The sequence below is a fragment of the Lepidothrix coronata genome, unplaced genomic scaffold (assembly GCF_001604755.1).
Source record: "Lepidothrix coronata isolate B3197 unplaced genomic scaffold, Lepidothrix_coronata-1.0 Scaffold296, whole genome shotgun sequence".
In the NCBI taxonomy this organism is placed as follows: Eukaryota; Metazoa; Chordata; class Aves; order Passeriformes; family Pipridae; genus Lepidothrix; species Lepidothrix coronata.
This window is the reverse complement of record NW_016690476.1, coordinates 417,167-478,806: the sequence shown is the minus strand read 5'-3', so window position 1 is coordinate 478,806 and position 61,640 is coordinate 417,167. Positions and strand designations below refer to the sequence as shown.

General features: G+C 38.9%; 1 protein-coding gene across 1 annotated transcript; it reads left to right on the top strand.

The window, feature by feature from the left end:
• Positions 1-975: 975 nt before the first annotated feature.
• Positions 976-27,760, top strand: SPTLC1 (serine palmitoyltransferase long chain base subunit 1). The gene is made up of 15 exons (XM_017837208.1): positions 976-1,084; positions 1,532-1,665; positions 6,849-6,943; positions 10,444-10,537; positions 11,332-11,404; positions 15,914-16,046; positions 17,624-17,753; positions 19,590-19,679; positions 20,392-20,499; positions 21,256-21,351; positions 21,649-21,745; positions 23,127-23,181; positions 24,796-24,913; positions 25,766-25,839; positions 26,333-27,760. The coding sequence occupies exons 1-15, from the start codon at positions 976-978 to the stop codon at positions 26,424-26,426; spliced, it is 1,500 nt and encodes a 499-aa protein (XP_017692697.1). The 3' UTR covers positions 26,427-27,760.
• The last annotated feature ends 33,880 nt before the right edge of the window (positions 27,761-61,640 follow it).

Below are 61,640 nucleotides of genomic sequence, written 5' to 3'. Positions count from 1 at the left end.
AAAAAGTGGGACAAGAGGAAGTGAACACAGCTTTGAAACTGTTCTATTTAATACAGTACTTGTGTTTCTAAAATGAAAGAGATTTAAACTGTCACGATTTGGACTAAATGATGTGCTGTTTGGACTAAGGTTATAAAGTGACATTTAAGGCATATACCAGAGCATTAAAGCGTTCAGGTTCACAGTGATTTTTTGAGTATGGGGTCAGGGTTTGTAACATAACAAGTGAGGTTCACAAAGCAAGAAACAGCATTTAAGTGCTTAGGCTTGAGTTCCTTCCTGAGGGGGATCAGCAGTGTTTGTTTAGTGATAATAAAAAGGATGTCCTGGTGATAGGTGGTGTTCTTGTATCCCTTCCTTTGGCTAAGGGTGAGAATTTATGCAAGGATTTGCAGTCCAAACATAGAAGTGCTTAGCTAATGAAGCAGGTAGCATGCTCTAGTGCACTGAATTCTGTGCATTAACACTCTGTGTTAGTGTACTATGTGTTCTTTAGATATATAGGTTTACCTATGTATTCTTAATGTTTGGTAAACTGCAAAGTACTGTGCAAAAGATAGATTTGTTATTTTCAGTTTGATATGCTTTAGGACTCCTTAGTGGTTTTAAAAACTTGTGTTCAGTTTCCTTTAATTTCTGGGTGGGTGGTATGTTCCACTTATTTTGTTGGCAGGTCAGATCCCACCAGAAAGTGTTGATTTGTGGGATCTCTTCCTCTGACTTGAAGTGAGAGCGTGTTCGTTTGTGTGCACTTTGAGTCTTTTAAAAATAGTAGACAGGAGCCTTTCTGAAATTGAATAACTAAACTCATCATTAATACTAGGTGTCCAGTGCTGATGCTGTAACTCCACGTCTGATTTAAACTAGCTGTACTGTCAGAAGAAACTGACTTTCCTCCCTCTAAACACCCAAAGAGGCTAAATTTAACTGGGATCAACTTTGTGTTCTGGTTTGCTTTACGTATTCCCAAACGTTATGTCCACACAAGGAGTAAATGACACAAGGACGAAACTACTTGTGTACCTGATCAAAGTGCCTGTGAAACTGACAGAAGTTGGCTATAAGGTTAGGCTTAGCTTTCTTGGTAAATAATAGTAGCTGTCCCTGCTGGTGGACTGTAGGTTAAAAGAATGGAGGGTTGAAGTGACTGTGTATAGATGACACAGACCCTCAGGCTCTTGGGACACTTCTGCTTGTTTTGAAAGCATTCTGCCTTCACAGGTACTGACTGGTGCAACCTGTATGACTTAACTGCCTTTACCCTCAATATTCAAATTACGTGGATGTGTGGAACTGAAATCCATCGGTTTAGTGTGTGCTTTGTTTATGAACAGCAGACTAAATCCATTCAAACTCAAGTTAACAGCTATGAGTAGTAGCTGCAGCGCAATCCACTTTTATATAGCTACAGTTTTTACTGATTTAGAAACACTTATGAGCTGATGATCAGCCTTGGGTTGTTTTCTGAGTGTACTAGTAGGGACAAAACTGTTGCATTGTGTCACACTGCTTCAAATAGAATTCTGTGTAGACTTGTTCTTGTGCTTTTGTTTTCAGGCCCCTGCTTACCATCTCATTTTAGAAGGAATTCTAATTCTATGGATAATCAGACTTCTATTCTCCAAGACGTATAAGCTTCAAGAGCGATCCGATCTAACACTTAAGGTATGGTGGGAAAACATTTTTCTTTAGAGAAACTGTTTATAGCTATTGATATATTTGGCTGCATTACAAGTGATGCAGCTTTTTTAGAATTTCAAAAGGTGAGCTTCCTTTGGACTCAGAAACTTGCTTAAACGCTTCAGTTTGTGCTTTTAAAGTAGCACTGTGTTTGAGAGTCTGAGAAATAAAAAGAGAGCTGATGGGACAGTGACTGCTAACCTATGAAGAGCTGGCATTAGCTCTAATCAGTGGATGGCTTTATTTTAAATATAGAAGCTTTGCAAAATGAACTGTAAGAGCATAGAGGGTAGGAAAATGATCAGTCTGTATATATGGCGTCTGTGAGTAACAACGCTGAGAGTTTACAGTGGATTCCACAAAACTTTGTAGTGTAGCAGCAACTTTCTTCTTTTGCAGTGTAGTTGTCTCAAAAAAAGAATACAGAGGAGGAATGAACACAAAGGGAACTCCTGTGCAGTGAAACACAGAGTGTTCGGATCATCTAGGAAGATGTGCTGTGGTTTTAAAGTAGCCTCTAATTGTCCATCCAGAAACTACTGTGGTTCATTTAGTAGAGTTTCCCTCCATCGGATGGTTTCGATCTCTGCTATTTTGAAGGATAACTTTTTTTTCTTTTAAAGATCCGTTCTCTTTCAGTAGATAGTGGGAAAAGGCTCTTTGTGACTCTTGCATAACTGGTGACCTGAAAAAGCTGAAACCTATATTTTCCTTACAAAGTAAGGATTTCACTCAGGTATCTCTCTGTGTATCTTGGATGTTATCATCCAGTTTCATGCTGTCATATTCATTCGTGACCGACCATTTTGCTGAAATTGAGGTATTTAAGAAAGTGCTCAGAGAAATCTCTAATAGTGGTATGTGGGGATGAAGTGGTGTGTGTCATTTTAACGGGGGACAACGAGCAGTTGGGAGATTGCACATGTAGCTGGTCTGCTGCAACTCAGTGGAAGCAAGGATTTGGAAGGGGATCAGGAGAGGGAAAAACATTTGGAAATTGTTTTATGCTTAAATAACCCTACTTTTGCAGGATGACAGTATTAAAGTTCACTGAGAGGACAGCAGTTAACAGGCTTTCTGAAAAACAGAAGCATGCAAATACATTATTGCTGTGATTCTTCTGATGAGATTTATACAAAATTTACTTAGGTCGAAGGGTGAAAAGGAATGTGAATACTAGCAAAAAACCAAAGTGATTGAAAATTGAATTGTACACAGGCTAGATATGTTGATTAACATTGGAAGGTACAGAAGAAAAAAGTTGCAGAATGCTGTGAGCTGTGTTGCATCAGAGGGTTTGAGTTGAGGTGTTAAAGACACCTCTAACTTTTTGTTACCTTTATTTTGATGGCAAAACAATGTCATAGGTGAATGCTCTTTGATTTGATGGTTTGTTCAGGCTGCCTAATGATGAAGGAGATGCAAGTTAGTCTAGCTAGCTTTACCAGTGACTTCCAAAGATGGAAGTAGTTTTTTCCATAGGAAGAACTGTATTTGAAAGGGAATGTCTTGTCTACAGATAAGTTTGTTGAAAGTAAGCATAAAAGCAACAGTGAAGTGAGAATGTGAATATATCTTCTACAGATCTACATAGCTGGAGGAGTTAAGCAAGCTGATGCATCAGAGGCATGGAGTGGTTCCATTTCTTTTTCTACCATGTACATAATTGCTGTGAAAAGAGGTCATTTATTTTGTATAGGGGAATAGCTGTGGAGAACATGCAGAGATATGCCTCCTCCTTAGTCTTCACTAAAAATCCACAGGTAATTGACACCAGTCTGTGTTGTGGGTTAACCCCAGTTGGCAGCTGAGCACTGCACAGCTGCTCACACGGGAAAGGAAGAGTAAAAGCAAGAAAACTTGTGAGTAAATATAAAATTATTTAATAAACAAAGGAAAAGTGGAAGAAGAGAGAAACAAGACAAGTGACGTGAAGGCGATCACACAACACCTCCTATGGATGCACCAGTACTGGCCAGTTCCCAAGGAAAAGGTGGCTTACTTCCCTAAAACTCCTCTCTTTTATTTCTGCATGATGTCATATAGTATGAAATATATGTTTGGTTAGTTCAGGTTGTCTGCCTGATTGTGTCCCCTCCCAGTCTCTTGGGGGCGTCCTCCAGTCTATTCGCTGTGGGGACAGAGTGAGAAACAGAAGGTGTAGCACTGTGCAAAGACTGTTCAGCAAGTGCTACAACTTTAGTGTGTTACCAGCATTGTTTTGGTCGCAGGTGTAAAACACGTGTGTTTTACAAACATATGAGCTGCTACGAAGAAAATCACCACCACCACAGCCAGACCCAGTGTGGTCTGTTTCATACGGTGCAGGATCCCACACTGCCAGACTTCTCTGTGTGTGTTGATCTGCATATGCCAGCTGTTCACCAAGGAGGCTGCTCATTTGCCTTCTGGCTTGTTCTAGTCTGAGTCATGCTGTGGTGCCCAGACTTTACCACACGAGAAAGCCACTGGAGGAGATAGGCCAGCTCAGGTGGTAGGGCTTATGCTGCCTTTACACCAACTACTCATGTAATTGTACTTGAAGTTTCTCTGTGAATTATTGTTGGGGTTGCTGCCATTACAGAGCTGGCTCTCTGTAATAAATATTAATGCAGAAAACCACTATTGCACAGCCATCCTAATGTGGTGTGTTATACCAGTCTATCCTGGGGAACTAGAATGGTATATTGTGCAACGTAGTGCACTTAGGAGTCACACTTGTAAAACAGTGAAGAAATCCACCATGAAGGTGGCTTCTGGGTTCAGTCAAATGTGTAGCAAGAGTACGATGAAATCCAGTGCAGAAATCAGCTTTCAACTGATTGACTGTCATCCTCTGATGACAGTGTTTGTAGGTATTCCTTCTGGTTCTCTTTCAAAATAAGGAGATGTCTCAAAGCATAGACTAAAAAGGTGGAGTACTTCTCTGATACTGTAAATTCCTTATAGTTTGGCATTTTGAGAAGCATAAATAAATCTGTGACCAGACAAGGGTGCTAGACATAGATTCTTATGGGCTTTTCACACAAAGTAAAATGTGTAGAAAGTGTCAAGGTGACAGTGAGCTGGAGCAGGCTGTGGGAGTTTGCATGGTATCCTTTAACCATGCATGAAAGGAAGGTGCCCTACAGATTTACATGTATTTTACTCTGTAGTAGATGATACTGAGCTTTTCTCTCAAAATCTTTGAAATTCCACCGGGAGTCACATCTTGCTATTTGTAAATGGGGTGAAGAGTTGTTTTCTTCAGTTTTAGTATTCCTACTGCAGTAGTAGCATGGAAAGTGTTTTATTTAGGTGGTATTAGTCTGGAGGCTGGAAAGTTCCTGTTAGAGGCAAATGCTTAATGCAAGGGTGAGAAATATGAAGGCCACAAGAGCTCTGTCTTGCAGGAAAAGCATTCACAGACTAACCAGATGTTGTTCTGCAGGGGAGAGCAGATGTTCTTGTAAAGGTTTTTAGTAATTTTGAACCAAGACTCCCTATGTAGGTAAAGTTTCTCTTGTATATGAGCATAGTTTGAAAGTGAGAAATTTCTAACTAGCATGACCATTATTTGTGCCAAGATGATACATGGGTCAAGATGATACATTATGCCATGATGATACATGGGTCTGTAAATACTGTGAAATTGAAGACCTGTTATTTGAGGATCAGTAAATAAAAATATTATTAATCTTTGAATATTAACACAGGTGTGTGGGTGACATTCTTTCAGAACATTAGTGCTAGCTAAGAACTATCTTCATGAACAAAATTGCTACCTCTTCTTAAGAACATGGGTCACAAAGCAACTTTTTTAATAATTTGTGTTGAACCTGTTTATGCCTAAGTATTTCTCTTACCCAGGGTATCTGGCAGTTAAAAAGTAAAACCCACAACCAACAAAATACAACTACCCAAAGCCATTTTGTATGTATGTGTGGGCAACCCTGTGTATTTAATAAGTGTATTTAAAGTGTTTTTATGTATATACATAAATGTATGCAAGATTCTATTACGTGTAGGATTAGGCTTTAGAGACCCGGAAAGTCCAGAGTCCAAGAGATAATCGGGCTGGAAAAGTCATACCCAGGGGATCACAGCAGGGCACCAACATTGCTGCAGCCACACTCCTTCTAATCTGAGACCCTCATGGGGACTTCAGTTTCAGCACCAATTACAGTTTGGGTTAGGGTTCAGAGAGCCAGAAACTAATTGCATTGTTAAATGTAGTTTTCTTTCCACTTTTTTTTTTTTTTCTGCATATCTTTATTTGATTTTGTACAGCTTTGAAAAATGTATTTGTGAAAAAAAAAATTAAAAAGGAAAAAAATTGCTGTGGTGTTTTTAAAAATCGATTGCAGAATTCATGTTTTGGTAGTGAAATAAGCAGCTTTAAATAAGCAGCCTTTTTGAAACAGAGAAATACAAATTGATTCTAGTCATGCCCTTCAAAGTTAATGTGTTTGCAATATGTTGTCAGGTACTGGTTGCTGTACTAGTAAGTAATCCTCTGTGAAAGTTCTGCTTTTGTTGTATTAATGATGATTTTGGTGCTTTGCCTGAGTGGTAGCTATTTTATGGGGAACAAGTGCACTTGTTCTGCTGGTTCACTTTATGTCCTTTGGAATCATATAACTGATTTAGCACTTTGAAAACTAATGTGCACTCAGTATTCCTTCATGGCTAGGTGGGGGGGATATGTGGTTTAGTAGTTGTTATCTTTTCTTGTGCATTTGTCAGTTTTTTTCTGATGTATCCTGCTCACATATTGTTACTTTGCTAAGTATTTTAATGCCACTGTTGTTGAAACAGCACTGTTGAGGACTTGAGAATGTAAAGTGAGGCAACTTATTTTCAATTTTTATGTAATTTGTATTCAATTACATAAACTGTAGAGGAGGATTTTCATAATTAACAGATTGTAATTAATTAAAATTTGGCAGAGACACCAAATTAGTATCTCATCTCTTTGTTATCATGTAAGATCTTTAATGCACAGGCACAGCTGGTCTGTTTCTTTACATCTAACATCCTGAGATTATATCATTTCTAAGTGTCTCAGAAAAGTGACATGGACTAGCATACGTGATTTCTAATACAATTGTTATCAACTGTTTATTAGTGCATAATGTATTTTTTAGTGGAATTCCCTTTTTCAACAGTATTTTTATTCTCCTGATCAGGAAAAAGAAGAATTGATTGAAGAATGGCAGCCAGAGCCTCTTGTACCTCCTGTGCCAAAAGATCACCCAGCTCTCAATTACAACATTGTTTCAGGGTAAATGTAACCAAAATACATTCTGTATTTTTATTTCAACTCAAATACTTGATGTCCATATTTTTAAGTGTATTACTTACTAAGCATCTCCATATCCTTAAAACCTTTCATAAATTAATTGCATTTTTAGAGAGCATGTCACTGAAAAGATGGTCTTGGTTTTGCAACATTGTGGAGATTATATCCCTAAGAAAATCTTTCTTACTTTTAAGTTTTATCATTAATTTTTTTTTTTCAATATTGGGGGTGGGGGAGGAATATTGTATCTTTGCCTCCTTTGGGGGTCTGTATTGTTTGGTAGTAATTAGTTTCATTTTTTCTGGATATGTGGACTTAGACCTCCAGAAGTGGTTGCCACCTTCTCATGTCATCGCAAATCGCTTCAGAAGAAACTGATTTTGTATCTAGCCACTTGGCACTTCTTGAAAAGTTGCTCCTCTTTGGACAATCAGAATTGGAGATGCTGCATTGTAAAGCTGTTTTGTGAGGAATTTATGGCTCAGCATTACTTTCTCGTGTGTTACATGGCTTTTAAAATGTGTGCTGACATAGGAGAGAGTCACAGTATTTCAGAAATTGCTCTGACATTTCCTCTTACAAGTTTCAGATTTGTGTGTCAGTAACTTTTACTGGATAAGCACTCATAATATCCTTCCAGAGATACTAATAATTTGAAATAATTTAGTGACAGAGCACAATTATTTGCTGTCATAGTGAGCTTCATTTTAATGGTTCTGCCACCACAGAGAAGTCTGCCATAGAAAAAGGCTCTCTCTCATAATCAACTGTGATGTGAACAATCCTTCTGTTATTGTTCAAAATTTTGAAACAAGCAGTACTGTGGAGTTAAAGGGAGTGTTGGATGTTTAAAAAAACCTGAACAAATGTATCTTCTAGAATGATTCAGAAAATGTTTGAATTCTTTAGAACTTTCCAGTGCTAACAGCTAGGAAATACATTGTGACAGAATGTTAATGTCTTCTGGCTGTTAAACTTAATAGTGGCTGTGGGGAAAACTTGACATTTGTTTTATAATATTTTTCTCTGCCAACTAACTGCTTTCCCACAAGTTGCTCAACAGCAATGAGACTGTAACTTTGAGTATAAGCTTATCCCATGTGTCAGAATTAATACAGAAAGAAAAGTTGTCTGCATCCTGATTTCAGCTCAAGAGCATTTGCCTTTTTTAACTAGTATTTTAGGGGTCCCTGTTTGTGCTGTTGAGGTAGTCTTTCTGTGATGTCCATGTCTTAATGTTTGTTGTGAATAGTGAGCTATAGAGTTCCTAATCATAAACTGGTTGTTTTGGAAGGGACCTTTAAAGATCATGTCATCAGAACCTCCTTGCCACGGGCAGGGACACCTTCCACTAAACCAGGTTGCTCATCCGTTCCAGGAGTGGGGCATCCACAGATTTTCTGGCCAACCCGTTCCAGTTCCTCACCACCCTCACTAATCCTAAGTAATGTTACATATTTACAGTAATATGTGGATAGGGCTTATAAAAGCTCATAACCACTCTGGAAAAAAACTAAATATTTCAAAAATTTTGACCCTGTTTTTGTTGGGGTGGCATACTTCCTCCTCTCTCAGTATGCAGAGCAGTCTGTGCCCTGTGATAATAATGCTCCTTTCTGCTGAACACTTGCATAATCCCAGTAAGGTTGCCAAATGATGAGCAAAGCCAAAGATGCAGAGACTTGTCCAAACTAAAAAAGTAATCCATCTGGAATCAGTGATGAAGAAGGTACCCATGACGGGTCGGTCACAGTCCAGAAATTAGTTACTTCTTGTAGGAGACTTTCTGTGACCTAATCTATGCAAGATAGCTTAGTTGTACAAGATCTCATTCAGAAAATGTAAATCTATTTCCTAAGACAGTAAACCTGCAAAATTTTCGTGCTGATTCTTGTTCTGCTTTAAAATAAGTCACATCATTAGTGCCTTCTTAACTTTATTGTTTTCTGCGACTGATTTTTCAATACATGCAACATGTAAGCGAGAGGTCCAAGAACAGTTGGCATGCTTTCAGTCCTTAAAAGACAGTTTCTGAAGGATTTGCTTGCAAGTTCTTTGAATATAGCTTGAAATTATATTTTTATTTACAGTTTCAGCTAGATCACTCCGTATCTCATAACTGTTGTCCCTAACCATAACTAATGAATCGTGTTATAGTAGGAAAAGGGAGTTACATGAAAAGATAAAGAAATTAAGTGTTTCAGTATCTTTGTTTCGCAAAGGCATTGTTTTTGACATTGCAAAGCAGGTTTTAGGATGCTGTCAGCATCCCTATTTTGGTTATAATTATTCACTGAAATAAACTTTTCCGTTAGTGTTTTCTGGCTAATCATAGGTGTTCCTTTAGAAGTTTGGGTAAAATTCTGATAGCAAAGTGTGGCCCTGTTTTCATGAGGGCTGCAGCTTTGTAAGGGCCAAGTTGTTGGTGAATATTAGAGTGTTTGTTAGGCTCGAGAGGTGGAGCTATGATGGCAGATTGTTGTAAATTTACCAGATTTGATAGTATGTTGGGAATATATTGAATCTCGTGTTAGTGCCAAAACGCATAGGTATAGATCTGCTCTTGTGGGTATCTGTGAACCTGAGTAGTTGTTTCACTTGCTAGGACATCCAGACTTTGGTACAGCTCCTTGATCAGCTAGACAGGTGAACAGATCCAGGTGTATTCTCAGTGGCAGTCAGTTCCCCAAGACATTTTACTGCACATTTCTATGATGCTGCTGCTGTGCAGAATATGCACTGCAGTAATGCAAGACAGCTCCTTTGTGGGGACAGGGTCAGCATTCAAAAGATGCTCAGCACATGCACGGTGTTAGTAGAAAGCTTTCCAAATCTGTTCTATAAGCTTTTGCCATTGCTTAGTTGAGGCAACTGATGTGCTTAATTTTTTTAAAGTGAATAGATATATACCAAAATCATAGCGGTTTTTTGAAGTTCACGCAGTTCAGTGTTTTTCTTAATTTGCAGCTAATAGCTTGAACTTACAAGTTTATTTGCTTTGCATGCCAAATGTACCCATTGAAATATTGTGAGCCACCAGATTTGGAGCAGCTATGCACGTGCATTTGACATTTGAGCAGCCCTGTTTAATTTTGATTGAGAAAATTGCTCAGTGCTAGTTTGTAGTATTCCTTCTTGCAAATAGATATGACTGTGCTTTTAAAGAAGAAGCTTTATTTATCTCCTCAGGATTCATCTTTCTATGAATTAAATTTTCAACAAGGAATTACTAATTATGTCAGGAACATAGTAGCAGTTTATTAAATTACAGGAATAGTGGTTTTGCTGAGTATAGTAGGTTATTTGTGACTTGACACTGAACTTAAATATTGATTGGCAGCTGCAAGGGAAGAAGTGGAAAGAGAGCCTTGAAAAACCTGTGTGCCTTCTATTGTTGAAAAACAAAACTCTGTGCTGTTTGACTTTTTATGAAAATGGCAACTGTTCATTCATAACAATAGGCCTGTAATTTTTTTTTTCAGTCCTCCCACCCATATAATCACTGTTAATGGGAAGGAATGTATAAATTTTGCATCATTTAACTTTCTTGGACTTTTGGATAATGAAAAGGTTAAGGTGAGTTCTTCCAGTTATTGTATTTGTGTGATTATTCCTCTTTTACTTTGTCTGTTATCTTGACAATTAGAATAACTTCAGAAAACATGAACTTCGTCAAGAACATGCACTTCTAAAGCAGCAAGGAAGGTTATAAACCTTGTAATTTTGTGCTGTTTAAGTTCGTATTTTTTGCTAAAGTTTAATCCTGGTGTACTGCTGCATACTAGCTGATTATCAAGTTAATGGCCAGTCTTCGCGAGCGAAGATTTGGGAAAGGTCATTAACCCTTCGAGCCTGCGCAGTGGATTTTTTAGGTGAGACCCAGCGTGCGCTGAACTGAGCCCACCCTTTAATCCTGAGGTTCATCTGCCGGGGCCGAGCAAGCTTGGACAGTGGCAGTGAGGGTCTCAGGACGTAGGTTTGTTTAGAGTGACCTTCTCTTAGATGGATTGCCTTACAGGGCTGACGAGCTCCATCTGCCCGGGGGGCTGGGAATCGAACCCGGGTCGCAGCGGTGAGAGTCCTGCACCCTAACCACTAGACCACCAGAGGCCCCTATCAAGTTAGATTAGTATTTAATGTCCTTATGTAGTAGAATAAAATGAATGATGCTTAAACACTTGCCTAAAGTAGCTTTGATGTGAAATTAATTCATAGAAATCAGTAAGTTATTATCCTTTATGTAAAGCAGGTCATGTTATGTCATACAAAAACTGGTCTCTGTACAGTGGTGTAAAATTGACAGTGTGAAGCATAAAGGAGAGTTAGAAAGTTAGTGCAGGAATATTTCATGTAATTCTTTCCTGTTAAAGAGTGCAGCCCAGGCATCTCTGAAGAAATACGGTGTTGGCACTTGTGGACCTAGAGGATTCTATGGTACTTTTGGTGAGTAACTTTCTTTGATCTGCCTTTAAGGGTCAGACTAGTTTGGTAAGTCAGCCAGAATAGTCCTGTATATAAGCAAAAAGTTATTTCTGCTGCTTTGAGAAACAGTTATCCTCTAACACACATTTTACTGTAATTGTTGAGAATTGGTATCATTTATTGTTCCTAGCTTTGTTTCTTATTATTTTATCTTTTTTCCTACTCTTTCTGATGCTGGTCTTGGAGGAGAATTGCAAATGGTATGATCTGTTTTGGTTCTGGTCACCATAGTAGAAAGAAAAAATAAAGCTATTAGAATTAATAATGCATGGTGTATGTAAGTAAAAGTGTAGATTAAAGTTTCTAAGCAGACCACAAGAGGGCAGTCTGATTTCTGTGATAAAGATTGCTAGTTACGTTTATCTAATGCTGTAATTGAAGTTTTTCATTACTGATAACTTTAATGTTGTAATTGAGAGATTTTATGACATGGCAGGTGTGTTACTAAGGTAGGGTGTTTTTTCATTCTTTTTAAGAAGTAGGAAGTTGTTAAATATCAGGCTCTGGAAATAATTCTTTACAGGCATTTATATTTTGCATGTAAACCAAAGAGTAATATATGAATAGCTGCAGTTGCAGGCTGAAACCATCAACTCATCTTGTGAACTTTCCAATCTCTTCCCAGAGGCAATGGAATTCAAAGTGTGTCTGAGTACTCAAACTGTTTCAGAGTTAGCTTCCCGTAGCCTTGACTCAAGTTCAAGACTAACTTTTCTTGGTTAATCAAGGTAGTCCTTTAGTTGATCAACCGGTGCTGTACTTAATTTGATTTGGAAGAAGTCTGTATTTCAGAACAGGGCTGAGTCTTTGGTATCAATCTTACAGATTAGGTTCATTAACCTAGAACCGTGGTTCGTTTCTGAGGAACGTGCTGGTAGCCCATTGATCAGTAGAGAGAGAACTTTTAGGAAACTAGATTACCTCACCGATGGTAGTTTAGCAGTGGTCTGTTGAAATTCACACAGGCTTTCCATCCCTCCCTGCCCCTGAAAAAAACAGACCAATGAAATGCTCAACAAAACTTGTGGACTAATGCCTCCCACCTTTTGAGCCCAAGCTGATTTTAAATTTCATGAAGTCTTTTGCTTTGTTTCTTTCTCATAATTGTTTGAAACACACTGATTAAAAGTTGACTTTCTCTAGTAAAAGAGATTCTTTGGCTTGTTTCCTGCCCTCTTTGGAAATCTAATCCTCAGATGCAAACTGGATAGCTTTTGCTATTCATTGGCTTATGAAATTTTGGGTAAGTGCTTCATTTCACAAAGCAGGGGCTCTAATCTGTATGACATCACTAGAGGAGTGATGTTATACTGACCTCCTTGAGATAACTTTTACAGATAAAGTAATGGAGACTTGATTTTAAACAGAAGACAAACTCCTGATGTACTTGTTCAGTGCCAAATTGTCTTCCCATTTTCACCTGTCATGAAACATTTGAGTATTGCAGGATTATGAATCTCTGAGAAGAAACACTTGCATCTTGCATCATTAATGTTGTATGCCTTAAACTTTTCACTCAGTTTTTTGTGTGCTGTGACTTTGGTAAATAAGTCTTTTTCTGTGCAGAACTACACACAATTTCCTCTCACTTAACTATGTAGAATTTAATTGATAATTGTCAATTGTTATTGCTCAGGCTTCTCCCCTCTTAGGTGCTGATATGTCCTATCAGTATTAGAGATCTCTTTATTTGAAACGTAGATATCATGGTATAATTTATTTTGAATGGAGACTTGATTCATCATATCTATGCCAGTTTGAAGATATAGATTTAGTGAGTCCCTATTATGACATTTTTACTTTGTGTTGTGTCCCTGAAAAATGGATCCTTGCCTTCATCCTATAATGATCTTGAAACACTTGTGTATTCACACAATGAATACTGAATACTTGTGTGTGTTTTCTCCATAATGACAGGTGAAGGGTGTACCACTTGTTTGGTGGTGGGGGTTTTTTTAGGCTATTGTTGGTTGCCTATCAACCACAAGATTGGTACTACTTAGAAGATTAGGTCTACCTGTTGGATAAAATATATAAAAGATAACGTAGGATTCGGTCTCACTTCTGCTTTTGACTTGCCTGCGAGCACATGGTAGGCACTAAACTGGCACTTCTTAGCAGTTATTAACAATATTAGCTGTATTAAGGTTTCATAATTTGTAAGCTGTCACAGTCTTATCTCTGTCCAAATGTAGTTTAGGTGGTGTTTGCAGTTTTCAGTCAAGCTAGGCTAATCCAAGTGATGTAACCAGACTAAAGCAAAACATTGCAATAAAAATAAGAGAGTCAGATAGTATTCTGTCTTTTTATCATAGTGCCTTAACACTTTCCAATATCACAGTTACACGAAGCATTCTTTCCCTTATGTAATGATGCTCCAAATGTGTGTCATTTTGAACTTAACTGTTCTTGCCCTTGGCAGAATTCACTTAGGCTTGTTAAACCTTCTTTCTGCTACACAATCCTGAATGTATTTGTTAGATATTATGGCTGACATTATTTCTTTTGCCCACTGTTTCTACCTAGATGTTGCTTAGTTAGTGGTGCTTGTTGCCCAGTGAGAAGGATGCAAGTTCTGAATTTGAACTGTGATGGTCTTGCTATCTTTTTCAGTTTTTTAGTTAAATTATGTAAGTAGTCTTTTACACTCCAACAAAACATTTTTTCCCCTCAGGTATCAGTAGCTGACCACTCAAAAGTAGTAGTTCAGTCCTTGTTTCCCTTAATTTGTTATTCTGTACTGACAGAGCTTGAAGAAACATTTTTGGCTGAATGTTGTTTATATTGTATGTTTTAAGTGCCATGTGGCCAGTCTGTTTTTTTATTTTTTGGTTATTACCGATCTTTCTTGGGCTTTTTGTTCAATAACTAAATCAAAGGTCATCCCTCCTGTTTTGAAACCTCACTGAAGATTCTTTCATTGATCCTGAAGTCCATGTAACAACGAAGAAAAAGACATAAAGATTCTGAAAAAGGACTACTTAAAATCTCAATCAGAAAGAATATGAGCTAAATCCAACCAGCATCCTTCCTTCCAAAAGGCTTTTTAGAAGAAAGGCTATTCTGATTTTCTCTGAGTGTTTGGTATATCTAATGTGGCTGGATCAAAGTGATAGGGTGCAAAAGAAAACTTCCAAATAATGAGTGATTAAGCTGCTTTCATTTAAAACCAATGGGAAAGCCAAATAAAATAATTCCTTTCCATTCCATTTTTTGATGCTCAGGTGAACATTAAGGAAGGACTGTTGGAGATTTATAGTTTGCAGGCTATGGATAAAATTGCTCTCGACTGTGATTGGGAAGCTGTTGTTTGAAGAAACACCTTTTGCTTTTATTTGTATAAATATATAAATGAGATGGATGTGTCCTCTTCAGGAAAGGTTATGCTAGATATGTTTACTGTGGCAAAGTTGAGATTTTTACGATATCTTTTCTTTCTACACCCTTGCTGTTGGTGTCTGGCTGGAAAGAGCAGCATTGACATAACCATGCCCCATAGACTCTTGAAGGAATCTGTACATAACTGATGTTGCCTGACTAGATTTTAGTTTCAGTGAACTTTCAATAATAATTGCAAAAAGGTAACACTGGGCCAGTAGGGATCTTTCAAGTCACACGGTAACTTTTTATTTCCAGTTGATAAAAGGCATAATTCTCTTGACTATTGCTAGCAGAAGCAGGTAATGAACGGCAAGAGAGTTAAACAGCAGAAATAACAGTTCATCTGATACAGGTTATTTTGCTTAGGCAGAATACTTATTGCTGTGGTTACCTTTCTGCAGCAACAATTCACTCACCAGGTGGTATTTATATACCACATTTATATACCCTTTTTCATATTCGATTTCTAACATGGGTCACTTTGACCAAATTGGTTTGGGAAATGCTTGTGTGTGTAATCTCGTCAATTTATCTTAAGGGTAAGTAATCTCTAGCTTGGAGATGTGACCTTTTCAATTGACTGAAGTGCCTTCAGGAGGTGGTTTGTGATTTGCAGTCTGACAAGAGCAGTTTTCCGTTACAGTGATAGCTGTGCTTGTGTAGTGGAAGCATCAGCTTGGAAGAACCGACAGTCTGCCAACAGGACCTCGTTAATTCCTATATATTACATAATTTCTGTCTGACCGTAGTAACTGTGCTCTCTAGTCACAGTCCAGGAACTCTACATAATTTGCTTGTGGTCTAATCACAAGTAGATTTTAATTACCATTACGTAAGAACATCAGAGAAACGTGTTGCATAAATATTTTCAGATCTGTCAAAGCTTGTGATTAATATCAGGTTACTTGTCAGTTTAACTGAGGATGGATTGGTTGCAACTGGGTTTTGGGAAGTTACTTATTTTAATACTCTTCCTACAAACAAAAGTTATGTTTCCTTCAATTAGATAATTGATAAAAGCAATGGTAGTCTTTCTGACGTAAAAACAAGTTAGCTATCTAAGATCTTTTCAATTTTTCTCTCAAATAGATGTGCACTTAGAATTAGAAGAGCGGCTTGCAAAATTCATGAGGACTGAGGAAGCTATTATATACTCGTATGGATTTGCAACAATTGCCAGTGCTATTCCTGCATATTCAAAGAGAGGGGACATTGTGTTTGTGTAAGTGTTGTTTTTTACTTGGGAAATTCCAGATTAAGGAGTTTTCCTTTCAATTTTTCACGATTGCTAATCATATTAAGTTGCACATTTAAAAATATTGCTGGTTTTGATCAAGTATGTCAAGCTAAAATATATTTTCTTTGCCAAATACTTGAAATCAGCTACTGCTTTGATCATAAACATGCAGACCTGGGCACTCATCTGAAGAAAAAGCAAAATAACGTGTGCATTCAAGAACTAACATAATTCTAATACGTAATTTTCTTCTTAATAAACTGTACAGTCATACTGATGTTCTGTTTGCTGCTGGCTTTTCACCTTTTTTTCCAGGACAGTTGTTCCCCTCGTGCCTATTTGCAGTGGATTTAGTTGGATAACTGTTGGTACATGTTAAAATAACACAAAGAGAGCTATGCAGGGTCAAATAAAGGATTCAGCAAGCCCAGTATGTATCTGGTCCCTGAGAGCAGCCAGTGATAATTTGTCTGGGGAAGAGTGAAAAGCCAGGAAAAAAAATGTAACAGTACTCAACTTTCTGGGCAAAAGAAGAGGGCTTAGATTCAGTTAAGAGTTAATGGATTTTCCTTAAGCTTTCTGATTCTTTTACTACTTAGATCTGTAATATCCATAGTGTTTCTATGACATGCAATTTCATAGTTCTAACTTGACTGTTTTATGAGAAATATGAAGAAATACCTATTTTGAATATAATACGTACTAATTTCAATTGATGCATTTGATTTTTAAGCAGGGAATTGATGCATTTTCTCCGTGGGATTAGCGAGTGAGTGGCTGTGTGGGGCTTAGCTGCCTGTTGTGGTTAAGCCACAACACACTGATACGTTTGTATTTGTCTGCCAAAAAATCTTTCTTTGGTGCTCTCTTTTCTAAGTGTAAAGTTTGCAGCCTGTCTGACTTCTCTACAGAAGTTCTTTCATAAATTTAATCGTGCTTTTTGGCCGTCTTTGGTTAGTGATCGTATATTGATTATACATTTGATCGGTGATTTTGAGACAAATGACCAGGACTGTGACACTACTCAAGGATGCCAGTGTATCCTGGATTTAGTTATCTCATACTGTGAAATTGCATATCCCATCATACTTGGAAGTTTACTGTTCCAGCACTTAAAAATGGCAGATTGTTCTCTGAACATGGAGAAATTACTCCCAAAGGACATTAAAAATGAGGTTTTGAATATTGCTATGAATGTAAAAGGCACATCTTCGAGCTTTTTTTCCTAAGACCCAGAGCAAACAGAGTCAGAAGTTTCTGGAATGATTACCATGGTATTATTCCCGGTGCATGAAACGTTGTGCTGAAACTGCTGTGACATGCAAACAAAAGGACCAGTGTACACATCAAGAAAAAAACCTGTTGGCTTGCTTTTAGTTGCTGTAGTGCGTAGGGAAACTGAGAAACTTTGGAAATAAAATTTCAAAATGTAAATAAAATATGAGGTGCTGTAAAAAAAAAAATCTTGTTTTATCTACAAGTATCTGCTCAAAAGCAGGACAGCTTCCTTTGAATAATTGTTAAACCGAGTGCAAACTTAGAGGGGTTTGCTGTATTTACAGAGATGAAGCTGCCTGCTTTGCTATTCAGAAGGGATTACAAGCATCTCGTAGTAACATCAAGTTGTTTAAGCATAATGATATGGCTGACCTTGAACGACTGTTGAAAGAACAAGAAACTGAAGATCAAAAGGTACCATTCCTTTGAAGAAATATTTGTACTCTTTTGTGCCACCTCCCCCACGTTTTTTTTACTGGGTCGTGTAATTGAGTGGATGCAGTGCTTATATAGGCAGTTACTGAGTTTTCATAAATCTCTATTGTACAGTTAATGTTGCTTATGTAATTAAGATAATTTTAAAATATATGTGTATTAATTTGTCTGCCTAACGACTAGAATTGAGCTCACGGGAATTAGTAGCAGGGGGATATCTTTATGGACAGGTGACTGAAGTGACATATTGTTAAATTTTTTTTTAAAATCCTATTGCAGAGATTTTTAGGTCTTTGAGAAATTTGTGTAACTGCATTTACCTAATAAATTATGCAAGTTAATTATGACTTGAAATGCCACATTATAAAATCAACACAAAAATGGCTAGTCCTAACCCTTTAATTTATAGAATCAACATAGTTGATTTTTTTTCTCGGTTTTCCCCTGTCTTGGATTTAACTCTTGAGATATTCTCTCTCATGAAAAATTTTAGTCAGTTTGATGTCTTGCTTCTCATTCTGACCGTAGTGCTAAAGGGTGTCCAAAAACTGTTACTAAGATCAGGATCAGCAAGTACAGAGAACTTGGTTAAACGAGTTTTAAAAGAATTAACTGAGTAGCTATCATGATTATATGGTTTGTTCACGGAATGCTGGCAAGTTACAGGCAATTGGAAGAAAGCTGGTTCTGGGGTAACACATAGAAAAAGTAAAGTAGATAAAGTGTCAATCAGCTTAACATCTGTGTAAATCAGTAATGGATCTGATTAATAGCAAATTTATAGATAACATACGAGTTAACATACCTTCATGGAAAATACATTCTGTCAGATAATCTTTACATGAGTTTTTAGATGTGGCTGTCAGACTAATTTGTGTAACACATTTGGTTTGTTGGAGCAGAGTGCTTTGAATTAGCTACATGGTTAAAGTTTCTTAATGTAATTAGCTGAATGTGAACATAAAGTTGGTGGGCAAGAGCTTAATACAGACCATGTGTGTATAATTAAGACGTTCTGAGTAGAGAAGGGTAGATCATACCACTGGAGTTGGTACAGCTTGTGGAGTGGACTGTGACTAGTTTATGCCTGTCACTCAGAAAAGTCAAATAGATGTTTGCTGAATCAACTTTTTACAAGAACTGAAAAATATAAGAAGGATGACTTGATATCCTTGATCAGAAAATATCAATAAGGTTTAAAGTAAGTAACAGAGGAACGGCATTTTAAGACTGCAAAGCTCAAGTTATGCCTCTGAAGTTTAAGCAGAAACAAGTGCAAGGTATTTTTATGACATGCATTGTTCAGAGAGCAGACAAGGACTTTGTAACTTGAGTGTTATGAATACTTTTGCATTGTGTTTTATGAAGTCACTATTTTTAATAAGTTCGTGCTGCATGGTGAATCCTGGTGCTCAAACCACTTGTTGAAAAGTCTTCTAAAGGCTTAGACTAATGCTCAGTATATGAGAGAGCAAAATTTGTAGTATTTGTTCTCCAGGTGCATTGTTTGTGTTTTATGCATAAAGTTCAAATGGATTGGTTATGATTTCTTGCAAAACAAGGCATCTTAAATCTTGTCTATCAGTCAAAAGCTTTAAAATTATTATAAAATAAATAAAATAAAAATAAAAAGTAGTCCAATGAGGCATTTCAACTATTGTTAGAGATGAAAAATTAAATTTAGTTTAAACTGAAGTAAGAGCTTCTTTGAAAAAGAGACCATTCCCTTAAAAAAAACCCTTCCCTATCGAAAACTTCAGAGCTTTGCTTGTTAGTAACAGTTGATATGAACTGAAACCATGTCTTTCTCTGAAGAATCCTCGCAAGGCCCGTGTAACCCGAAGGTTTATTGTAGTTGAAGGACTGTATATGAATACAGGAGACATTTGCCCTCTTCCAGAGTTGGTAAGTGGTTTTAATTTGCCTTATGAACTACATATGAAATGGTAATGAAGTAATGGTATTGTGTAATTAAGCCTACATTGAAAAGCTCTGCATGCAGTTTTTTTGTTTACCTTCCTGCTTTCTCATATGTTCGTGAAATGGTGATCTCAAATCTTACCTTGTTTTGAAACTTCTGATTAGGATCTGAAGCTGTTGAGTCTTAGAAATTAATATCTGGTTATAGTCCTAGTTTTTAACCTGTAAAATATAATGTATTTTCAGCTACACTATATGATACTGAATCATAAACTAGGTTATTTAAAAAAAAGTTTCAAAGAAACCTTCACACAACTTCACACACACAGAAACAGTGACTCCAAGGAAAATATTTGCTATTCAGCATAAAACAGCTTTTTATTCAGGCTCTATTCTAGTAGATAATGGAAGAAATGCTATGAAAACATATCATCTTGAAAGTACCTGATAATCTATTAAAAAAAAAATCACAGTTTCTTTTTATGCGAACATTCATGAAATTTGTTCTAGCATTACATGGTGGAATAATTTTGAAGGCTTTTAAAATGTACTAATGACAGAACACAACTCTAAAACTGACATTTGTTCAGTATTCAGAATACTGTCCTTTTCTTTCTTTGCCTTACCTCCCCCACACATTTTGTTACCAGATTCTGATGGACTTGTCTTATATTTTGAACAATTTTCTTTGTTTTAGATAAAGTTGAAGTATAAGTACAAAGTTAGAATATTTTTGGAGGAGAGCCTTTCCTTTGGAGTCCTTGGAGAACATGGAAGAGGAATTACTGAACACTTTGGAATAAATGTATGTGCTTTTTTTGTTGTGAACGAGAGATTTGCACAGGAGCAAATTATGCAATTGTTTTCTAATACCTATGGCATTAACAGTGTTTAGGACTGTACCCTCTATGTCCTGTTGTTTTCACTTAAAGTGTCTTACTACCAAATATGGAAAAGAAAAAATTAATTTAGAAAAGGAAACAGCCAGTGTTACTGTGATGCTTGCCAACTACCATCTGATTAATTGACTTCTATGTTAAATTAATTTCTGATTAACTGGCTTTTTTCTTAACTTCATTTATAGACACAGTCTTTCAGAGCCTGGCAAAAAAAAAAGTATTTGCAGCTCTGAAGTGAAAAAAAGCGGTTGTGCCTCTGAGGGTCAAAGTCTGTTTTCAGTATCACATTCTACCTCCTACTGACTTCAGTGGCACTACTTATATTTTTAAAGGACACTGTCACACTGAATGCTTTGTGGAATCGTCACCAGTATCTAAATAATTTCTTTTATCTGTTTGTGTTCTTCACATTGCAATGCCTGGGAAAGAGAGAGCCTATGGAAATTATTTACAGATTCAGAAATCTCAGTTTCTAAAGTCCTTTCTGTATTGTTTAAAATTATTATTTCAGTGGTAGCTTAATTTTCTTATGTGATAGTTTGGTGAATCTTCTCTAGTATTCATATAATATGAAACAAAATATATCTTTAATAGATTTAACTTATAAATAGTCTTCATGTAATCAAAAGTATCTCTAAATAACTCGTTGGTTTAACTGACAGATCGATGATATAGATCTTATTAGTGCAAACATGGAAAATTCACTGGCTTCTATTGGAGGATTTTGCTGTGGAAGATCTTTTATTATTGACCATCAGGTAAGCCAGGTCTTATTTTAATTGGTGTGGCATGATTACTTACTTAGAAATGAGATTTAGTTACTAATATCAATTTGCAAGGAATATTATGAATAGGTGATTATGCAGTATTTGGTCCCATGCAGAAACTAGCTGGTTCTATGAAATACTGTAGATGAATTGGAGACCTACTTTTAAGTCCTTCCATGTACTGATAGGTGTGGAGGGGAGAGTTTGTTTATATGTATACGAATGAACTTTTAAAACATTGCCTGTACTGCTACACAAAAATTTGATTATTTTTTTTTAACCCCACAGAGACTGTCTGGTCAAGGCTACTGCTTTTCTGCATCCCTACCTCCTTTGTTAGCTGCTGCTGCTATTGAGGCTCTGAATATTATGGAAGATAATCCAGGTACTTAATTCAGGAAGATATGTTACCTCAGTCTTTCTTCACCCAGAACTAATAGCTCGTACTTCTCCCTACTTTGATTCCTCACCTTTTTACTCTGAAGGCCTCTCTATTTTTCAACTAATTAATTTTACATGCATGGTTTTTTCTTCATGTTGTTTCCCTCTCTGCTTTTCTCTTCAGTGTTTCTTCCCCTTTCTTTCTTAGAGCTGAAAATGTTAGGTGAGACTGGAGGACAGAGATGTTTTTTACAAAGCAAATAAGAAACTTTTATTCTGCTTTTATTTATGCTTTTTCCTTGAAAACAATTTCCTTCAAGACAAATGGAGGAAGAGAAGGTTAGACAGAAACAAATGGAAATATATTTCTTCGGGACTGAACAACCATTTCCTTCTCACTTGCACTGCATAATTGGGTTTTTTATCTTTTTCAAGTAAGCATTCAGGCAAGAATCTCAGCGATGACCATGGTGCAAGCTGCCTGCAGTTTTGGCAGGACCAAATACAGGGCATTTGGATAAAGTTGTCAGGCAGGAGATTCTGCTGTAGGAGTCGAGAGAATTGCCCTTGTTGCTAGAATCACAGAATGATTTGGGTTGGAAGGAGCCTTAAAGATCATCTAGTTCCAGTGAGAGCGCTGAATCCTGGAATCAGGATCAGACCACTGCTAGACCACCAGAGAAAGACTTTTTTTTTTGGTAGGGCGTGGAGAGGCTGAGAGGCATATTAGGACAAAATTGGCCAAATTGTGTGTATTTGTTTTTAACCTTCATTTGCATCAACAGGTTGGAGAACAGCTGCAGAGGTGAAGTATTTAATTTGTCACAAATAAATCAAAATTATGGGGTAGCCCATGCCCAGTCCTCTGAAGTGAAGTCAAGAAAAAATTAAAGTAAGTTACAGGACTGCTAGTTGTAGTGGAGGGTCAGCCTTCACCAAGGAAAAGAGCCAAGGTTTGCAGATCCAGGTTTCCTCTTTAAGAATCTGCAGTGAGCTGGGGAAAGGATAAAGGATCAATGAGCAGAGTCTGCATGGCAATAGATATTTTACAGGTATTGGTATGTTGGACCTGCTGTTTGAATCCCATTACCGAGTGTTTGTGTTATCCCTTCCATATGACCATGAACCAGTGCAGCTGGAGAAATGAGGTAAAGGGAAGTAGTGCATTTGTCAGGTCTTAAAAGCTTCTTATTTCCTGGCAGAAGTGGAAATCAGAAACATTAAGAAGAATAGTGAAGAGTCTTAGTAGTTCAATAGATATGCATATTTTAGTTTTATTCCAAATGCTATTTTTGAAATCTTAGACTTAGAGAAACATGAGTTAGAAATGGGATATCTAAGTCTTTCCTTTTTCTTCCTTTTTTTTTTTGTTGTTGTGTGTGTAGACATTTTTCAGACTCTCCGGGCTAAATGCGAACACATTCACAAAGCTTTACAGGGGTAAGTGTGGGGTTTGGGGCTTTTTTGGCTTTTATTTGGCTATACCTTTATAATGCCAACTTTAAAGAACTCTTTTTACACAAATCTGTTTCTTAGAGATGCTTAGAGTGGGATATGTACACAAAATCATGTATGTATTAGGGGAAGAAAATCATCCTTTCCCAACTGTTTCTCTTATCCTACTAAAAAGAATCCAAGTTTTTAAAATCCCTTACAGGTTTTGAAATGAGATTATACTTTATATGCTAGTGAGGAAGTTTGCAGGCTCTTACACATTTAAATCCTTAGGAAAGTGTAAAAGCACTCAATGATACAAAGTGTTGATAAACGTTTTGAAAATTGTCTAAGGAAAAGCATTTGGGATGAATCTTAGCAGATACTCTTTCAGACATCTCAATGTACCCTTCACTCACCTTTAATATAATATTGTTCTTACATATGAGATTTGAATGTTAAATAGTAATAGAAGTACCCACTGTTCTGGAAGCACATTGGAAATTGCCAGAATTTATCTGAAAAATAAGGTTTAAAATTTCCTAACACTATGCTGTTTTAAAAGATGGCTAAACTGAATAATTGCCTTTTTTTTCCTGATAGATGTTGGTACTAGAAACAATACAGCAATTACTGTGACTGTTCAAGGCCTGTTTAATGTGCAGTAGTTGTGCACTTGTATTTTACAAATCTTTTTTTCAACAATTTTCTGTTACATATTACAGAAATCAATAACATTTAAAAACAATCATACAAAAATCTCTAATGTATGATTGATTATATTAGTTTCTTTGGAATGATCCTACCATCAAGTAAGCCCGATCTTCTTAAAATGTGTGTTAGGCAAGCTCATCAAAGACTGGAAATCAAAATTAGAGCCGATGGGTCATATGCATTTATATGACCTGTTTATTTAGGAGACCAGAGGTCTTGCTTGGATATTGGAGGGGAATAACTCAGTCCTGAATGCGTGTAATGTGTCCAGGCAATGACAGTCAAATGTCAGTCATTCAGTCAAATTCTAGGAACCCAATTAACAACTGTCCCTACGTACAGATGAGGGAACAATTCTAGTCATATAACTAGTTTCAGAGGAGCTTCTGGCTAAGTGCCAGATGATGTTGTAAAGATTTTCTACTGGAAATAATTTTAAATCAGAAATCTTACCAAAAAAGTAAACCTTGTTCCTTCTTATCCCTTAAGTGAATAAAAAGATTTATTATTTATTATTATTTATTTTCTCTATGTAGACTCCAGAGACTTGACCTAGCTAGCTGGATTTTTTTGTCAGCAACATACAGGCCTAACATGAGCATTTCTCCTACATCTTCATAAGGATACTTTAAGAATTTCTGAATTATTAATCCTTTTTGCAAAAGGAGGAGTCACTGTTGTTACACAAATTTACTGAAACTCCTTAGGAAAGACATTTGCTTGATAAGTTTTGTTGTCTTTATGTATTGCAAGCTAAAATGCACATATGCTTTGTCTACATTAGTATTAGTAAAGTGAAATGTCCATCTTTTCTCACTCACCACCTAATAAGGGGAAACACTGTCTAGAACTTCAACACGTGTCTTTTGAGTAGGATGTGCATCAAAGGCTTTTTATTTGTTTCAGGATTTCTGGCTTAAAAGTAGTGGGAGAATCTTTTTCTCCAGCATTGCACTTACAGTTGGAGGAGAGCTGTGGATCTCGAGAAAATGATGTGAAGTTACTCAAAAGAGTTGTGGATTATGTAAGTGTCCCCGTGACAATTAAAATACGTCATTGCCTTTGAATGTTAATAATGAGTGAAGGGTAGAGAGGCTTGTTGGGTAACTTGTTGAAATATCTTGCAGAAATGCTGCAAGAAATTAGGTTTCTTTGCTGATTATAGGGCTGTATTATAGATCATCTTCTAACCATTTATTGCTGTAGATACTTAGTTCTGTAGCACTGGATTAAAAAATACATATTATTAGACCTTTTACTTCAGGAAATAGTTATTTCCCATTATGTACTGGAAAACTTGAATTTGCATATAAAACTGTTTCTTAGACAACTTTTATAATGTTTATAAGAGTTCAGGTGGTGTATTTTAACCATTTGAGGTCAAACTTTGCTTCTTTGAGTCCATGAACTTACTTTCTTTTTTTCTGTGAAGAATCTCATGTTCTGTATGCAGTATTTTTTCCTTTTTCAGTACACATGGGTTCTCTTTCTCCCACATGAAGTAGATAAAGGTTGATGGAGAAGTTTTATATATCAGGTGGCAGGTAAACAAGACTACATAACAGAAGGAAATCCTGAAGATGATTTCCTTGAAAATGTGCTTAAATATGATTTAATTGCCTGCTTAATATGGCATGTTTGCCTGGTTACTTGAAGATGAAAACTAAAGACACTACACCTTTACCTGTTTTATGTGCTAATGCAGTATTGAAATTAGAGATGATTTTGTACAACCTTCCAGACCTCTGTCTGGGAAAGAACTTCCAGTTATCCTGGCACCAGATTAGTAAAAGTTAGTGATAGGTATTTGGTGACCACAAGGATATGCCATCAGAACTTCCCAGGTTAAGAACTGCTGTATTTTCTTTTTCTGTAGTGCATGAACAGTGGTGTTGCATTAACGCAGGCTTGCTATCTGGAGAAGGAAGAAAAATGCCTTCCTCCACCCAGGTTAGTGAAAGTCAATGTGCTACTTCATTTTATTGGATATGACTCTACCTCTTTTCATGCAATGTTGGGGTTTTGTTTGGCAGACTGCTTTGAATAGTTGGTCCTCTGAAAAATGGGAAGGGCTCTGTCCTGAGGTGTATTTTCAGTGATGTTCCAGGCTGCTAATACCATGAAGTAACTGTATCAAAACTACCTGAATCTCAGTGGTCAGCATGTAGCCTTGTTAGCAGGCACATTTCCGTGAGCTGCACATCTGCAGGCAAAAAGGATAACAGATTTCTGTGGTGCGTATGGTGGGGCCCGGGAGGCGTGGACAAAAAAGGTGGTCTGACCACTTCTGTTTAGTCATGTGTCTTGTTTCTGGTTGAATTTGAACTCATAATAATTTCCCTGGAGATGGTGATCTTAATGTGTGGAAATTAGCACAAGATAATTCTAAAGCTGAAGGCTAGGAGTGAAGTTTACTGTGTGTGTTCTGGTTTTCCTTTTCTAGTATTCGAGTTGTGATAACAGTGGAACAAACAGAACAAGAACTGGACAAAGCTGCATCACTTCTTAAGGAAGCAGCACAGTCTGTGTTGAATTAGACTGATGCTTTGGATTCCTCTTTCCCCAAATTATTGGGATAAGTGTTTCACACTGCATAGCAACTTCCAGATTCTTCCACTGATGGCATTGAAACACAACTAACAAAATTGTTCCAGAGTAGTACAAATCCAGTGAGGGGAAAAACGCTGAATTTTGGAATTGGTGAATGACACTGTGTTCTTCCAATTCAAACTCTACTGTTTACTGTCATTTCTTAAAAGGGGATATCACTGTTGCATTTATGACTCTTTTGTAAGTGTAATCTAAAAAGTTTTAAATTTATTTCTTCAGACTCTTAAACATTTTCAAAAATGTGTATGAACATTTTGTTTCCCCCCCAAACCAAATCAAATGTATTGTTTTTTGTGCATTTTCTCAGAACGTAGGAACTTCAGATAAGTTGCAAGGAATTATCCCTTCTTGCCTCCCAAATGAAAATAGACTGTTCCTAACACTGCCAAAAGGAAGAAAATAACACATGAGGATATAATTTTGTGCTATATTATATCATTTATTATTGAGTTACAATAATAACTCAATATTGAGTTATAGAGGGAGGAACTTTAATTCTTTTTTGTTTATATATCTTTCTTTAACTGTTTTTTGGAAGCCAGGTTTTAAGAATGCCTGGCCAGAGAATTCCATTATCTAAATAGTAAATTCATATTAAATACTATTTGCTTCCTGCATTCCATATGCGTGTTTGATACTATGGGTTAAGTTTTTCATATTATTAACTTTAAAATGTCTAAACTCAAACCTCTGAATTGTGAAACTGGTGTAATTCCGATGTAGCATGTTCCAGTTAGGGGATCTTTGCACCAGTCTTGAAGAGGGGTCATAGGCAACATGAAAAATGAACCAAGATTTTGAAACAGCAACTAAATACTAGCTTGTCAAACTACTTTGATATGTGCTAAGTTTTATGTCCAAACAGGTATATCTTAGAAGGGAAGACTCACAGCTACTAAGAGGTTAGATGGTGCAAATTCTACTGAAACACAGCTCAATCCATGCACATAAAATTCCCAAGTAATTTGACAGTAATATTTGGAGGCTGTGCTGTCAGGATTTTCAGTAAGTACAGATGGACATTACATATACGAACACATTACATCAGTAAGGAAACTGGTAAGGAAGGTTGTACCTTTTTATAAAACAAAAAACAGCTTTGTATTTCAGGACTTTGCTCTAAGAATGCTTGTCTAAAAATTTTGTATTCTGCCTAATCTGTGTTGTTTTGTACTTATGTGCCTTTTTGGTTGCTGCTACAAGGACTGCAGGACTGTTTTTGAGAAACACCATTGTTAAATAAAAAGTTAATCATGTTTGATTCAGATTTTTACTTAATTAGATTTTGTAGCATGATTGACCATGTATTATTGAATATTCTATATCAGATAAGCATAGACTACATTGCCTCTTCAGTCCACAGTGACTGTTTCTGTGCTGGCTTTCAAAACTTTCAGCTGTGTACATTCAGATACAACAGCTAAAGTTGTGTTGGGGCAGTTTTGTGGTTGTTGTTTGACTATTTTGAAATAGTCAAATCATTATCTGTGCATGTAGAAAAGCCTTCATCCCAATGTGAAAGGGTACCCCTATTTCACTGACATTTATGTTTTTCTCTGTTACTGTGAATAAAAGCCTGTGAGAAGCCAACAATTTAAAAGAGGAAAAAAAATGGGTGGAATGAAGCTGATTCCCATTTTACAGACTGGAACTGAAGTGCAGAACAGTCCAACCTCAAGACCCTCAGAGACTGAGAGAAATGGAAATTCAAAGTTATCACTATACTTTAAGCTCGTGAGCCATTTTTGATTTGATAGATGAAACCTTCATATTCGAGTAAACTCAAGCCTTTGATGTATAAGCTTGGAACAAGTGAGGTACTTTGATTCCAGTGCAGCATAATAAATGGTTTTGGAGTTAAGGTAAACCTGGGGAGGTAAGCAAATCACCATTTAGCATTGAAATCCTAGGCTGCAGAATCTATATTCACTTTTCACATTTTGTTTTGGATTGTCTGCAAATGGGGTGGACTATTTTGTTGCACTTAGAGAACTAGAAATAACTTTTAGATACATGGATTCGTGTTGTTATTTTTGTTCTTGGTCTTTTTTTGCTTTAAAATGAAGTAATGACAACTGTAGTAGCAGGAAGCAGAGTGAAATTTCTATCAGTTTCAAAGCTGTAACTTTGAAATAAAAAGTGATGAAATTTACTGATGAAATAAAAAGTGTTGCTAAGAGATGCCATGATCTGATTCATTTGACAAACACATGCCCACCATTAAAAAACATTGATAAAACTGCCTTTGTCCATTTTTGTTGTTTACCAGTGTGTAGAAAAGAAATGTTTAGATCACACTGAAGTGAACACCTCATGGTTGATAATACTGTTATGACGTGTGTTTAACTGACAGGTTATATGCATGGTCTGTGTGAGAAATTAAGACACTTACTAGATGTTACTGGTGGAGAGGGATATCCCTGCACAGTTGAAGCATGTCTGGCCCTCTTGGTTTTGACTTTTTTGATAAATGTCTCTGACATGGCAAGCAGATGAAGGAAAGGATGGCTCTGGGGAAAAGAGTTGATGGGGGTTAGGGAGACAGCAGGTGATTCTGGTTAAACTTCTGACATTTAAAAATCAGAAGGCTGTTAAGGTGCTTAACTTCTCAGTGCTCTAGGCTGATAAATATATGAACAAGCCTTTGTTAGTTGCTTTGTAGTTATGTTTGGATGAAGTGGGATTTTTCCATCCATTTCTTCAGATCTAGGCATGAGAGTGGGGTCAAGTGGAAAGCTGTTCCACAAGATGCTGAAAGATGAATTAAACACAAGGGCTGTGTCCCAAACTTCAAAGTACCTATTGAAAATAAATATTGGGATACCAAATTTTATTTCAATTAATTTATGTCTTTTGCTTTGCCAAGTATTTGGAACAGAGTTTCAGCTAAGTGGGTAATAAATCCGGTATTATAAATAGTGATCAAAAATAAGTGTTGTTAATTTTTTTTATTGACGATTCATATCTGGTAGCTGAGAAAGAATGCATTTTAACTGTAGAAAGTTGGCCATTTACTGAAATTTTCCTGATGAAAGCAGTTTTTTGCAATATTTGGAGACTGGGGTGGACTGGAAAGAATTTATACTTTGAAGGTATTTTAACCAGAAGAAAGATGTCTACGTGATGTGTGTGTATTTTCCTACTTTATATATATAATATATATATATTCTTATTTTAAAGATATCTGTTTTCCTTAAATATTTAAAGTAATTGATTGCTATTTGTGTAGGTTCATGATTTTTATAGGGAAAAATACAGATGCCTTTTCTGTTTGTTATAGCAATCATTGTTTTTGGACAGGAGGTGAAATGCATAAGGAGAGTATTAAGAAAGAAAGAGGCGTATGGCTGAATAACTTTGATTTTATTTTTTTTTCACTTTTGAAATACGATCCCAGTCAATGCACAGAATGGTGTACTGTCTCCCTTCTGTCATTCCATCTGGACTTTATTAATAATTTTAAACAGGGTTGTGGAGTGTTGGCATTCACTGGCCTATGAAGCTGCTACCGCGAAAGTGTCTTGCATCTTAAGATGGCTGGAGAAATGTACATGAGCTGGAAATGCTGCTTAAACAGAGGAAATATTTACAACTAACACAAAGCATTTGTACATTAAACTGTTTCAGTGTCCTAATAAAAGGAAGTGTCTGGATAACATTTCTTCTTGTGTTTTTATGTTCTTTGGCAGTTTTTGTGGTAATAAGATAATGGACTTACTCTGTCTTGCTGTTGATGGATTTTCCAGATTTTAGTTTCTTGTCCAGTGTGTACTAGGTCATTGCAAAATATGCGTAGTAGAAGTCACATAAACTAATAAATCTGCTGAAGTGTACCTACAAGGGAAGGACAGTTCTCTACATGACCAGTTTCTAATACTTAGGTTGCACACACTTATTGAAAACTGCTGTTAGAAACTAGACACTGGGCCAGATACAGTTTTGTTGTGACTCAGTGTAGAATTTCTGACGTATCAATGAGCTGGGGTGCAAAGGAAATATGCCCCAGCTTTGAGACAACTTTACAGAAGAAAGTACTGCAGTTTTCCCTACCATATTTTATGGATAAGTTTTCTCTGTTTGCCACTGCTATTAAAGGTGTTACCACCTGACTTTGCATGCTGTTTGGATAACTGAGCTGTGTTTTCCGACAGGGTATTCAGAGTTGGCAAAATCCTGTAAGTACTGGAGTAGAAGGAAAAGCTTAAATAGAATTGGAAATGCATAATCCATTGGTTAGCTTACATTTTATGCAGGCCAGAAATAAGTGGTTGTCTCACTATTCAGCAGTTGTCATACTGCGCTCCTGTTCTGGTTCCCACAATTCAAGTTCCCACAATTCTGGTTCCCACAATCTGTACGGGTTGAAGAACGTCCAGAGGAGGGTCACAAAGATGACCAAGGTACTGGAGAACCTGCCCTGTGCAGGAAGACTGAAGGATTCAGGTGTATTCTGCCTGAGATTTTCAAAATGTGGCTGGACAGGGTGCTGGATCATTTCATTTAGGCTGCCTTTCCCAAAAATGTTGGACCAGATGATCTTTTGAGGGCCCTTCCAACCTGGGCTGTTTGGTGATTTTGTAGTTCTGTGATTATAACTCAGAACGTGGAAATAATTTTCCGCACTTGGACTAATCAAAGTCGGGTTTCAGTTGGTGCAAGCCCTTTGTTGGTTACCAGTGTCACAGTAGGTGTTGAGAGAGTGGAAGAGGAAGAATTTAAACTCCATGCATTACTATAAGAACAAGTTAGGTTGATGATTGGGAAGATAAGAAAGGTGATGAAACACCAGCACTTCATGATAAACCTGAGTGGTGGCTTTGAATTCCTGTCCTCATTTTTAGTGGTTTGGACTCTTCTGTTCTTTAACATAACAAGATAATGAAATGGCTGTTCTCTACAGTTAATTGATGAAAGATCAAATATGGATTTTTTTTGTTTTAACTTTGTCCAGGATGATATTTTTTAATAAGCTACCTTCAGTTGTGTTTATTGTGTTTGTACTGAGTAAAGTTTTGCCTTGGTGTCAGTAGTGAATGTGAACTTTAATTAGAGAATCTAAACAGACTGTGATACCCTTTACCTTTGTATGCAGCCTTTAAGTGTAAAATATGAGAGTATTTAGGGGGCCTTTAAAGTAGCTGATAATATACTCGATGGTAATGAAACTCCTATCTATGTTCAGATGGAATATTTTATTGGTAAAATATTCCTTTTGAAAACAGCTAGGCAAAAAACATCCCCCCACACAACCTCCTAACAGTTTTGAGCAGGGCTAAGGGGTGGCATCCAATGAAACTGTAGCTAAGGCCAGTTGTGCTGCACACTGGTTTTGTTTTTTACCATCAGAGTACAAGCGTGTCTAATTCTGACTGGGAGGTGTGAGCCATCTTGTCCAGCTGAACAGTGCTGAATCTCTCAAGGTCTAACCACCCTACTTGTTTCCTTTTCCTTGGGTTTTGGCCTGTTGCAGTTATCCATCAGTCCAAGTTAGAATAGGTTTTCACTCACGTAAGCAAGACAAGACTTACTTTTATGAGATTCGTCAAATGTTCCTGAGAATCTTGAAGGATACGAGCAAATTGGTGTTGAATATTTTGTGCAATCCTGTTGTTATTAAGTGCTGCACTGGTTGGCTTGAAAACTGTAATATGGGAGGCAACTGTAGTATAACAGCTAGATCAAGAAAGCAGTACTTTTACCCTCAGGCAGGTGGTTGTGTTTTTGACCCAATATAGCTTCTTTAATCATTTAGCTACACAGCAGATCTGAGAAGGCTCCAGATGGAGGCTGAACCTACGACCCCCTGACATAAAAACTTCTATGATACCAATTACACCATCTGTTGGTCATAAAACCACATTCTCTATCTTTTCTTGGCTCTTGTGTTATACAAAAACTGAAGGGTGATATTTGGAGCAGTTCTAGTTTATCCATGCAATTTAATGCAGAACACATTTTTTTTTCACAGAGAGCGAGAACAAAGCACAATAGCACTAAAGTTCAATTTACATTCTCAGTCAGTGAAAACAAAAATGAAAATAAAAAACAGTTGTCTGAGTCATTATTTATACCCAAACTATGGCTTCAATTGTAGTTTTTTCACAGTTCTTGTGATTTAAAAAATCTAAAGAAGAACTTCCACTACCACTACCACTACCACCACCCCAGCTTCTGAGGGTCCTGATTTGAAACAAGATCTGTAGTGGTAAATATGAAATCGTGGCAACACTGAGGTATTTACAGGTCACATTAGTAGCCAATATATGTGCCTTATACTATACTAACTTTTACACTTAAGGGTTTGTGTCTGGTGGTGGGGTTTAGGAATGCACAGAATCTGTGTGTGGAGTACTGTTAAGCTGGAGATTCAATCAGTCCACTCCATGTACCCTCAGAATCCCTCTGGACATGGGTCTTTCCTGTCTGAACTTGGTGCTCAGACCCATCAAACTGTTGTTCTGAAATACTTAACAGACTTTTGAAACTGGAGCTCAATTTTTTTTTTTTCTCTTATCAGTAGAATAGTTAACCCTAGGTGATTTATTGTGGTCATCAGAAATGGCAAGCAAATACTGAGGGCTGGAACGTAAGGAATGAGGTACTGAAATACAAGCTGTCATGTATTAGGGATAAAACTGATAGCAAGGTCCATCAAAACAAGGAAATAAGAGGAAGTGTGTAAGTTATTGGTGCAAAATGGGTAACTGAGTTGAGATAAGATTTACACCTTTTAGGAATATTGTGTTCATATAATAAAAATTTCAGTTGTCTGTAGTGTTTGACTGGATTTTACTTCTAGATAGTAATGGCTGCTTATGGAACCCACGTCATCAAATTCCGAGACTGCTTTTGCACACTGTCTTACAGCAAGAAGAGTTTGGACGTCTTTCTTAGCATATGGTGGAGTGTTGATAGGTAGTCAAAAAGGCTAGAGAGCTACTGCCAGAAACACACATGACCTATGCCTATGCACTGTGGTACCACGTCTGATGGATGATTCCGTGCTTTGTGGTCAATAAAGTCCCTACAGCACTGCTTTTTAAGAAGCCTTGTGCTCTGATACTGTCATCTATCTGTCTAATACAAAAATAAATGTTTGCTCTATTACATAAGTGGTCTAGATATACAGTAGGCAGGGGGAAATATTCCTTAAAAGAAGTCCAAAATCCCCACACCTTGCTGGTCTGTTTATGCTTTGGAAGCTGCCTTCCTAAGCTGAGAACAAAGCAGTGAAGTTTACTCAACAAAACAGTTGAGTTTACTGCTAATACATTGTTTTCTTATTGTTGCGCCGTCGTTACTTTTTAATAAACCATCTTTTTATTTAAAAAATAATAAACAATCCATATAAATGGCAGAGGAAGAGTTGAGAACCAGAACTGAAAAGTTTCTATAGAATCTTTGCCATCGGTTAAAGCGAGGGAAATATTTGAGTTTTCTATTTCAAGGTATTCCTTTTGCGTACATCTCCGTAGGGTTGTACCACAGACTTGGCAAACACAAGTGGCTCTGTTGAAGCCAAAAAGACGTAGTAAGTAAGTGCATGCCAACTGGTAGGACAGATAAAGTGACAAGAGCACAGTTCGGATACATTTTGCTTCTGCCATCAGAACAAATGGGCATAATGTCACCAGCATCTTTATCCTTCATGTCCCTTAAAAACAAGTTATTTTTGTGATGTGTGATAGCATCTGTCCTTGATGATGACTGTGTAACGATACATAAATAATGACGACTGTCCTCAGTTCAGACTCAGCTTTGCTGTGTTCATCTTCGTAAACAAATTTTGTTTCTTCAGTATTTGTTCATGCCAGTGAAAAACACTTGTTTGTGATGATAGGGTTTGGCATTTCAGTGTGGTTGCAGAGTTGGTTTTTATTATTTATGTATTAACAGTAATACCCCTCTTGCTGGTTTAAAAAAAAAAAAAAAGGTTATCTTGGAAAGGATCTCAAAAGGCCCTGTAATGTATTTTTAGGCAGAATCAAGTGCATATCAATAGTTGGTGGTAAAGTCTAGTCTTACTGATACTAGAACACCTCTGCCGAACACAGTTAATAAAAGACTAATGGTACTGGATCCAGGTCTGTCTGCCCAGGAATTCATTATCAGATTGATATTTACAGCAGACTAGGAAACACATATAAGAAAGATGACTTTATCCCAGTTAAGATTATCCTTTCTGCTTCTTAAGATCTTGAAAATCTTCAATGTGCAAAAGGACTCAACACCAGGCAGATTTGATAGTCAAATCCTGCAGTGCTGGTCTCACTTCCTTTACTTAATGTCACTATAAGTAATGCAAAATATATTTTACTATCTGAAATATCCCTCTTGTAGTTCTCTCCGTGTTTGGAAACACTGTATGTTCTATATTGAGCTGTGCTCTTGTGCTTCCACATTACTTTTTAACTCCCAAGATGTTGGAATTAATGGAACTAAAGCTTGGCAGAGACTTCACTGCTTGAGTAGAAAAGGAAGGATTTCTTTGTGTGTAGATGAAGGCCAGTCTTCTGAAGGACAAACTGAAAGTCAAGGTGCTATGAGTTTTGATGTCCTGATGCAGGTTTTATTTCTATTACTGTCACAATTTCTTTAAAATTTTGATTGGTGTCCCCATGTTTTTAGTTTCACCTCTAAAAACTTGTTAACACAGCTTCTTTAATTTTGGCTTGCACTTTGACTTTGAAAACCTCTGAACAAATGAGTTGTGTAGTACAAAATATCTGTTGAGGCAAATTTCTGTTTTCAAGGCTTGTGTCTTCCACCTTTGTGCTGTGTAATTTATAGTACATCTTTATATCTCTTTTGGAAAGAACTGTTTCATCTGAACACCTTTATAACTTCTGACAGACTTGTCTAAATATCAAATTATAGCAAAATTTAAAACTTTAAATAAGTTTAAATATGACAGGTTGTAATAGTTATGGTTATCTGTGTATGTGTTTTGGACAGAAAAGTCTCTCCTAAGGTATAATAAAACACAATAAAGATAGATGGAATAAAACTGTTAGAACTACATAGTGTAAATGTTAATGTAAATACAGACTTCACAGTGGAAAGTAGTGAAATATGACCTGATAACCAGGTACGTACTGGAAATTTTTTGCTAATTGACTGTGCATTTTTCTCTAAGTTCAGTGCCGTCAGATTGCACCAGGTATTTATATATATGATAGTTGTAAAAAATGTTAGCTGTAATGTTTGGGATGCATGTTTTTGTATGCATGTTTTTGTTTATGCAGAAGTTGGTTGTATTACTTTTGTTAGGCACGTCTGATTAAAATTTGCCAAGAAGGTCACAGAATAGTTCCCATGTGGATACCAAGTTTCTTTTTATAACATTTCAGATTTTATTGCTTCCGTAAGTTTTCAGCTTCGTTCAGACCTTTGTCTCAAGTCTTCCCAACAAATTTTAGTTATGATTGTTCGAATCTTCTTTGTAATACATTGCATCAGATTTTAAAGCAAATGCTGACAGCAGCAGTATTTATGCCCTTGCATACCAAGCACATGGTTTGAATAATGGGCACCCCTGCTGAGCGTGGATCAAATCAAAATCTTTCATGGTCATGTAAAATGCACTGATAGAAATCTGTCTTTAAATGTGCCCTCTTGTTAAAAGATGAATTCTTTTAAAGTTTATCCTGCCACTGATGCGTGTATGTGATTCCCACTAATGAAAACTGAAAATCCTATAGCTTCAAGTAGTCCTAGAAGTCTCTCTGGCCTTATAGACCACTAAAAAACCCAAAATTAACTCCATGGAGTTTATTGTAGGTAATAGGAAGGGTAACTTTAAAGCCTTGCACATCACAGTTCTTCGGTATAATTATCAATGCTAAAGACAGGATTTCTTTTGGTTAGGCTTTGGCCCAGAGTTTGACAACAATTGTTTCTTTTCTTCTTTTAAAAATGTTGAAGGTATAAACAGAAAAATTTAAATTTCCAAGACTAGCATTAACTAGGTCATATTGTATATGAGGAAAATATTTGTGTTTTGGCCTAAATTTTTGTTGGATTTTTGTTGCCTGGTAATACAACAACAGAATTTTATGAAATTCCAAATGTAAACAGAAACTGGTGGTAGAATGAATATAGGCAGAACTCTGTTTTAAGTTAACTTCTCCTTACTGCACTGTTAATTCTGTCTTCTTCCTTTTGGTTTAATGACATTGTTTCCAAAGAATTTAAACAAAAAAAATAAAAATTGTGGGTTTGAGGCACAGGTGGTTGCTTGCACTAAAAGATCTTGTATGGTTCTTTATTTCAATAACATACACATCAGTATAAAACCATGTCTGTGGTACATCATTAATAAAATACACATATACCCAGTATACAATCTGCATGTTCTAGGAACTCAAGCTCCTGTCCACAAAGAAACCTCCTTAATGAGGTTAAACATCCAGGGACAGCTGTAGATTTCATACTCATCCCCACTAACAACAGTCAGCCACTCACACACACACACACACACTTTTTACAGTGGAAAAAATGATTTCTCATTATTCCTTCCACCCAGATGTATTTATTTAGTTGTTTTTATTTCTATTGCCATGGTGGCTCAGAAGCCCTCTGCTCTGCTGAGGTTTGTTTCAGTATGAGCAGCCCTATACATTGTAAGTCACAACATAACAGGAGTCTTCCACTTCCTTTCCTACCCTTTCAAAAGTACAATTATATATGCTGTCTTTCCCCACTTCTTATTAAATTAAAAGCTGTGCAAGGGTAGAAATGCAAAGTTTAAATATATCACTGTCATATGTTTTGTGTTACAGAGAAAACAGCAGCCTTTCTGCCAAATCAGTCTATGCCTTCTTGTCTGACTTAACTGCTATTAAGCACTGAGTACTTCAGAACAAACCACACAGAGAAATAAATTATCCTCCATTGTCTTTGCTTTCCCTATTATCCGCAACTTGCAGGCAAGAGAAAAAGTGCTGTTTTCAGACTCTCCCCATTTATCCCCTGACATTCCCAGAGGACTTCGGTTTGGTGTTGGAAATGAGCTGTCCTGTTTCTCCACTTCCTCTTTTTCTTAGCTGGGTTGATTCCCGTGCTGCTTGGTCGTTGCTGAGAACCTGGAAGAGGACAACGGCACGCGGGGTCTGATTTTTGCCGGGCCAGCATTGCATAATGTCAGCAGCGACTGGCACATGCTGGGGCCTTTTAGATCATAGAATCAGATGAACTCTTCTCCACAAAAAAAAAAAAAAAAAAGACACTGGTGTCTCGGAGATATCATCAAGTCTGTGCAATAGCTCAGAGCATCTGAGTCTAATTTAGCTGTGCAATTTAATGTAATTGCAGATTTGGTTTAAGAAGTTGGCTGCTGCTGCTCCTATGGTTGACAGGGAAAGAAAGATATCAAAAAGTGTTCCTTGGTGAGGCTTCCCAATAGGGCAGATAGACACTGCAGGTGTAGCGCAGTAGCTGCTGTTGGGCAAGTAAGATCCGTCAAAATCTATCGCTCAGGAATTTCTGAACAACACAGAAACCGAAGTAGGTTTTCTCTCCTGTTTGAACTTGGTCAGATTAGGGCTGTTGGGGACAGCAGCAGTGACTGATCTGATAATCCATCCTGCCGTGTTTGCTCAAAGTGGGGAATGCTGACTGATGCCAGATGAGGCATAACTGGTCCCTGTCAGCAGAGCCTCAGATCAGGCGTAGCTGGGACTCAGACCTCAAAGTATATTCTCACAAGTCCTGACGTGAAACAGAACACAGTGTCACCAGAGCAGCTGACCAGCTACAACAACACTGACTCTCTAATAAAAGGTGAAACAACTTACTCACCTGAAGTCCCTTTTCCTCTCCCCGTGTTGAGTATGGAGATAAGACCTTGCCTTCAGGAGAGTTATCTAATCTGCCCTTAGGTTGAGGCAATTACCTATCTCCCTGGGTAGATCAGACTGAGCTTTCAATTAAATCTGAGACAAAACATGAATCATTTCTCTAACTATGCTAATATCCAATTTTGTTGTGTCTCTTTTGTGAATGAAAGATATAGAATGTAAAAGGGATGATAATAAGATCATGACGGCAAAATATATTTAGGTAAAGTTTTTCTGCTTTTAGAACTTGGAGAACATAACTACAGAGAAGAGACTGGATAATTAGATATCTAAAAATTCACTTCAAGAAAAACAAAGAAGTTCTAGAAGAGGCCCACAAAAGGCACAGACTCTTTTTTGTAGTAATAGCTAACTATTCAGATTGCTCCAATTCCAGTAAAAGGAATGAGAAGAGGTAGAGAGCATCTTTAAGTGAACAGAAGTATCTCGCTTTTCTGTTTTGTTTTGGTTTGTTTGTTTTGGTGGGGGGTTTTTTGCATTTATAGAACTGGTACACAGACAAAAAGAAAGAAAAATACTATACAACAGGCAGTAGCACTGCAAGATCAAACCCACCTGACAGCCAATTCAGACATAATGCAACCTTGTAATTGTATATAATGAAAAAGTGTACTTTAAAATAATTTTACTTGTTAGCACTAAGCTGCTTTTCATAGAAGAGAACCTCAATGATTCATATGGGAATTGGGAACCACAGTTTTTGTTTTTGTCCCAGCTGATTGGCTTTGCAAATCTCTCTGAGGAGAAAAGTTGTCTTTAAAATGTTTCGAAAGTAGAATCCAATGTAATCACATATTCTTTAGTGTACTTCTCTGTGAAGTCTTTGTTATCTATACTGTTGACTAATTGTATGCATGTGAAGCAGTTTTTTTCAGACTTGTATACCTATTTGAGCCCACCTCAGGTTCCCATTTTTTAGGCACAATGCTCTGTAAGTGCCGTAGAATATGTTATTAGCTTATGGTATCCCAAATATTTTAATACTCCTCAATACGCTGAATTTTCTTTCGTAAGTTTTAAAGTTCAGACTGTAAGTAAGAGAAGGCAAAAAATGTGGCAGAAGGCAGGGAAGGAGAGGAATTTTATTGTACCACATGACTGTTGCCTAGTGCAGGGTTGCAGGGGTTTTACCCTGCCTCTGCTAGACTGTTTGTTGTCTTATCTGGGGGCTTCTTTGTGACTACAAAGGCAGAGGTGTGCTGAGAAACTTCATGTCTATAACATATGAAAAAATTACTTGTGCTGACCGATTCTAATTTTCTCAAAGTAAGTTTTACCTCTTTCTCAAGTTTATCCATCTGTTTGTGGGCCTGAACCTCCACACACCAATGCTGAAGGCTGCCTGTTCTCTAGCTAAGGCCAGCTTTAAATGGCAAAAGAGCAATAACAAAAAAAAGAAAACGAACACCAAAACTGAGTCAAAAAAAACACAAATCGAAACAAAAAACACAAATCACACCAAATCAAGCAAAAAAAAAGTCCTCACCCTCTATTCTTTCCCCTCTTCCTGACTTTCCCCACAACTGACAGGCACATCAAGGCTATCAAAAGAACATTCTTCATAGTCAAGGGTGCTGACTTTTAAATTCTGGGCTCAGTTCAGTGTTTGTCTGACACCTTCACACCCAGATGATCTTTCAAAATGAAACAATATATAATTTCTGGAGTGATTTGCAAAAATCTGATGGTTTTTGAAACTGAACTATATTTTTATTCTCATTGACAGAATGTTGTATTTTTGGTCTTGCCTTGTGAACTGCAGTACTTAATATGGAATACCAGTAATGTGAGCTTGGGTAATGCCTTTATAGTTCTGGATGAACTTAACACTTATGGTGTTAAGGATGTATAGACACCTTTTTTTTCTTTTTAACCTTGTAATCTGCCAAAAGTCTGAATGTTGGTGCTCCAGCCTGACAACTAGAATTTGTTTTGGAGTTTATGTAAGTTACATAGTTACAGTTTTAATTGTTCACGTGTTATTTACAAAACTGCAGCATCCTAGTGCCATGGGGATGGCTGATGTGGACAGCTAAAACAAATACATATAAGCACTTCGGTACAACAGCAGACTATAATGAAAACTGCATGAAAAAAGAACCTCGGTTTTATTTTTTGAAGTATGAGACTAAATGCCAAGATCACTCTTTAGTGTAATCACAACAGTTTCAGGGATTTATTGAGCTCTAAATTAAATTAGTTCAGACATTCACGTTCTGATTTAATTTATATAGTGGAAACCTAAATCCCATTCTCTAGCCAGACTTTTATGTTCAGTAAGTCATGCTCTGTTTGACCTGTAGGAATAACGGACAGAAAAGAGAGATGCAGCATTCTCCCTCTTTATTACTGGGGTGGATTGAGAAGGCACCAGTCTGAAGACACTGCAGGTTGGTCAGACCATCAGGTGAGTATGATTTTACCAGTTAAGGCAATCAGCTCTGGTTTTGGGAGTGTCGTCTGCATCCTAACTTAAGAAGTAAATGAAACACTTTGTTTATTGTCTCCTGTGGTTCTAGGCATGAGAAGTACCCTTGGTAATCTTCTTTTAATAAGAGTGCTGATGATATGAATGCTTGCAGATTTGTTTATTCTGTGGTTTGTTGGCTTGTTCGCTTGACATGTTTGTGTATGTAGAGCTGTAAACAAGCAAGGAGGGAGATGACTCCTGAGCCTATTTAGGGATGGTTTTTACCTTCTGGAGGTAAAATAGTTCCTTCAAAATATTTATTGTGGCTATTTTTAATATGCATATATGTATCTTACGTATTAAAAGTGTAAGAAACAGTGATCTGAAATTGTGGATCAAAACTTGATAATAATTTCATTCCAGTAAAGGAGAAGGTTTCTAATGACTGTTTTTTAACTTATTTTTTACTTTGATAGTTACAAGTTTAATGAAAAACAAAACAAAAAATCACAAGCCACAGAAATTTACAGGTAGACTGTGAACATGCAGTTCTTTATTTGAATGGCTGCTCCAAAACTATTTCTGTTTCTATTGGGTGTTTTGCTAAGTGTAACATTTATCAGGTGGCCACCAGTCCCATAGAATTCCCACACTGTGGGAATTGTGCTCAGTGTTTGAGCAACCCAGCTGGGCCTCCCCTTGTGCCTTTTCATTTGCACTTCAAGATTAAACAAGTATATTTTTGGGTTACAAATTTGGACTTGGGTGTCTGAAGCCTGTCTGAGTCCTATGTTTTATGCCCTAAATCCTTTTTTCAGTTTTGGCCAATAGCAGAATTCTGTGGGATGTACTTTAACATTATAGAAGAAAGCCCAAGAGTTGATCCTGCAAATGTAGGTAATGTATGCAATAATGTTTTCTGTCCTGTTTTCATCATAAGAATAAAAAGATCAAGTTTGGAATTAATTTTTTGATTTAAGACAGCGTACCAATTAAAACTTATCTAAGCTTTTAGGATGATTGTGGGAACACTGAGACCTTTGAGCTGGAACCACATTTAACCTTACATTTTCTTTAAAGTCACTTTTGTTATATTTATTATGAGAGCAGACACACATGGCAAAGGAAGTCCACCCAAATTCTGCAAGGGACTCCCAAGTAAGTTCAGGCTGAACTCCAGCTTTGCCCACTGCTCTTAACTACTCCTATCAGGCACATGCCATATGGTGGTGCAAACAAATACACGCACAGCTTTTCCCTTGTCAAATAGTGACAAAACAGTTTGGGACCATATGCTGGGGAACACAAGTGATCTCTCTAATGGCTTACATGAACAGGGTGAGCCAGCTCAGAAGAAATGTGCTGTTGCCCCGTTCTTCTTTGCCTGCTGTGGGTATTTTCCTGCAACACAGAGCAAGGATTTGTGAAATGGCAGTTTTTGCAGCCAGTGACAAAATGATTTGCGGCTACGAAGGTGAGTTAAATTCTCAACAGCTAACCTGGCCTGGTCGTTCAGCCTTCGTGACATAGCCAGCTTCCCCTGCTAAGTCAGAAAAAATAATTCACAACCGAAGTTTCTATGAAATGCTAACTTATTCCCAAATGTGAAAAAACATTTGGATCCGTATCCTAGATGTTTTGTGAGGTCTTTGAGAGTGTCAGAGGAAAAAAAGCTAAAGGCTATTTCTTGGGAGGATTGTGCAAAATGTAAACTAATTTATGCAGACAGCTTTTTCTCCTATTAAGTTTGGAAGGCAAGAAACACAGCTGAACAATCATAAGTTTCAGAGGAAGATAGACTTGGAACTTGTAGCATTTTAGACAGGTAACTAATGCAGTTTTTAACCAGTTTGACTTTGTTTTAAAAGTCATAGCCCTGTCTCTGCTTTAGTTTCTTGGGCACACTTCTTGACTCTGAGTTCATCTATTGCCCTGCATTAGAAAACTAATTCCATCATCTAATAAGAATTGTGCTTATCATCATTACCAAACAGCAGATATTGCAAAAATTGTGGAATAAACTTCAACTGCAGGCCTAATTAGTCCTTAGGCCATTTTTTTTGTTTCCTTTCCCTACCTCTCCTGTGTAATCTACTGAAGGAGGTGCAAATATTGGTAACTGGGACATAACGAACACACTGGCTACTTATAGCCAGTGCCAAATGACAGCTTTATTTTGTAGATAAGCTGAAGGGTATGTAGTCTTTTTTCATCCTCAGCTCAGGTGCTGCATATGCTTTGTGTACCATGTTATGTGGTGGTGTGATCCTGCCCATTTCCCCCAGAGATCAAGGGTTTGTTCAGCAGTATTATAGGTGATGTTTATGAAGAGTGAGAAAAAGTAATCCTTGTACCTAGAGATCTATCTATCTATCTATCTATCTATCTATCTATCTATCTATCTATCTATCTATCTATCTATCTATCTATCTATCTATCTATCTATCTATATCTGTATCGCTTTGGCCTCAGGAATTTACAAAGCTCTGAAACAGATAACCTCTCTCATGAAGAGAGGCTGAAAGAATTGGGGTTTTTCAGCCTGGAAAAGAGTAGGCTCCAGGGGAATCTCACTGCAGCCTTCCAGCCCTCCCTAAAGGGGTCTTATAAAAAAAGAGGGAAAGTGACTTTTGACACAGATAGTGGCAGGGCAAGGGGCAACAGTTTTAAACTGAAAGGGAGGAGATTTAGATTAGATTTTAGGAAGAAATTATTTACTCATAGTAATGAAGTACTCGAATAGGTTACCCAGAGAAGTTGTGGGTGCCCTGTCCCTGGAAGTGTTCAAGGCAAAGTTGGTTGGGGCTTTGAGCAACCTGGTCTAGTGGAAGGTATCCCTGCCCATGGCAGGGGGTTGGAGCTAGATGACTTTTAAGGTCCCTTCCAACCCAAACCATTCTATGAAGAAAAAAATAACATCGTGGAAGTTAACAGAATATAGCTTATTTACTGAATGGGTATACTGTCAGCTGAACTTAATAGCTTCCTTTCAGTGATTTTCAAAACAAAGGACATACTAGACCTCATTCACCTGGACTTGAACATTTAATATGCCTCCATATGGGAAGGCATGGGTTAAGATGGAGCTTGCAGGGATTCCTCGATAGGCTCTAAGGTGGATGTAGGTCTGGCAGAAGGGTGAAAAGTGAGAAATTTTGAATTGCAAAGTATTAACTTCAGGCATGCTCTTAACTATTGATCTCTAGTATTTAAGTAGTTTCAGTGATTTCAAAATCCCTTGGAACACATTATCAGTGTGCAACCAACATTTTTTGTTGATGCAGAGCCAAGAGGTGTTCTTGATAAAAGAAGGAGCAGAAAGAACTGATCTTGATGACTTGAGCTACAGAAAGGGGGAACAAGGGGGTGTGGATGTATGAGGCCAGACATGTAGAATTTTGATGCAGGTCTCTGCAGTTAGTTACACACTGGAAACAATAAAGAAAGAGAGAATGTAGATTTTCAAACACATCATAGTATACCAATAACTGGCAAGGTGCTGTACTCACCGGGATTTATCAGTCTTTTCAGCACAGAAAGAAAAGTAGAAGTGTTCTGCCAGAGAAGGTATCCCCAATACTATGTCTAGCTCAAGCCACTCATCATCAGAAATATTAAATCAGACTCCCAAATATAAGGGGAAAGGGGGGGATAGTCAGTGTGGCAGGAAAAAGGATTAGGGTGATCATGGAACACATAACTGATCATTTCAGAGGAAATTAAAAGATTTAGGGGCTTTTTAGGGGTAAAAAGATAAAGGTTGAGATGTGACTGGTCATTTTAAACCATAGAGAGGGGAAATGGGAAGGTATTTATGTGAAAGGAGAATAATGGCAGAAGAGGTAAGGAATATGAACTGGCCCAAATACAGATAGTCTGGAAATTAGAAGTAGGTTCCTAACCATCAAAGAGGCAAAGTTTGGAGCAGCTTTTTATCTAAGGAGTGAAGCTTGTAAAAAAGATCCTCTACTTTTACCTTAGGTTTCATATGTTTATGAAAGGGATTACAAAATGTGTTGTTATGATGGCAAGGGGCTGAAGTCAGTCAGTCCTACATTCTTGCCAAAGAGGGATTGGGGCCTCCCTTTTGTCATTCTTAGGTGCCAGAAGAATTTTCAAGATGGAACTGAAGACCTGAAAGAAACAAGGCACAAAAGGAGGAAGAAAGAATATGTTGTAGTGTTTGCCTTTGTTTGCAATACGAGGTAAATTTAATGGAAAATTAATTTAACTGAAATTATTGTGAATTTAGAGCTTGATTTGGGGAAGAACTTAAAGGAACTTGTATGTATTCAGCATTACTTAGCATCAAATCTTTAGAAATGAAACCTAAAACAAAAGAAATATTGTATTTGCAGAGAAGACATCTGATTAAATGCTGTTAAATTATAACTTTAAAAATACGGCAAATGATTGGGTGATAAACTGTTCCTGGAGTTTATATGACAAAGTTACCAGAAGCCTGATGACAATTCTGCATTATCTTAGAATACTGATTTCTTTGAACTGCAAAGAAATCTTAAACCAATCCAACGCTTTTCCCCTCCCCTTCCCGCCCCCCCCCCCCCAAAAAAAAAAAAAAAAGGAAAAAAAGAGAGAAAAGGATGCCCTGATTTCTGGTAGTAAACAACCTTGAAATATTTTGAAACTTTACTGGGAGCAGAATAATTTTCAGCCTGGTAAAGAGAGAATGCAAACGCTGCTTTAGACACCCCAGCATGAGAGAACCGGTAGAGAGAGAGGAAGATCCTAGTCATGGTGGTTCTCGCCTCTTGGAGTACGTGCCGCGGGGCTGACGCCACTGGGCGCTTTGGGGACAGGAGAAACTGTGTTCAGTCAACAGTAACTGTGCCTTTAATGCTGCCCGGGTGCAAAAACACCTCAACTGCGCACCGAGGAGGAAGGAGGCAAAGGAGAAAAGCAGTAGCGTTTTCGGCCGATGTGCCCCTCGCCCGCGTCTTTTTGTTTTACTGGGGTTTTTCTAAGGGGAGTTGAAGCATCGTGAGGCTTCTGAAAGCAGGACTCGCCCTTCGGAGGGGGCTCAAGCCCGGCTGGCTCCTGGTGGTCGTGGAGCGCCGCGGGAACGGTGGGTGCGGGCTGGCCCCGGAGGCGGGGGCTGCCCCAGCAGAGGGTGCCGGAGCGCTGGCACTGTCCTTGTCCTTTCCGCCCCTCGGCGCCGCTCTCCTCCCCTGTGCCGGGTTTGCCCCGGGTGACGTTCGGATGCTGGGGAAGGAGGAGGAGGAGGCGAAGGAGGAGGAGGAGGTGGGGAAAGGAGCGCAGCTTCCCCCGCCCCCAGTCGGGGACAGTCCGCTAGCGGGAGCGCAGGGCCGGCGCGGCGGAGCTCGGGCGAAGTTTTTGGCAGCGCGGAGCCCCCGCCGGCACCGGAGCGCTCTCGGCCCGCGGGCGCTGCTCTCCGCGGGCTCTGGGCTCGGCGGCCCGTCGGGCACCATGGTCCCCACGGCGGCGGAGGGGCGGCGGGGGGCGGCGGGCCGCCTCCTGACCCTGCTGGCCACCGCCTCGCTCCTCCGCCTCCGCGCGGCAGGTAAGGAGCGGGACCCCCGGCCGGAGGGGAGGATGCTGCGGCTGCTGCTCTTCGGGGGGGGGGGACGGGAGGCAGGGAAAAAGCCGCGCCTGTTCGTAGGAGAGTTGCGCGTATCCATTTGGGACCGGCGGAGCCTCCAGCATCCCCAGGTGGTGGTTCATGTTGGTTAGTTTTTCTTTCTTTTCTTTTTAATTTTCTTTTTTTTCCCCTTTTCTTTTTTTCTCTTTTTTTTTTTCCCCTTTTCTCCTCTTTCTTCCTTTCTCTCTCTCTCTCTCTCTCTCTCTTCCCCTCCGCCCCCCTTTTTGGTTTATTTTATTTTATTTTTTTTTCGGTTCCTCTTGGCACAATGGAAACTTGACGTTGTGTTTCTTTACGAGGGGGCGGGAGTTGGCAGGAGTCGAGGGCAGCTAAAACTTTTGCCCCGAGCGCATCCCGGAGCCCCTGTCCTGCTCGGGCGGCAGTCGCTTCGTGCCTCTCCTCAGCCGGTTCAGCGCACCGAGGCTGGTTGGTAGCCACTGAAGGGGGCCGGGGGGGGAGGGGGAAAGAAGGAGAAAACAAAGGAAAAGTTCTGGTTTTAGTTGTTGCCGATGGTGGATAGCGATGAGTGGAGCCTCCTCCTCTGCCCGCCCTCCAGCCCACTCCTCGGAATGGTTATAATAATGTGTTATTATTTGGGACGTTGAGCGTTGCCAGAATCTCAGCAGGAACCAGAAGGGGATTAAAGTCGAGTGGGCGAGGGGGGCAGCCGCCGTGCTTGCAGCTCATGGAGGCTCGGCGGGGTCTCCTTCCGTGTGCTTTTGGGCTTTAGAGGGTCCCATTTTCTCTGTGTACCTGGCCGGCCCTCGGAAACTGAGGAGGTCGGCCTTTGGGCTCGGGAAGCACTGCACGCGCGGTTCGGCGAGCTCCACGATTGTTTTTAGGGCTGAATAAACTGCCCTTATTAACATCTGACCTTGCGCCGTGGCAGCGGCGGTGCGGCTGCTGAACAGATGCCAGTTTGTCCGGCATCTCCGAGCGTAGTGCCGTGAATTACAGGGACCTTTAGGGAGCGTGTGGAGTTGGAGAGCCGCGATGGTGTAAGACTTACAGTTCCTGTAAAAGAAGCCGCATAAATTTTTTTTATTTTTTTTTTAGATTATTTCCCCTCCCCTTCCCCGCACGCTTAAGTTATGTGGTGCTTTCGAAGCAAAAAAAAGGGGAGGCTCAACTTTTTCGTTTCTCTGGGATGTGAAATGCACCCGGCGAGGTAGGAGCTGCCGGATTCAGCTCTTTGATCTTCCATGAAGCCATTCTCTGGAAAATTGCCCTCTCTCCCTCTTGCAGCAGATAAACCTCACTCACAAACGCCTTCCCGGGGCGCCTTGCCCAGGGACTGAGGGAGGAGGTGACAGGCTGCACCATTTCCATGCCAGGTTTGTAACCCTTCCCGTGCTGTCCCCACGGGGCAGTGCTCTGGGGACGGGGCGCTTAGCAGGGCCTTCCTCCCCCGCCTTTCCTGGCTTTAACTTAATTGCACCGAAGTGCTGGAGGAGACCGATGATGTCTTTAAGGAAAAACAGTGATGCTGCAGATTAGAGGGGACTTGTTAATCAATTGCACGTTTGAAAAGGCTTTTCTTCCCTTTGTTGCTTTCGCTAATCCATTTACCTCTCCGCGGGAGGTGACAGATGCCTATATTTCCTGTTATTCAGCTCCGGGGGCCGAGGTCTTGCCATTTGTTGCCTTACCATGAAGGGAGAGGGTCAGCAGAAAGCTAGAGGTCTGGGAGCTTTCCGTGGCGAGAGCAGGAGGCGGGCATGTTACAGCTCGCGGATTTGGGGTCAGTTCCCGTCGCGTTTATTTTTCCTAGTGGCTTTATTGCTCCCTTTGAAGAGGCTGCCCCGCCGCTCTGCCCCTCCCGCGGGGTCCCGGGCTCCGGGGATCTCCCGGTCGGGCAGGGGGGGCTGGGAAGGGGGGTCTGTGGTCGAAGGCAGCGGCTCCCGCGGGGCCGCAGGGAGGATGACAGTCGTGCTCTGAGAGATGCTGTGCGCGGAGATGCCGCATTCTCTGTCCCCGTCCCCACTTTACTCCCGTTACCCCGAGCAGCTCCATCGGTTTTCCGAGCGCGGCGGGACGGAGGTGTGCGCGGTGTCCCGGGAGCTTCTCTCCCACCTCCCTCCCTTCGCAGCCCGCGTACCCCGGCGTTTGTGCATCTGCCGCAGCCAGGCCCTTTCTTGCCCTTCCAGAGCCGCCCCGCGGCTTCCCGGGGTTGGGTGGAGGGGTGCGGGATCCCGGGGAACCTTCTGCCCGAGCGGGGGAGAGCGCCTGGCGCCGGCAGAGCGGACGGGAGCGCTGCGGGAGCGCGGCAGAGCCACCTCCGTCTGCTGTCGCGGGCGGTGGGACCGCTCTCTCCGCTCCCATGTGCCCTCAAGAGGCGCGTCAAATTTGGCGAGAGCCTTTCAACCTTCTCTCTGAGGCAGTACGAAATCGTAAATTACCTTTAAAAGCGCATTTGGGATTTTTTTTTTTTTTTTAAACGCTGCCCCATAAACGGGCTCGTGATAATCGTCTCGACCACCTGTGGAAAGTGTGGATTCCCTCTACTTCGATAGGCACGGAGTTTGAGACTCCATTTTCTTCGCTGAATGTGCAGCTCAGTGGTTGAGAGCCCATAATCACGGCAATAAATACTTGTGTACTTCTATTGTTAAGCGGTATTCTTCTGTTTAATTAGATTTGCTTAGTGGTAAATAGAGTACTTGTTAATCTACATTTCAGTTTAAGGTTTATTTTTGAAAATGCTACTTCAGCCTTTTCAGTGTTCTCTTTTACAATATGGCCAAGGTGAGAGGCAACAGAAACGAGGACGATCGCTTGTTGAAAATGGTGATGCAAAATGGGCTCGGATTATACAGAGTTTTGCCCCCTTGCCATTAAATAGAAAAGGACGTTTAATCAACTGGAAGTTAATGCTCACGTGACTTGAGAGGTATGCAGAACGCAGTATTTAAAAAAAAGAATTAATAACTCTGTCAACAGATTGTCTGAGAAATAATGGTAACTCTTGCCTATGATTTTGAAAGTCCAGAAACTTGTGAACTTCTACCTAATTTTATAAGAAAAACGCCCTCTAGTTTCTGAGAGTACAGTGTTTGTGGAGAAATTAATACAAGCACGGATTACTAATGAATGCCTTTGAATGCCCAACTACAAAAAGTTGTAATATACACGAATCTTGAAAGTTGCATAAGATTTAGCTGTAGCTCCATCCTGACTTTAATAAAAGAAATTTAGCTCTGGAAATTGTAAAAATTGTGAAAGTCGATGTAGCTTTGAGCACAAGAAGTCTTCACATAGCTTTTTAACAAATGACACTGGCTACATTCACTATTTTTAGGTCAAACCTTAATCAAACCTTTTCTAGCATTAATTAAGTCGTTAAGAAGTTTAGTGGTGAAGTTTATCCTTGAGTCAAGAGTTGACACTGAATGATTTTTCGCCTTGAGTGTCTCCATTAAATTAAGGATTTGTAATGGAATTGCACTTTTCTCCTTAATCTCTTTTCTGCTGTAAACAGCATAGAAATGCAAGATGCAGAAAGAAAAGGACCAGATGACAGACGAGGCAAATTAATCCTGTTTAGTGAGTTTCCAGTTGTTTGCAGAAAAGCTGATCTCTTTTCTAAACTCGCTGCACTTTGTCTAAGGTGTGAATAGCTTTCAGAACTGTCATTGACATGGAAATATGTTTGACCACTAATTAAGAAACTGACAGTCTTAGCCCCCTAGCCAGTGAGAAGAAAATGTAAAAGGAAAGAATGGTAATAAATACTGAGTTTTGTTTGATAACTGCGAGAATCTTCTATGTAGAAGACTCGTGGAGTCCTCTTCATGGCTTATTTTCAGAGTCTTACATTCACATTTTATATTCAATAAAGATGTCAGTTAGAAGCAGTCACCGTCTCAAGCTTTGAATCATACTTTTGATTAAGACAATTTATTTTAAAGAGCCTCTGTATTTTTTCTTTTGAACATTGCAAGCAAACAAAAAATTATTAAGCAAACCTTTTTTTTTAATAATAATTCTTTCTATAGATGTTCTGTGTTGCCTGTGTGGTTGCTCAGAAGGAAGAAACGCTACTTACAGTATTCCATCTAATTTATAGCATCTGTCACTGTGTTCTCTGTGCAAAGAATGGTTTGCTATTTAAGTTTGTTTATTCATTGTGAGGCTGTTGCTTTGTAAAGGAAGTTGTCATTAGGCTCAGCATGTCTGGATAGCATGCAAGTACTCAAGTCTTCTAATCCAGTGACTACAAAGTAGTTAACGCTTCAAAGAAAAGGAACGGCAGGATTTTGTTGCACTGAAAGAAGATGAATTGTTTGTTAATCTTGCTGTAGGTTGTTACTCTCACTGCAGATTGACTACTACAGCATTGCTAGTAACCACTTGGGACAAACCACGATTTTACTTGAATTATTTTCTTTCCTCTTGGTTTTGTCTAAACTGTAAGTAGTGAAATGCATTTTGCATTTTTTGCATTTTTCTGACCATTTGTCGTGTATCAATATGCGTTTGCAACCATCCTGCTATACAGTTTTTCTGATGTTCTCCACAAACTTGACTCACAACCAACCCTTTTCTCTTGACGTCTGTTTGTCCTCGGCTAGCTTGGGAAAGGACTTCCACTTTCTCTTCCAAGTAATGCCAGCTGGTGATATTTTTTGATATTAAAATGGGTGCACATGCATGTCTTTCCAAGTGGTAAAAGATGCTTCTAAAAAAGTCAGAAGGGGATCCCTTAGCTGTAAAGTATGACTTCGTCTTTTAAAATTGGCAGTGGACAAAAGCTTTCATTTAAGAACACAAATCTGCATTGTATATCAGTGAAAACAAGAAATCACAATAGGAATGCGTTTCACTGATGGTGCACTCTTACTGTGATGGGTGAAAGTAGATGTATTCAACCTACCTCAGGCTTAGCTGGCTCACAGGGTTGTAGCACTAGTCTTGAACAGTTTGCAGAGCCTTTTGAAGACCCAGTGTGGTTATCCTGTAGATAGCTCCATGCTTCTGGGGTGGTTTTAGATCTGTTTGCGTGTATCTGCCTGAGCTGTTGTGCACATGTATCAAAAGTGTGAAGCAAAGAGGATATACACCTCTCTGCTGAATGAATTAACCCTCATATACATTGATGCTTTCTGGTCTTGCTAAAATGCATGCCTGTCTGTGGTGGTGAAGAAGTGTGATACAGGGGAGCTGATGGAAGAGGAAGGATGTCACGGTATTGCTGGTTCAGTAGAAGTTATTTGGAGAACGAACGTGGTCTTAACGTGCCTGTCCCTCTTGAGTATAGAGCAGAGTTGACTGACATCCCCTAAAGGCTGTGTAGTTGTGAGGGTGCAGTTTCATGGACACCTGAAGCTCTTTGTTTATTTACTTAAATCTGCAAGGTGGCTCTGCTGGAAAGTAGTCATAGGGAAAAAGGATTCTGTAAAAATCAAAGACTGCATAGGCAGAATTGAACAGAGAATTAGCACAATGAAAAGAGATAATGCATTTTCTTCTTCCAGTGTAATGACTTTGCTGAAGCAACACAAAAATGTTTTGTCTGGTGTGCTGGTTTAAAGGTAAACCGGCAGGGGAAATGAACCCAACTCAAAAGAGAGATTAGAAGTCAGAATAACAATTTAATAAAATAACACAATAAGTACAATTATACAGACAAACAATTGGTTTTAACCCACAAAACCCAAATGTATAACCCAGCACCCTGGGGCATGAACAGAGTGGTGTTAGTTGGGCCCCCTGAGTCCAAAGTAAAAGGAGAGGGGAAAACCTGTTGGTGAGAGTGCTGGTGCAGTCTGGTCAAGAGTGGTGGTTGCAGTCCAGTCGAGGGTGGTGGTTGCAGTCTTGTTGAGAGTGGTGGTCTCAGTCTTCCTCTGGATCCCACCAATGGTTAAAAAAGTTCCAAGACTCCAAGATTATATATTCTCCAGTTCAGGCAGGAATGCCCAGTACCTCCCTCAGGGCGAGGAGTTCCACAATTGGTGAGGACAGGAGCATCCTCCTATCTCACAGGCCTCTTGACACCCAGTTTATAACCTGAGGAGTCAGGGCTGCTCTGGGCAGAGGGTGTAAACAGTCTATCGATAACAGTTTCTGGGCAATGGCATGGAAGGCTATAGAATACACAGTTTTGGGTTACACCCATCCAGTGGTGAACTGGTCCCACCTGTTCTAACTAGGACATCTGGGTACAGCTTGTAGAAGCAGCAAAATGAAACTGGTGGGGAACTGTTGGGGATCCCAGTTTGCCAGTTTGGTTTTAAAGTAGTGAGTAGTTCAATTGGGAAACTAGATTGGATCCTCACTGGTATTTTGTTCCTGAGCAATCCATCGATTTCACATGGGAGACATTGCTTAGCTAAGTACCTTTCAGATTCGAAATTTCTGTTCAGATGTGAACTCATTAAGACAACAAACGCAAGTTCAGTGTTCTTTCTTGGACAAAAAAAATCCCCATGTGCATATTGTCATACCTACAAAACCTCTACTGAACTTAGATTTCTGTCTTCTAACTGCTTTGTTTGGACACTTCCTTTTAAATGAACAACATAAACGTTTAGTTCTGTAACTCCAGGTTATTGTCACTTGTCCTCATCAGCACTGCTCTAGGGTGTTCATTTAGCAGTTCATCTAGTAAGTATTATTTCAAGGTGAAGTGGTTTCTATAAATGATTTTCCTTGCTTTTGGTAGTTCAGTACTTTAGCATTATTTTTTCCCATGATATTGTCTATATAAGAAGAATGACTTGACTGGTTGTATAAGGAAAGGGTACATTCTGTAAGAAGGGGCCCCTGGTGGTCTAGTGGTTAGGGTGCGGGACTCTCACCGCTGCGACCCGGGTTCGATTCCCGGCCCCCCGGGCAGATGGAGCTCGTCAGCCCTGTGAGGCAATCCATCTAAGAGAAGGTCACTCTAAACAAACCTACGTTCTGAGACCCTCACTGCCACTGTCCAAGTTTGCTCGGCCCCGGCAGATGAACCTCAGGATTAAAGGGTGGGCTCAGTTCAGCGCACGCTGTGTCTCACCTAAAAAATCCACTGCGCAGGCTCGAAGGGTTAATGACCTTTCCCAAATCTTCGCTCGCGAAGACTGGCCATTATTACATTCTGTAAGAGTTCTCCTAAAATTCTGAAGTCTTACTTTTTAAAACAACATACACAGCTATGTTGAATTTTAAGTGAAACTATCAATGGACTAATTCCTTATCAAAGGAATCATGCAGTTCCATATCCAGTCATGGAGTAGATAGAGGACAGATAAATGTATCACAAAAGACAGGACAAATTTGTTCCTGTTTCTTTAGTTAAAAAACTATAAAAATTGTGGTTGCAAATAAAAAATTTGATTTCTGCCAGCCAGAAACACTCTCCTCTTCTAAGTCATATGAACTGTAAATGAAAAAAGGTTTATCCTACCTAAGTCTAAAAGAGAAATCACAGAGCTCTGCCAAAGGCAAACTAATGAGACAGGCAGGCTACTGCTGCACAAGTGGAGGAGATTTCTTTCTCCCATGTCTGCAACTGAATAGATAGATATCATATCTCTAACTTGATTGTAAAGGAGACACAAAAGATTTTTTGAAGAACAAAGTTCAGGGCCGGAGATAACCTGCTTCTGGGACTTTTCTGTGCTGGTTAACTCAAAGTACACACGCCTACCTCAGGCATTTGAGCTGTGCTTCACAGCAAGACCATAACATTATTCCTTATGTACCTTTTTATTTGCAAGACATTAATCTTTCATCTCCAAGGCCCTTAGCAAGCTGTAATTGTTGTACTTCTGCACATGGCAAGGCATCATTAAAAGAAGTTACCTCCTTCCCACTCCCTAGCTCTTCATTCTGCAGATGTTACCACTTTCCAGTTTTCCTGTCAGAGCAGTGGGTGGACATTCAGCAGTCTGTTTCAGGCAGCATCAGCAAAACCCTTGGTCTAAGCTGACCTAGTTGATACTGATTTTGATGGATCAGTGGTCTCACATGGGCAGCTCTGCCGCTAGACCAGAGGAAGCTGCACCTCTTGCAGTGCAGTTACCAAGCTGGGGGTTAGTGGGCAGGCCACCTATTACACCAGGTCACTTGGAGCTGAGAGCTTTTGGTAAGAGAATTTTGCTGAGCAGGTGGGTGGATGATGGGACTGGTACCAGTAGTGGCATCTTCCAACGAGGAAATTCATGAATCTTCATCTTGCTCATGGTGTTGTTCTCTGTTGCATACATTCCCAGGTTATTTCTTCCCTCTTCATAGGAACCTCCCATAAATTCTTACAAAACTAATTGTTATCCTTCCTTGTTTTGATGTCTACAAATCTGTTGCTTGAAGTTTAGGCTAATTGTATGCTACCATGCTGGTTGCTATTGTCTGTTTCTCCATACACCCTATCTTGAATTTGCCTCACGTTGCAAGCTGTTTAACACATTGTTGACTAACTCTGGTCAATGCCTGCGTTTCCAGCAAGGTACAGGTATATAAAGAAATAATAACCTGATGCTGGCACATTAGTCCACGTGAGAGTGGGACAATAAAACTAATTGTCTGTGGGATCACCAGTGCTGGCAGAAGGGGCTGCACACTGAGAGACAGGAGGTCTGAGTCACAGCAGTGCCGCTTTAGGTCAGGTGAAGGTGTTGTGGGATCTCACTCGTTTGTCCTTTTGGAAGCATAACAAAGTTCTGACAGTAAAGAATAAGATGTTTCTGCTCTGCACTGGTGTGGCCTCACCTTAAATACCGTGTGCAGTTTTGGTCACTGCAATATGAGAAAGATATGAAGCTGTTAGAGAGTGTCCAAAGGTGGCAATGAGGATGGTGAAGGGCCTTGATTTGAAGCCGTGTGAGAAGTGGCTGAGGGCACTTGGTGTGTTCAATCTGGAGAAGAGACTGAGGGGAGAGCTCATTGCAGTTACAACTTCCTTGGGAGAGGAAGAGGAGGGGCAGGCACTGATCTCTGCTCTGTGGTGACCAGAGACAGGACCTGAGAGAATGGCCTGAAGCTGTGTCATGGGAGGTTTAGGTTGGATGTTACAAAAAGGTTCTTCCCCCAGAGGGTGGTTGGGCACTGAACAGGCTCCCCAGGGCAGCGTTCACAATACCAAGCCTGACAGAGTTCAAGAAGCATTTGGATGATACTCTCAGGTCCATGGTGTGACTCTTGGGGATGGTCCTGTGCAGGGTCTCGATGATCCTTGTGGGTCCCTTCTAACTCCGCATCTTCTGTGATTCTGTTTTTCTGTGAAAATTAAAAAAGCCAAGAAGAACTGCTGTAGAAACATTCATTCCATTTGTCTGGATTTGCAGAAGAAATTACTCCTAAGAGCATATCAAAAGTTTTGCCAAATAGAGCAAGATCAGAAAATGAGATAAAAAATAAAAGGAAAAAAAAAGGAAGAATGATGTTACTTGAGAATTCAGGACTATAACAGCTGAGTAACTTCAAGATAGATTCTGTAAATCTCTTGTATGAATCAATAATAAATAAAACTGTATGAAAGCTTAAGAGGCCTCAGCAATGTATAAAATTTTTCTGCATCATTCATCATACTAAAGTTTTAGCAAGAAGTTGTAAAAGGTAAAGAAAATGCCAGAATTTTTTAGTGTTTAAAGTGAGGGAGTGAGTATTCTGGGAGATAAGTTAACAAATGGTTTTACTGTAGTTGTTTCTCATTTAGAAAAGTGACACAGCAGAATTGTGTTATAGAAAAAACCCAACAATACTAGAACCGGTAATGTTGCAGTGATGTTTCTGTATGTAGTAAGATTTATGTCTTCTTAAAAAACCAAAAGCATAAAAGGGCAAGTGAAGGCTATACCAGCAGATTTTAGACAGGTAAGCCAAATATAATATCGTATTCTCTTTTTTTACCCCCAGGCAATAACAGTTCTGTTCCGATTCTAAATGTGTGTTGGTTTTCACATTTTGCTGACATATTAGAGAAGTGTTGTTTGCTTTTGTTGTCGTTTTTCTAAATAAAATATCCCCTTGAGGTGTGCTGCCCTGAGGTATAATTGTCAAGTAATGCAAAAACTACAGAGGCTGTGTATCGGAGAGCTGACTGGACAAAAATTAACCCTGCAGAATCCAACGCAGTGTTGGCTAGGCTACCTGAATTGGCCTACATCCAGTCCCCAGGAGCACCCACACTGGTGTGGGGAAGAGGCCAGACTGGATGGCTGGAGGTTTGGGAGGGGGAGCACATGGCAGCCCTAGCAAAGAGTAGCTTGAATCACCGTGGGACTATACTCTTGGGGATAAAAAACTGGATACGCAAAAACACTAACATAATTGTGCAGGCTGGAAATTTTAGAGACACCTTCACAACGTTGTTGTGATTGATGGCTGTCCAGGATTTGGATTCTGCAGATAGGAGCTGAATCCGTGCAGGTTAAATAAGAAAATTCTCACCTGTCTTGAAAGTCTGTTCTCCAAACATGTGTTTGATTAGTTGTCAGGGAGTTATTCACACCAGAAACAGTCTTTGTCATTTGTCTTCATGTTAAAACTGTTTAATCTCCAGCAGTTGTTGCTTAAGCTGCATTTTCGGAGTCCACTCAGCTTTTCTTTGCATTCTAGGTAAGAACAAATGATCTTTGAAATTAAATGTGTTAGTAAAACAAGGCAGGGTTTTGGTGTTTTGTTTGTTTATTTTTTTTGGTTTTTTTGTTTGTTTGTTTTGGGTTTTTCTTTTTCGATAAGCAATGAAATGGACAAAACAGGGGGTTTGTGAAGTTTCTGAAGATCCATCAAAGCTTATTGAATATTCTCAGTTTAAAATAGAAAGGATCTTGTAGCATCCATCTGTAATTACTCTTTTAGATCTTTCAACTTTCTCCTGAGAAATACAAATTATTCTTCTTCAGGGCAGACACGAAACATTTCTTTCACCAAGTTGAAAAGAAAAAAAAAAGGGGATGAGTCTATGACAGGAAAACCAGAGATTTGTGTTCATATAAGAATTTCCTTTTTTGGGGAATGGGAAATAAAACTTGTTTTTGGTACCCTAGGAACTCAGTAGCTGAAGGATGAGCTTAAGCATAAAAAAATATTTAAGAAGTTGTAGTTATAGTGGTGGTTAATGATGACTCCTTTCATGGTAGACCAGAATCCCTTACAAAAATGAAAGTGGTAGTATGTAGATAAAATTATAAGCTTGAACAGGATCTGAACCAAACCTACATGAGGAAAATATATCTGCTGTTGTTTTAATTTTAAAAATAATTGTACCTCGTAACTCTGCCTGGAAGCAATTTAATACAACAAATTGGTTTTTTTAAAAAATATTTCCAGCCAGACCAGAAGCAGTAGTTAATAAATATCTTGAGAGGGTGAGTCTGTTCTTTATGCTGGGTTTTGCAAACTCAGTGAATTTGGATATTTATATCTGAAATTACAGATAGTAATTTCTAAAGCTGGTCTCACATTTGTCTTGTTCTCTCTGTGTCAGTGCAGAAATGTAATTCAAAAATCTGTTCCCTAACAGAGGTAGCAGAGAATCTGTTGCAAAGTTCATGATACTGTGGTTTTCAAAGCAAGGAAAAAAAAATAACAAAATCCCAAAATGTTTCTTTCAAATTTTATGCCTAGAGAGCTTTTGGATAATGTTGCTCTTGAGAAAAATATTTTTGCCAGTGTGTTATTGAAGAACATAGCACAGGTAGAAAATGCTTTGAAGAGGATCATGCTAGTCAAAGGCAAGAGCATATAGAGTTAGGAAAGGCAGATTTCAGGAGTTATACTGGTTTGTAATCTGCCAAATTTAATGTTAGGAGCAGCTTTGATTCTGCAACTGGAGGGAGATGTGTTTACACAGGAAAGGACTGCAAAAAGGAAAGGTATTAATTTCAAAATTACAAAAGATGGAAAATTCATGGAAAATTCACCTCACATTTGCTAAACAATTACTATATCCACAGAGGCAGTTATTAGAAAGTATTAGCTGAGTGTGAAACCAAAGAGTAAACTAGATGCAGTGCCTTCTCCCTGCAGGCAAATCCTTAGTAATCTGTGAAATACCTGTAATGTCATCTTTGCTCCCGCTAAAACAAATTGACATGTGATTTATGATTTCTAGAAACAAAGAGAGAAAAATCAAACCTCACTGCTGTGGTGCTACGCTCCATAGAAATTCTTCAAGTGCCTTTATGCCCGTTACGTTTTCCAGGAAGCTCAAGATCTTCTACAGGCACAGTATGATTGAGGGGAGGGGGGGGAAAAAGGATCTAAAAGGACCTTGAGAGGTCAGATTATTTGTTCTTCAGGGCATAATCAGCTCTAGCTGCTGGCACAACCTATTCTCAAGAGGTGATGTGAACAGAGGTTCGGTGACTTCCACAGGCAGGCTTAGGGCTTACTTACTCTTGATGGTAATCCAAGAGCCTTACTTCCTCTTACAGTTTATTCCTCTGCCTCTTGTAGTTGTACTTGATTTTATTTTTGTTGCTTCTGGAACAGCTCTTTAAACTTTGAAACAAATACTTTTCAAAAATCGTCTTGTCTCCTCGTAGATGTCTCTCTTCATCCCTACTGTTTTCTCAGCTTTTCCTCTCACATCATGTTTTCTGAATCTCATGGTTGTGCTCATTCTTCCCTACTGGACTTGCTCCAAAGCAACTTTCTTGAAGCCTGCTAACCAAAACTGGTGTACTCTAGCTCAGGCTGTACCAGCACCAGCTAAAGGAAGATGATTGTTTCCTATATTTGCCAGATGACGTTTTTATTTCTCAGATTGAAGTCTGGCAGGATGGCATTGCTTAAGTTCTGATCTGCTACAGATCTTTCATGCAGAATTGTTGCCAAGTCCCTGTTTGGTACCAGTGCAGTGGTTTATGCAGAAAGCTTTCTGCCTGTCTTCACTCAATTGCTCATCTTTATTGCCACTCACTCCAAAGCATTTTTTGCTAGCATTTGATTTCATTTACCAAAAGCAGAATGTTGGTAGCACCTAACACCTTGGTGTTGCCTGGGTAGTTCAGCAAGGGAGGTGTCCATATCACTGAAACTTGTGAAACTCCATCATTTCAGTTGACCACTGAGAGTTAACTCTCATGGTTTTCTAATGAGCTGGAATGTTCCTCTATATCACCTTTTCCTGTCTAACTTATGAGAATGTCATGTGGGACAGTTCCCTCCCAGCTAGTTAGCACCTTTATTTCCTGCTGGCATGGCAACTTCATGCTATCATTTAATATAGAATAGTAGATGTCATATTACGATCCTTAGGAGCTAAACTTCCCCCAGCAGAAACTCTTGTGACATGTCTAAGTCTCTGCTTCTGTGGTTCCTTCATAAATAACTTCCCTTTCTGTTACTTTCATTTCTGTAGCTCTGGTGCATTTTCACACTGTGCCAGAGAATGAGATTCATCAGTTTCAAAGGCAGAGAGTTCAGACTTGTCCGTTCTCAAAGATTTATTTTTTTTTTCAAAGTTCGGACAAAGTCCATAGAAAACTTTTTGCAACTGACAGTTTCTCTCTCTCTCTTAATATCATGTCTTTGTCAATTTCATGGATTAAAATTGTAGCCTTTAATCTCACACTGGTTAATGTATTCCTACTTCTTTTGCTCTTGAAAGTCCCTTATTGTGTGAGTAGTTGAATGTTGCAAGACCAAGACAATTAACTAAAACCACTGTACCTTTGAGACCATATGATATAATTTCATTTTTAAGTATTGATACTCCTCTGAAATAAGATGTGGTCTTAAAATTATAGAAATAATATAAGAATAAATATGTGTAGTGGTCATTGTCTCTACAGGGTTCTCCTCAGTTCCTGTAACTCATATCGTCTCATCCTCTTTATTTTACTTTTCTGTTCCTATGATTTAATCTTTTTCCCTAGAGCATGTTTCCTTCTGATGCTTAGGTGTTTTCTTGTTTGTTTTTGTTTGTTTGTTTCTTTCTTTGTTTGTTGTTCTTGGTTTGTTTTCTTTCTGACTAATTCTTTGCCCATTAAGTAGCACCTTAGATCTTAGGAACTCACAGACATGACAGAAAATACTTCTGTGATGCACGGTGGCTGTTTCTAGCTGCCTGGGGGAAAAAAAGTCCCTGGACAGCAGGTAGGAAAAATGCCTTGAAACAGGTGGTTTTCTGTGACTAACTGAGCCATTAGCATACTCCTTTGTAACTGATGTTGCTTGAGAAATGAGCACCTGTACTTTTTTTAATATGGAATGGAAGAGTAAAGCCAGGAAAGGGTGAAAAGGGGAGCACAGCTCTGATAAGGTGGGAGCAGACTGGGGTGGATGGATGTGTCTGAGCAGAGAGTCTGGACTGTGATCCAGTTTATGAGGAGAATAAATGTCTGTGGGGGTGTGAAAATGGGGTTAGGGTTGTGAGAATGTGTTATAGCAAGTACAGGGGAGTTAAATGTGCTCATGAGTGTGGACTGGCAGGGAACTGGAAACTTCTACTACTGCCCTACCACCATGGCTGGTGGTATGGGAACTGAACATGGCATCATGCTGTGCTTGGGAGAGTTCTACCTTATACTGTGGTAGCCTCTTTTCTTCTTCAGGACATATAATGTGAGCAATTACCATGTCTTTCACCATGGCTGTATAGCAAGTTTTACTTAGGAAAAAAAGGGAAATCCCTTCCTCCCTCCCTCCCTCCCTCCTTCCTTCCTTCCTTCCTTCCTTCCTTCCTTCCTTCCTTCCTTCCTTCCTTCCTTTTTCTCTCTCTCTGTCTTCCTCCTCCCTTTCTTTCTTTCCCCCATCTGAACTGATGAAACCACTCTCTTTGGTAATTCTGAGTAATTTCAGTAAGTCCTGGGCTTTTCTGTGCAGAGACTGCCAAGTTTTTAGAAAATATATAGTGTCTTAGGGATTTGAATGTATGTCCAAAAGAGACAAGATTTGAGACCTCCAATGTCTTTAGTTTAAAACTATAATTTGGAAATGATCCTTCCTGAGACCCAAGAGAAAAAAAGCCAATACTTCTATACATACTGTTAGTCATCATTCTCTCCATTAGAGTTCCCCTCCCTTCTGAAAAGGCTACAGTTTGTTTTGCTGCTTTAATGAAAATGAGTTTAGTTGATTTAATGTTCTGTTTTGTGATGAAGTGTCTTATCTAGGTCATAGTTTAGCTGTTAAAAAGATATTTATGAAGTGGTAAGATTTCTCTGCTCTGTGGTGAATTTAGTCTCTAGAGTGGGGCAAAATGCTATTTAGCTAGCAAATAAAGCAGTTCAGCTTCAAATTATGTCAAAGTTGACTGCAGCAATTTTAATCTTTTAGAAACCCCTTAAATGCATGGAAGTATCTGGAACTGCTCAAAACTTAT

Bases quoted from the DNA above. Each gene is read 5' to 3' on its own strand.
- SPTLC1 (XM_017837208.1), top strand. From the start codon at position 976: ATGTCCACACAAGGAGTAAATGACACAAGGACGAAACTACTTGTGTAC. The intron at 21,352-21,648 runs GTAAGCCAGGTC...TTAACCCCACAG, and splicing joins CTTTTATTATTGACCATCAG to AGACTGTCTGGTCAAGGCTA. The intron at 24,914-25,765 runs GTAAGTGTCCCC...CTTTTTCTGTAG, and splicing joins TCAAAAGAGTTGTGGATTAT to TGCATGAACAGTGGTGTTGC.